This window comes from Lathyrus oleraceus, chromosome 2, assembly GCF_024323335.1.
Source record: "Lathyrus oleraceus cultivar Zhongwan6 chromosome 2, CAAS_Psat_ZW6_1.0, whole genome shotgun sequence".
Lineage (NCBI taxonomy): Eukaryota > Viridiplantae > Streptophyta > Magnoliopsida > Fabales > Fabaceae > Lathyrus > Lathyrus oleraceus.
Genome location: NC_066580.1, coordinates 408,730,909 through 408,802,997, shown reverse-complemented (window position 1 = coordinate 408,802,997; position 72,089 = coordinate 408,730,909).

The window sequence follows — 72,089 nt, the reverse complement described above, 5'->3', positions numbered from 1 at the left end:
GACGTGGGACATTTCCTGGATCATTGTAATCTAAAGGAAGTTTGAAATGGATTTACTTCTAGAAGCAAGAAGTCCTCATTGAAGCCCGCTCGATGGAAAAGCAGAATCAGAGTTTTTTGCAACAAAAAAATTATTTCATGGTGTCATTGCTATTCAAGACAAGGTGTCGGGGAATCAAAGCTTGATACCTACAAAATGAATAAACTAATATATTCATGCATTCCCATTCATTTTGCATATCATCTACAAAATAAATCATGCATAAACCTCAGTTGGATTCCTCAACAAAGAAGTTCAGTGTAATCCTCAGCAGACCAAGATGCAAGAGTTGTTGCTTAAAAGTAGAACAATTTTTTTCTTTAGTACAAGTGTTTTCAGAAGTCAATCATTTTTAAGTGATTATTCTCAAGGCGAGTTTATTCCCCAACAAGGTGATTGATGTTCTCCCATTGGAACTCTAGTGTCAACGGGATTTCTGCTTGGTTTCCCTAGTAGATATCTCCCCACAGAGTTTCTCCAACATTGTATTTTCTCCAGCAAAATTTCATGAACTCCCCAAGCGAGTTTCTTTTACCAGCAAGATTCCTTAAGGTATCCCCATCAACTCTATCTTCAGCCAATCTCTTTAAAAGTAGCGGTCTAAGATGGAAATCCCTTTGCAAGTTAGCAATCTCCCCAGTGAGTCAAATGGACGAGAGTTCCATGAACAAACAAGATTTACTAGATGTTCCTCAGCATATCTCATGTGAGTCTCTTGTGTTTATTTCCCAGAGAGTCTCTTGTATTCCCCAATAGGTTGCTTCAATCAATCCTCATAAGTGTTAGTGTTCCATTTTGATCTACTATGCGAAGAAGCATTAAATTGGACTTGCTAGTGTGATAGTTGAGAGTAATGCTAAGCCTTTTGGATAGAATTAACTTTTCATCCCCAGCAAATCTCCGGGATCTTCTTATTCCTTATAGGAGTCTTCTTTCAGCCAAGAGCAGCTGAATATGCGGTTATTCCCCAAAGAATATCCTCTGTTTATTTCCCAGCAATTTGCATCAACCAAGAGTAGTTGAATGCAGTTGTTTCAGTCAAGAGCAGCTGGACACCATTTTATTTTATGCAGTTGGCATCAACCAAGAGCAGTTGAATGCTATTTTTTATTTTACAATTTTTGCTTCAACCAAGAGCAGTTGAATGCATCAATTCCAGTAAAGAGTTATTGAATATGACATCTTTAGCCAAGAGCAGCTGAATATGATCATTTATTCTCCCAGGAGTGTCTGGCTCCATCGAAGAACGTCTGGAGACCAGTCGAGCGTGTTACTTTGTAACAGATTCATCCCTAGAGATCTACAGTCAGTTAGGAGCAGCTGAATATGATTCTCTAAACCCAGTCATTTGCATAACACCTGAAAAATCAAAGGCATTTCTCAGTTCATTTACATTCATGATTAAGGAGTCAAGAGTATTTCTTAATTCATATGCATATCATTTAAGAAATCAAGAGTATCCCTCAATTCATTTATAGTCATGATTAAGGAATCAAGAGTATTTCTTAATTTATCTGCATATCATTTGAGAAATCAAGAGCATTTCTCATTTACATTCATGATTAAGGAATCAAGAGTATTTCTTAATTCATCTGCATTATCATGATTAAGAAATCAAGAATATTTCTTAACTCATACATATTTCATTTACATTCATGATTAAGAAATCAAGAGTATTTCTTAACTCATCTACATGTCATCTGAGAAATCAAGAGCATTTCTCATTTACATTCATGATTAAGGAATCAAGAGTATTTCTTAATTCATCTACATAACATGTGAGAAATCAAGAGCATTTCTCAATTCATTCACATTCATGATTAAGGAATCAAGGGTATTTCTTAATTCACCTGCATATAATCTGAGAAATCAAGAGCATTTCTGAATTCATTTACATTCATGATTAAGGAATCAAGAGTATTTCTTAACTCATTTGCATATTATCCGAGAAGTCAAGAACATTTCTCAATTCATTTACATTCGTGATTAAGGAATCAAGAGTATTTCTTAATTCATCTGCAATCATAATTAAGAAATCAAGAGTATTTATTAACTCATACATATTTCATTTACATTCATGATTAAGAAATCAAGAGTATTTCTTAACTCATCTTCATATCATCTGAGAAATCAAGAGTATTTCTCAATTCATTTACAATCATGATTAAGGAATCAAGAGTATTTCTTAATTCATTTTTAAGGAGTCAGGAGTACTTATTAACATTCATTTCATTCATATCACCCGACGATTAGGAAATCAAGAGTATTTCCTAAGTCTCGTTACATCCATTTGTATTATCATATGTTGATTAAAGATTAACATATGTGCATTCATTAGTTATCACAAGCATATCATTCTTTTGCATAAATGGCAAAATTTGGGTCTGTTCGATATTTAAACTATCTTTCACCATGATGATTTAAAGATGAGAGTTCTTCATATCCTCTAGTTAAAGATGTTTAAATAGGGGCAGTTGTCATACCCTAAATTTTAGCCTGAATTTTCACATGCATCAACATAACATAATCTATCTATTTTGTCACATATTTCATCAGTTAAAATCATTCATCAGGTTTTAGATGAAAAGTTAGGAGTTCTGGCATTTTATTTGATCTTGATGACATTCATTCAGTCATCTATTAATTCAGAAGTCAAAATCCTTGATTTTTCGATCTCTGTGATTCATTCATCCATTACGTCGTGTTTTAGAGGTTCAGAGAGTGACAATCAAGAGTATTATCGTCATCTGAATCTTTGTAAAATTTTGTTTGTGTTTGAGAACCAGAAGTAAATGGTCCAAGAGTTATTCAGGTTACATCTGATTGTCTGTTCACGGTTATTCAGTTAGCAATTCAGTACATTTACAAGACGTCTGCATTTTCATTCCGCATAGTGCTTAAAATTTCATCTAGATTAATTTTTTGGGTCTAGAGACAGACCGGTCAGACCGTTTCTCAACTATACATCGATTTAGCGGGCGAAAAATTTCAAAATTGAACTTGCAGATGTCAGTTTCGTTAATCTATGTTCCACGTAGTTTAACCTGGTGTGCTCATTTTAATTTTTCTAGTACTTTTTCAGTTGCATTTTTTTGTCAGCCTGAGCCTCTTACAGGCCATTTTTTATTTCAAAATTGTATCGAAACTTGTATGTTTCCGAGAGGTTTATTTTGCGCTAATCATTTTAGCGCATTCTATTTTTTATATTTTTGTGCTTGATTTTTGTTAGTTTTTTTATTCCTTTAATAATTATTTTGTTTAATCAAAATAATTATTTGAATTAACTAGGCTTTAATGAGTAATTAATTTGAATTAATTAAAATTGATATATTTTTATCTTATTCCTTTTTAACTAACATATTTCAAATCCAAAAAAAAGAAAGAGGAAATGAAATAAAAAAATGAGATGAATTGACTAATAATAGAATCTATTCACATGTGATACCATCATCACATTTTCTGTTCCTGGTGTACTTAATTTTCCTGCTATTGGATTGACATTGACACAAAGATACAAAGGACTTCCCTCTTTAGCCCAATAATCTGACCCTCACAGCACATCAACCATACAACACTCCATGCTTCTCACCACTTCAAATGACACAACCTAAAAATCCCTCCTCATCACAAAATTTCTTTTTCTTCTTCTTCTTCGCCCTTCAACACTGTTTCGGCTGCAAAACTCCTCCTTCATCTTACTCACCCTTAAACAAACCAACCTCCATCACAAACTTCCCTTTTCCATTTTGACAAAACTGATGATTCCTTCACAACTCACCATTCCACCGCTGATGAAAACTAACTGAACTTCACTCTCAACAACAACAACCCGCTACTCCGCCTTTTCTCCTTTCTTCTACCATTTCCAATCCTCCATTTCCACCACCACTTCCTTAACTTAACCACCTCATTCCCATCGTCTTAACATCATAACTTCAAACACCATCCAAAACTTTAAAACTCAAACAACAACCGATTGGAAAACTCACAAAGAATCCGATACCATTCACAGCAACGTCACGACAGCAATAACACTTGGAGTTTGGTAACAATGCACATTTGACTTTCTTTTCACATTTTTATATGTTATTCGATGTTTTATTTTAATTCAGATGTTAACTGTGTGTTGGATTTATGATTCTGTCATAGGATGCCATAAATATGTTTGTACCGTTGTTGCTATTGAGTTATTTGTGATGCTGAAAATATATTCATTTTGCTTGTAATGTTATTGTCATTGCGTCATTGTTGTATTGTAAATACATATATGATGTACTGTTTCTTTCACTACATTATTTGTGTTGCTCTAAATGCATTTAGTTTTTATGAGTATCTCCTTTTGCAGCATCCTGTATTTGAATTGGATCTGAATGTGTCACGCACGTCCGCCGTTTGTTTTATTTCGATATTCTGCTTATATGTACCTATGTGGCTTTTGCTGCTGTTTAATTTGGGATCCTGTGTGATACCATTGCGTACGTTAAACTCGATATATGCATATTCTGTATGGTTTTGATTATTTTGTTCTTGAGTTTGTTTGTTGATGAATCATTTGGTGTTTAGTTTTTTTTTTCTGCAATTTTAATGAATGTTACTAGAATTTTTAACTGTTTTCTTGGCTAGTATATTAATTGGGTTGATGATTCTTGCTTTAAGTTAAGTTGAATGCTTGAATGTTTGAATTTGATGGATGTTTTGATGAATTTTTGAGTTATCTTTGTCATTGCTTTCTTAAGGGAATATCATATCCTTTATTGATTGATGAACCTGAAAGTAATATTTTGTGTTTGGACATGGCTGATATATTTATTCATGTAGTCGGTCATTAGATTAGATGACAAAAAGTGAGCAAGGATATATGAAGATCCATCTTAGTTCATGCATTCCTGGAACTATATTATTATCCTAATAAGAAATGTCTAGTAATTAGGTTGTTGCTTTGGGTTCGTTCTTCGAACGTAGTGCAGTGTAGTTAGCTATCCTTATCATTGCATTTTGACGTTCAACAAAAAGATCACCCCTTCAAACCAAGCATGTTACAAGTAATAATAATATAATTCTTTTGCTTCATTCTAAGTAAGGACATACATGAGACATATAGATAGTGATCCTTACATAAATCATGTTAGATATTTAATAACAACTTGTTAGTAGTGCTAATTAGTTAAATACCAGAATATAATTATATTTTTTTGTTAGAATTTGGACTTAATTAATTTAACTTATTTTTATTTTCCTTATTAATAAGGTTCAAGTAATTAATTAATTTAATTGATAATTGGACTATGAGGTTATTTGTTTAGTCATTTAATTAGATTTATCAATGTCATACCACCACATATGTAGATAATTGTACCAATATTTTAAGCCATTTTCAAATCATCAATTTCATTCACAATCAACTTCAAACACTTTATTCAATGTCAAGTTGTCATTTTTAAACAAGCTTTTCTCAATAAACTTAAAAAAGGGAGGGATTGGGTTTATACGTTTTTCCTTCCTCGAATGTTTGGACAATGCTGTAGAGCTCCATGTACGAACACTCATCTTTCGTATTAAAACCCCATAATCAACTAAATCGAGTCAGTTATCCTATAGAATAAAATGATTGATTGGGTTTAGACCTTCCTCAATCTTTGGTCATTTGAACACTGCTGTAGAGCTCCCTATTTGAATAATTGTCTTCAATTCTAAAACATATTCAGAACAGATAAAATCTATCATTTCTAACCCCCTGCCACATCCAAACTATTTTCATAAGTCAGCTTCTGACACTTGATCCAACGTCAAGTCGTCCCCCTGTTTTTAAAATCCTTTCACAATAAAAATGGAAGAAACTGATTAAGTTTAGACTTTCTCTGTTTCGAATGTTAGGATACTACTGTAGAGCTCAATGTTCAAACATTCGTCTTCCATATTAACATACAGTAATTACCAGAATTAGGTCATTTCTCTTATAGAAGAAAAAGATTGATTGGGTATCGACCTTCTCTTTCCCGATTGTTTGGACACTGCTGTAGAGATCTCTGTCTGATTAATCATCTTCCGTTAATGAACTTTGACCTAATTTGCCACACATTTTCATAAATAAACTTTTAGATGAAAAGAGAGTGATTGGGCTTAGGCCTCTTCCTTTTCGAGCATCTGAGTACTACAGTAGAGCTTCCTGCTTGGATGCTTGTCTCCGCTTAAAATCAACTCAAACTCGTCAAACTTGTTTTCTGCCCTTGTACGACTCCGAAAACATTTTCAGAAAAGAGTATGCAATATCCATTTTTATGCGAAACAAACAAAGACTTCGGCCTCCAAGAGCGAGCAGCAAGTAAAGGTTTAATCGCTCAAATGTGATCCAAGCATGACTCTCCTTAAAAGCAATCCACCCACTAGTTCTCTTTGGGTAGAACTACGTATGCCTTGAGTTCTTCATAGCACCTGGAGATACGTAGGAGCAGGATTGTGAAATCTTGTCAGGCACATTAATACTAAAAAACCTTAAGTATTTCCTTTCTTTATTTCTCTTTCCTTACCCGATAAGTAGAAGATCGCAAATGATATCACACTAACACTCTAACACGAAACTAACTAAATGGGTCCCATCGAGTACAATGGATGTGAGAGGTGCTAATACCTTCCCCTTGCATAATCAACTCCCAAACCCGATTTGGTTGCGATGACCATTTCTTTTTTATTTTCGTGGGTTTTATCGATATTTCCCCTTTCCCTCTTTGGGAATAAATAAAGTTCGGTGGCGACTCTGTTTTGTTTATATTTTGAGCGTTCCTTATGCTCGGGTATTTTTCGCGCCGCGACACCGAAATACTAAGGATTTTGTCAGAGGAACTTCCACTGCAGTTTACACTACGCCAAATAAGGGAAAAGAGGGCGCTTATTTTGGCCTATAACAGCGCTTTTAAGCGCCCTCTAAAGTGGCGCTGGCATAGGTAAAGACAACGCTTTGTTTTCCTGGAGAAAGCGCTGTCTAAAGTGGCCCTTTAAGGGCCACATTATAGTGCGCTTTCAGAAAAAAGCGTCCTCTGGAGTGGTCCATAAAGGGACACCTTAGAGGGCGCTTTCTGGAAAAAGCGCCCTCTAAAGTTGTCAATGTAAAGTGTTTAGAGGGCGCTTTCTGGAAAAAGCGCCCTCTAAAGTTGTCAATGTAAAGTGTTTAGAGGGCGCTTTCTGGACAAAGCGCCCTCTAAAGTTGTCAATGTAAAATGTTTAGAGGGCGCTTTCTACAGAAAGCGCCCTCTAAAGTGTTAAGCGCCCTCTAAAGTTGTCAATGTAAAGTGTTTAGAGGGCGCTTTCTGGACAAAGCGCCCTCTAAAGTTGTCAATGTGAAATGTTTAGAGGGCACTTCCTACAGAAAGCGCCCTCTAAAGTGTTAGTTATTTTAAAAAAAATTGTTTGAAAAACAGTGGATATTTAATTGGTAACCTGTTCGCATGCTGCAAAAGTGTAAAATTCATATTGATTTCATCCTTTAATCCAATGTTATACACCATTAATCCATTGATATATACAACATGAATCCATTTATATACAACATTAATCCTCCATATATACAACATAATATATGATTCTTTGATCAACAATATACAACAACATATTCATGATTTAGTAAAAGTACAACAACAATATACAACATATATACAACAACAGCATACAACAACAACATTCCATACATATATGTACAACAATATACAACCTAGCTATATGATTCTTTGATCAACAATGAATTGACACAATTCATCCTTCATTTCATCCAAATGAGCTCTTGAGTAAGATTTGTATTCCTCAAAGTACTACAATTAAGAGAATAAAACATATTCATGATTTAGTAACAAATTAGATGAAATATCCGATAATATTAAAATAAACCCTAAGTTATTATTCCATACCATTTTTGGGATGTCTATACGATTCAACGCAATGATATCTCTCATAAATCTCAATACAAAAAATCCGCAATCGACCGAATTATTTTGCTGAGGACACTACACAGAAAAACAAACAATATATATAGTTAATTTCTTACAAACACTATTATAAGCAAAAAAACAAACACTATTATAAGCAAAAATAAGATACTTAATATATACCTGAACTCTGATCCAGGTAATGTCCTTCCTATTGCGATAATTCTTTTTCGATCTAAATTTTATTATTGCCCTAACAAAATAAAAACGTATATTGAGATCAATCTGACAGACATAATTAAATATACAAATACACACGAATATTTAGGGGAATTTCACTTACGCGTCAACCGTGTTCTTCATACTCGGATATTTACTCCAATCACCCGATAACGAATCGAGATAATACACTATTAGTCTCGAAAGATCCATAGCAACCAACACCCAGTGACCACTGTAAAATAAAACAAAAATTTAGATGAATGAAAATTTTCTACGTAAAAGATATACATAGATTAGAATGAAATTATTAGAAAGAAAATCTAACCCGTTGCCAGAATTAAACGGTAAAAAATACAAACTGGGTGTAGTCTTATCGCCGACCGCCATGAATCTATCGACTAGATCATTCTTTACGGATGTTGGATTTTTCGTTATTAACGTTGCGTTGATACGGGAAGCAGCAATAAAATTGAAACGGTTACACAATTCAGTTCCCCGCAGCAATGTTACATACATATACCTTAAATAGAAACATAATAAACATTAGACTACTCATTGAAATGTGTAAATAAATTGTTCAACTAAGTAAATTATAGATTGATCGGAGTACCATATGTATGTATGAATGACAGCGATGCCCAATTCGTCGTGTTCAAAATGTTGTTGCATGTCCTCCTTTGCAATTATTTCGAAATGAGCAGCTCCGAAAACACCTTCATCAAAATCTATACTACGAATGGCCCCGTGCATAATATCGGACTCATTCACCATTTTCTCAAGACGCATCATAATTTGAGATTTTGTCCCGGACGTCGTTGGAGGAATATCGTTACCAGCTTTTTTCAACTTTCGACCGGGAACCTAAAAATTCATATAAATTAAATCATGACTTTTTGTGATGCAACAGAATCGTTGCGTATATAATTCAATAGGTATATATATTTGTACCTCTTTTAGAGATGCAACCGACTCGATGCGTCTTGAAATCCCTTTACCAGCTTTATGCGTGGGTCTTGTAGGAGTCTAACATTACCATGTAATAAGGATTGATTAAATATCATAATTGTAGCTTAATTGAAATGTGAATACTAAAGATTCATAATCATTTAGAACATATATACCTCGGCATCTGGGAAAATTAGATCTGACGGCCATCCAACAAAGGATCCGACTGCTTCTCGCATCAACGTTGTCTCTGAAACAACGTCAGGTAATGGTAGAAGCGCGTCGGTATCTAATACAAGGTCAACCGAAACTTTCATATATCCCACCGGGAGGGGATTATGGTGAAGTAATTCACCTGAAGTGTTGTGCACTTTTCCCTTGCCAACCATGCGATAAGTTGGTGACGATAGATACAGCTGACAAGGTGAAATGCCCTAAACCAATAATAAATGTTATTGTTAACGTGTATATGTGTCAAGTAAAAAAGTGCTATTTTAATTTCATAATAACATATATAATTACCTCGGGAAATTTCGGTTGACAATTGATACTAGCTCGGTCACTAGTATCTTTTGCCTCGGAGGCGCACCTTTCCTCTCTATACCTTGCATTCTCGTTTTGCAGTTGGAGTACTTGTGCCGTTAACTCCGCCAAGGTCTCCATCACCTCTTTGTTAGTAGGATTTTTTGTTTTTGGTTTTTTATAAAATGACGACGGAGTCACACCAAAACCCTTACCCCTCACACGATCGGAATACTCAGGAACATTTAGTACTCGACTAAGTACGCTCCTGCAATCCTGGACCTCGGTTGAAGGTAAGGTTTGGGATAAAGTCTCCTGAAATATTATTAGAGGAGATTAAAAATGAATTATATGTCTAACAAAATTTTCGATATAATTAAAGAAATAATGTTACATATACTTACACATTCGTCATAAACAGTTTGGACCGCTTCAACGACAGCCCCATCCTTCCCAACCCGAGTAGCCTTCCATAATACGTGCTCCGGAAGAGATGTTGCGTCACTTTTCTCCTCGGCTAGCTACACATTGAATTAGATTATAAGATCATCAATTATAACATATTGTGACAATGTATAAGCTCATAGCATTTGAATATACTCACAATTCTTTGTTGTAACCGTGCATATCCCGTACGCCCTTTTTTGTACGGATACGCGGGTTTTGATGCCCTTTTCCGATTTATGTCGCTTACTTCCTGGATAAAAAAGTTTAAGGCATATTAGAACCAAGTAACTTAACAATTGTATAATACCATAATTAATAGACATTACATGGAATTTTTCGTTTCTTCGTTTGGCGACAAAGTTATCCCATTCATCGGCTGAAATAATCTTGGCATACTTCATTGGTCGTTCTGCTTCAACAAATTTTCCTTCCTCATCCTTGAGAAATTTGTTGGACAAAAAGGATCGAAATCCTCGGAGTCTTTTTCCGGCCAATTGAATACAATATTTTTGCCGGCTTTCATCGATGTGAAAGGATCTCTAAAAAACATACACATGGAGTGTGTTATTATAAAGTAATATTATAACAATATATGGTCAACAAATAGTCAACAAAAAAAACATATAACAATATATGGTAAGTACCTGTATCTCCGACCATATTTTTTCTTTGCCAACCTTCAAGTCCGGACTTCTCCAATTATCACATGTAATCGGAATATGTTGTCGAACAAGGAAACCAATGTAACTTGCCAACATTGAACCGTTAGGCTCAATTAGTTGGTCTTCAGCACTCCAATGTACTTCAAATTTTACACCCTTGTCTCTTGCACGAATGATTGACTTCATAACAGTCAATCCTCGTTTGATTTCTTTTTCAACATTGTTACGTGATCCATTCGCGTCATGGGTATCGTCTTGGTTAGCCATTTTATTTGTAATATAGAAATGATTCAATAAGACCCAAGTAAGACAATGATTCAATACGTGAACACATTCATATACCTTCCATTTCTCTCATGTTACAACAATCTAAACTCTTTTTTTTATCATTATTGAATACAAACTCACACACACCTACTGCATGCAAAAGACCAATGCAAACTTATGGTGTTTGGAACATGAACAAACTTGCATCCATAATCATCAAACTTCCAAGCACAAGCTCAAACACACTTCAAATGATATCAGTTTTCAATCAGAAATAAAAAACTCAGTTTGCCCTAAACAACATTAATCAACATAATGCACAAAATGTAAAACTAAGTTTAGAAAATGCCCTAATCAAACACATGAAGAAAGTGAACGGTAACGATGGAGAAGAGAAATACCTTCAAGGTGACGGTAACGATGGAGAAGAAAGTGAACAGTGACGGTGGACGTGAACGCAGCAGCAGAAAAAGGCGACGACGACTATGACGGTGAGGGAGGGAGAACGAACGGAGGACGAGAGTAATCGCAGTAGAGAGTAATCGCAGTAGAGAGAAAACCCAGTTACATAAACGAAATAGCTTATAGAGAGGGAAAATAAAGAGACATGCAGTATATGTTATAATTTTAATGTTTACTAAAGGGGACCTTAGAAGGCGCTTTTGTAAAAAAAGCGCCCTCTAAAGGGGGCCTAAGAGGGCGCTTCTGAAACCGCTCTCTAAGGCTTTCCAAAAGCGCCTTCTAAACTGGAAATGTACATGGACTTAGAGAGCGCTTTTTTAAAAGCGCCCTCTAAGGGTAACCTTAGAGGGCGCTTTCACTAAAGCGCCCTCTATTGTTGTCCCTCCATTTCCTCTTTTTTTTTTTTGGCTTCACTTTAGAGGGTGCTTTGTTACAAAAGCGCCCTCTAAAGGGGGCCTAAGAGGGCGCTTCTAAAAGCGCTCTCTAAGGCTTTCCAAAAGCGCCTTATAAACTGGAAATGTACATGGACATAGAGAGCGCTTTTTTAAAAGCGCCCTCTAAGGTTAGCCTTAGAGGGCGCTTTCAATAAAGCGTCCTCTATTGGTGTCCCTCCATTTCCTCATTATTTTTTCGCTTCACTTTAGAGTGCACTTTGTTACAAAAGCGCCCTCTAAAGTGCGCTATCTATTCCAATAGTATGCTCCTTATTTTTTCTCTTCACTTTAGAGTGCGCTTTTGTAATAAAGCGCCCTCTAAGGGGCGCTGTCTATTCCAGTTTTTGGCGTAGTGTTAGCATAGCCTTTAAATACTCAAGGGGTTGGCTTCATTTCAGCATAGCCAATTTCTCTGTAGAAAGACCCCCGGTACTACTTGTCGAAACTCCAGCCGTTGGAACATCGGCCATGGTGGGAGTGATAAGAGTTTGAGTTCGAGATTTCTCTTCACCTGCATTAGCTTCTCCCCCTTCAAAGACTTAGTCATCATCAGGGATTGTGATGGGGTTGCCTTTGTTCTCCTCCTCCACAACCATATCCTCGACATTTCCACCTTCTCCTTGAGGATTGTTCGCTCCCTCATCTGTATGTAAATCAGACCTGGGGGTTTCCTCGTCTTCAGCTAATTCATCTACAACCATGGGTTCTGGATCGCCTCCAGCCCCACTTTCTTCGCTTGAATCAGTTTCGTAACCAGAGTCGCTGGTTTGAGAATATTGAGTGGCAGTCTTTGGTGGTGAAGCGTCGAGGTCACCAGGGGGAGGTTGGTTAATCTCACTTATAGACCCTTTTTCAGATGATGATTAATAAGTAGGTTCACCAGCACTATTTAAAACATCTGGTGCAGAGACATGCACGTAGAAGGTAGTATTCTTAGTTCGAACGACAGTGCTTACGCCACCCTGAAATCAATACGATCAAAAATTATAAATGGAGAAAGACAGTAAACAAGTTATGTAAGGGAGAAATAAGTTTGTTATACCTTGTCACCTTCGACCCCAGGGCTGGAGTTGTCGCTCTCACTTTGGGCCGCTGCTATCTTCGCCATCTCTTCAGGAGTAGGCTCTTGGATAACGAGTGCAACATGCCGTTTTCTTGGAAGTTCGACTGGAGGTTGGTCCGAAGCATCAGTAGCCTTTGGCTGTGGCTTCCTCTTCCTAGAAGTTAGGTCGAGAACCAGCGACAAATCCTCTTCGTCAGATTCTATAATGATGGGAATGTCAACAGACTTTTGGATTTTTAAGGGACTTACTGAAGGTTTTGGAGCAGTCTGAGTTAAGAATGGGAATATTAGTATCATCAATATACAACAAAGACCAAGGAAACAAGAAAACAAGAGGGTACCTTTGCAGGCTTGTTACTTCCTTCGATCTTCGACTCGACTGGTCTCTTGGTGGTGGGTTTTGAAATTCTGTTATCAGAAATGAGATGTCGAAGGTAATATCACGACACTAATATCTGAACAACATAAACAGGATAAAAGATAAAGAAACAGTAGTACAAGTGACACAAGCAATTGTTAACCCAGTTCGGTGCAAACTCACCTACGTCTTAGGGCTACCAAGCTAGGAAGGAAATCCACTAAACAAAATTAGTTCAAAGACTCTCAGTAAACAACTTCAAGTTACACTTCTTCACTTCTGTAACACAACTTTCTGTAGGTAGTGGCTAACTCATCAAAGGTTACTTCCTCATCACTTGAGTCTTCATCAGAACCCCATCTTCCAGTCAAGGCAGACACAAGATTGGAAGCCTCTCCTTCTGTTTCACTTTCATCAGACCAAGTAGCAGTAAGACTCTTCTTCTGTTTCTTGAGGTAGGTCCTACATTCAACTCTAATGTGTCCATACCCATCACATTCATGGCACTGAACTCCTTTTCCTTGTTTGGACTTTTCATCAGATTTTGTTCTTCTTCCAGCATCATTGGACCTACTGATGTCAAATGAGTTGTTCTTGACATTAGACTTTGACCTTACATCCATCTTTTTCAGGAGTTTGTTGAACTGTCTCCCCAGTAATGATACATCATTTTCCAGATCTTCATCAGTATCTTGACCAATTTCTTCCTCTTTCTCTTCAGTGTTTGACATGAAGGCTATGCTTTTGACTTTCTTTTCAGATCCATCACTCATTCCCAACTCAAATGTTTGGAGGGATCCAATTAGCTCATCCACTCTCATATTTCAGATGTCTTGAGATTCTTCCATGGTTGTCACTTTCATGGCAAATCTCTTGGGAAGTGACCTGAGAATTTTCGTCACTAGTTTTTCATCTGACATCTTCTCACCCAGGGCTCCTGAGGCATTGGCAATTTAAAGGATATTCATATGAAAGTCATGAATATTTTTATCTTCTTTCATCCTCAAATTTTCAAACTTGGTAGTAAGCAACTGCAATCTAGACATCTTTACTCTAGAGGTACCTTCATGACTGGTTTTGGGAATATTCCAAGCATCTTTAGCCACCTCACAGTTATTCACCAGTCTGAAGATGTTCTTATCAACCCCATTGAATATAGCATTCAATGCTTTAGAGTTTCCAAGGGATAGTTCATCCTCCTCCTTGGTCCATTGTTCCTTAGCCTTCTTATCAGTTGTAACTTCTCCTACCTTAGTAATAACGGGATGTTCCCAGCCTGTTAGAACAGCCTTCCAGGCCTTATTATCCAAATATTTCAGGAAGGCTACCATTCAAGGTTTCCAGTAGTCATAGTTAAATCCATCTAGAATTGGTGGTCTTTGAACAGATCCTCCGTCTTTATCCATAGTACCAGAAAGTAACGTCCCAAGATCTCACCTAGAACCAGAGCAGGATGTCTGCTCTGATACCAATTGAAATTCTGGTATCAGATATGAGATGTCGAAGATAACGTCATGACACTAATATCTGAACAATATAAATAGGATAAAAGATAAAGAAACAGTAGTACAAGTGACACAAGAAATTGTTAACCCAATCCGGTGCAAACTCACCTACTTCTGGGGGCTACCAAGCCAGGAAGGAAATCCACTAAACAAAATTAGTTCAAAGACTCTCAGTAAACAACTTCAAGTTACAGTCTTTTCACCTAATCTCTACCCATGTGACTTCTATCTAAGAACTCTTAGATTAAACACCCTACTCACTCCCCCTCAATCACAGCAGTGATGTAAAAACAAATATTACAAAGAAAGAATACACTCTTCAACAACACATATTTGATCTTGCTTAAAAGCTTCAACCAAGTAAACACACACTCATGCTTCAAAGCTTAGAGTGGACAAATTACAACACAAAAGTCAGTCCAATTCAATCATTAATAGGATGAATGAATGGCTCATAATACACAAGCACACACAAGACTAAAACCCTTATTCTCTCTCACTATTTCGTTCGTTTTCTTGTGTATTAAAACTAGGTTTTCCATGCCCTTTATATAGAAGCTTTTGAATGGGCTTGGACATCATAAAACCCTAAAACTATTTTCCATTCGTATCTTTTTAACAGTTGATCATATCTTATTGGAAAATAAATCAATATGGTTTTAATTACTGCTTGATGGCGCGTTCAATCTCCACATCAATCACACACAGATTTACATGAAAAGTGCAATCACAAAATACATAACATTCAGACTGAATGTTCTGTATACACATGTCTTAACACCGGGTCTGACATCTCAGCTAAATCCTGCACAACCATATTTAAACACCCTGCAGGAAACTGATATCTCATGTCAAGACAACACTTATGAAAACTCTAGGTTTTACCAAAATTGATGCCAACACATAGAACCAACAGGTTTTTTAGGTGGAATCTTGATAGCTCAATGAGAACAACATAAAACAGTTAGTGTTAGCTAAGAGTAAATAGCTTTCAAAGGGAATGTACTTCGAGGGGAACTTCCTGTGTCACACCTTCATATATGTCCAATTCAATTCGGACATCTTCGATCCTTATATGAAGATGCACTTTGAAACTACCTAGAGTATGCTTAGTCGCAACCACCCACTGAGCTTTTTTCTGAGATTGCTGTGGAAGTATTTTAATGGAATCCCCACAAATAAACCAATATGGAAATGGAGGGGCAAGGGCCACTCGGAAGTCAGCATTAGGCAGTGGAGGAAACTTTGGGGAAAACATTTCAAGAGCCATTTCATAGCGTTTCTCATGAGGAACATATGAGGGAATATTTAGGTTTTCCATTTTCTTTGAAAATTACTCTTTAAGCGTGACAGCTGCTTCATGGATGGTTCGACTAAGATCATCAGGTCTATAGGCAGTTTCAAAGCAGCTTTGAAAAGCTTGAATTTCTCTTATAAGTGTATAAGTACCTTTCCTGGTCTTTTCCTGCACAAGAAGAAAAGCTTTATCAAATAGTTGAATGAAAGAGGTGACATCACAAAATTCTTTGATGTAGTACTTATCCCACCATTTCCCAAACTCTCGACTGCAGAGGAAGCTGGGCTCGAAGTTGAATGGAGTAAGCTGGGTTCTGCCAGTATACCTAGCTATTTGTTTAAGAGCAGTAGCTTCGGAATGGACTGCATTATGGAGAAGGAGACTACCCTTCTTGTCATACATGCATTTTGGGAGGACCTGAACTAAACCAAATTGTCGAGCGATGAGGTTAGGCTGATAGGTTATCAAAGTAACCTGAACCTTCGAAGGGTTGAGTCGAAGGGTTAGAATCCTGGGGGTTAAAAAGGCTTCCCAAATCAGCAAATATTATGTCTCCTGTTTCTTGGATAGAGATGGGAAGGTCCTAGTAAACCACTTAGGACCAATTTTCCTGAAGGCGAATGGGGCCATGCTCGATGTAAAGACATGGTTCTTAGAAAACATCATGATATAGCCCATGAAAGTCGATTGGAGGGCTTGTCCTTCATCATTTGGAGTCAACTTAGCTAACCTAGGGCCTTCGACCCTTCTGTTCAGGATCTCCTCAGCATCTTCGCTGACGAGGCTTTGTTCGGCAAGCTGGCCTCGAAAGTGGCATTTAGCTAGAGCTGCAATAACCAAAAAGGGCCAGACATGAGAAGGTTCCCTTTGTCCCCCAAATTATTTAGTTGAGCTACTCCATCACTCAGAGATTCATAAAGGCTCTCCAAGATCGTCTCGCTTAGGCAGATATCATGCCCCGCATGTAGTTGGTTCGTGTAAGACCCTAATTTTGACCCTAAGATCCCTCATGGCATCATATCATTGCTCATTGCATTTGCCTCAAGGATCATAACGTGTGTGGCTCCTTACCCTAGGGTTGGGACTTGTGTGAGTTGGTTTGGGACTACCAAGCATGCTTGAATTGTATATTATTGCTTTTCTTACTTTGTTTACTAACTAAAAGCACAAAAGTATGTCACTAACTTGTTTGTTTTGAAGCTTAAGCAATCATGTGTGCCCTTGCTCCTAGGAGCCCCCTATGCTCAATGAAGTGGCCAGATGAAGATGAAAGCAAGCATGACAATGGTTCCCAAAGCTCTCAATCATCATATATGTATCCCAAGTATCTCAATTTTCCATTTTGATCAAGATAAACAAAAGGGCTTGGGGATTGTTTCCCAAGGAAACCCTAATTCAACTGTGCATTGACTGTGCCTTGTTCATGAAGTAACCTCAACCTATGATCAAATTCAATCAAGGTAAGTTCTTTCATTCATCATTTTATGCATATATGAGCCTATGTGAGTATCCTCAATCATTCATTCATTAATATTTGAAGTTTGGACTTGAGAAGTAGACCAGTCAAGTCATCTAACTAAACTGAGATCCACTGAGACATAACTTTTGATGTGTTTGTCAAATGAAGATGACCCTAAGAGAAACAATGTTCTTAAGAACCATATGAATAACTTTCATGTTCATTCAAAATCAATTTGAAACTTGGAAGATCATCATTCATATCAAAACATTATAGGTCATTTTGACTGAAACCCTAATTTTGGGTCAACTTCCCAAGGATCTAACTCCTTTATTTTTTATTATTTTGAGGTGATACCAATTGCATTTTAAATCTTAATATGTCTACTTCAAATGTTATGTTGGACAAAATTTCATAATCCTAAAATAAACACATGTGATAATACAAAACATTATAGGTCACTTTTGGCCAAAACCATTGAATCTTGAAAATGTCCAAATTCAAGTGCCCATAACTTTATCATCAAAAATCTAAATGATGCAACATTTAAGTCCAGGTTGATCATCTTGAAAATATATACAACTGTGATGTTGAAGGTTTTTCCATTTGAGGCTTGCATCATTGAAACAAAAGGGCTTGAAGTTGGTCACTTTTGGCAAATTTTTCAAAGACATGTTTTGTACATCAAACTTCATGACCAGTTTTCACAATTTTCCAAACTCCAAATGGATTTTTGTCCAACATAACTTTTGTTCCTTATGTCAAGACCTTTTAAACCATTACTCACATGCCTATGATTGGATTTTCCATGAGTGACTTTCGAAGAGGGGAACATTTATGCCCAATTATGGAATTCATGATGAATCTTCATGCAGAAGCATTTGTCATTCAAACTACACGTCCATTTCACTCCATTGTGCTATCAGCTTGCAAATACATCAGCTTTTGGGCCTCACATGCGCCTGTACAGGCCCATGCATGGAGGACCCAAAGCTTCATGCACACGAGTTTCTCCTCACTTGGCATCAGCTCCATCTATAAATACATGCCTTGCTTCATTCAAATCTCATCCTTGAACCAACCTGAAGCTCTGCAGAATTGGAAACCCAACCATACCAAAGGAATTCTCATTTTTAATTTCTCATTTCAAGTTTGAATTTCAACAAAATCAGTTGATCTTCAATACTAATTCCTTAGCCTTGCATTCACATCATACCTCAAGATCAAACTACAAGCAAGAATTGGAGTAGATCGTGTTGTTTAAAGCTGCACTTCAAAGGTTCATTGCTCAACTGTTTTGATCCATATCTCATCATATATTGTGATTTGCTTGTGTTTACTTGGTTCTCTGAAGTCCTCGTGTGAGAGGCAAGCCAATGGTGGCTTTGATTTTGTGAATTGATGCATTTCAGATTGAACACCTGAATTTTCCATCTATGATTTCTCCTTCCATAGAGATCTTGAGAGAAATCCAAGGTTATAGGGGTGATGTACATCACCCCAGCTTTAATTTGGTATAAGGCACGTGTATTTTAGTTGAGGTTGCAAAACCTACAACTGGCGGCCGGTTTCTGTTGGCTCACCGGAGAAGACGGTGGTTTCCACCACCGTCTCCACGTGGATGAGTTTGGGCCTTTGGATCTCACTTGAGTGTTCTAATCTCAGCCTTTGTTTCCATTGACTTTTTTAATTCGTTTTGCAACGCGCTTGACTAATGACCACAATGCGCGCGCGCTTCTGGACCACTTGATTGTCCACGTCAATTAATGAAGTTGATCATGCGCTCCTGATTTTTTTCTTCTAATTTATTTCTTATTTTCTTTTATTCCATTTATTTTCAAAAATTCATAACTCTTTTATTTGGAATCACAAAAATATGAGACCAATTGCAAAAAATTTCTTTTAAAATCTAGTTTGATAATTTGATTTTTAATTATTTTTGTGATTCCATTTTATATTTTTTGTGAATTATTTTGTTTTTAATAGTTTTTAATTCATTTTAAATACTTTTTAATATCCAAAAATTCCAAAAATATTTTCTTAACACATTTGGATCATGATAAGTCTATGAAAATATTCTCATTAATTTCTAAATTTATTTGAGATTTATTTGAGATTTTAATTCATTTGTGTTATATTTTAATGTTTTTAATTGATTTTAAAATAGTTTATGTTTTCAAGAAAATGTTGAGAAAATTTTTCAAACCTAGTTTGACCATGTTAGACTTATGATAATTCAATTGGACTTATCCAAGTTGGTTTGAATTGAATTTGAAGTTTGATCATACTTTGTTCATTTTATTTTATGTATTATTTTAATTCCAAAAAAAAACCAAAAATATGTTGGACCTTATTTGACTTCTAATCTTCATTTCATTTCTGTTTACCATTGGTTGATGTTGATTTCATTCACATTTGATCATTGTGTTTTGTTTATGTCATTTGATTTCTCTTTTATTCATTTCATTTCATCTTCATCTTCTTCTTCTTTTTCTTTTTGGCCAATGAGTTAATGATTTGTGGTTAGCCTTGACATATGAGAGGCTTAACCTTCTTTGATCAAAATAAAATTCAACTTGATCAAAGATCAAGTGAATTGCTTTGTGTCCAAGATAGGTTGCTTCTTGGTTAAGCAAAAAACCTAGAATCCATACAAGGTATTTCCTTCTTTCCTTTTGGCATGGCAAGTTGTAGGAGCTTGGCTTACTAGTCATGATCTCTAACTTGTGTTTGTTTGCCTATAGTTTTATTGACCGGCCTCAGATAGGTGTGACTACTATATTAGTCCACTTACTATTGCTTAACATAGCGCTAAATTGCCTTATGGCACACTAACATTAACTACTAACACTAACTTTAATTCAAGCATTTAATTATTGCAATTTACTTTAATGCAATTTAATTTCTTGCTCATTTATTCATATTGCCTTTTCCCTTTTCTCACTTGAGCTCATATTTTATGCTTATGCTATTTTCCTTTTGCTCACTTGAGCTCATTATTGTGAATAAATATATTGTTGCTTTGTGCTTGTTTTTGTGATTGTTTGTGTGAACCCAATGCAAAAAGGAGAAAGGACTTAGAATTAGAACCTCACCTATGCTTAATGGAGTTCAAGAGCAACTAGGCCTCATGCCTTTAGAATGCTAAACTTGATTGAAGAGCAACTAGGCCTCATGCCTTTAGAATGCTTAATCCGAAAAGTTGACTCGAAAGGACCTCTAATCTAAACTCATTCTTTATCCATTCCTCTTATTGCATTGTGAACTTTTTGATTGTTTATTCTTGTGTGATAGGGATTCCAAACATGAGATAGTAAGAAGGACCATTGTCATGAATAGCCAAGCTAAGAGATACAAGCCAAATGGAGATTCTAGGAGCTTGAATGAATATTTGTTTGATTGCTTTGAGTTAATTGCTAAGTCCAAAGGAAAGGAGCATCTTGAATCATCTTTATGATCTCAAGAAAGTAACTCCAAGGGTGTTATCTCTTCCCTTATCTTTGCATGTTTAGGACTAGCCCTTCTCTTCTTCTCTCCACTCTAACCCAAGCCAAACTCATTTTTGTGCAAACATTGACATTGTTTTCAATACTAGAAACCTAGGCCATATGCCTTTGATTTTTCAAACTCTTTTCATTAATACTTATTTTGAATGAACCTTAAGTCAACTTTGACTTCATTTTGCAAATACTTCTAACTTGTAAATACAACTCACTCAAGTTATTTTGTGGTTCCAATGACCACCTTTGTTAAAAACCTTTCTCATAGACATTAGCCATAGGTTTGAGTTATCATAGTGGTTGATGTAAACCTCACTTAGTGATTGGACTATAAGTCTTCCATACTTATTATAGGGTGGATCCCTCACTAGTATGTTGAAGCTCTCCTCACATGGTGGATTGTTGGTTTAGGTTGAGTTTTTTCCCTTTGATAATAAAAGACCTCAAGGCTTTTGATCAAATCAATTCACCAACCTTTTGAGATTTTTACCCCGAACTACGAGGTTTTGATCCTACCTTTGTGATGGTACGTAGGCAATGGGTTTATCCATTCAAACAACAAAATTGTAAATATGTATATTCTTTTCTCATCTCCCCAATCTTGTTTGCACAAATCTTTTAACAAATACCAACCTACAATAGACTTTGTAAAAAGGGCTCCCTTAGAGTACTAAGGATGTTTTGGGTGCTTAAAACCTTCCCATTGCATAACCAACCCCCTTACCCAGATCTCTGACATTTTTATTAGTTTTTTATTTGATAAAACTTCTCGGTTTTTGTTCGCTTTCTAACCTTTCCTTTGTATAAATAGAAGTGCGGTGGCGACTCGAATTGTATGCTTACTTTTGATTTAGTCAATAAATCATAAGGTAACGAATACCCCGCTACAGAAAAGTGGCGACTCTACTTGGGAGTTCTTCCCTAATGGGTATAGCCTACTTTTTGTTTGTTATATTGTATGTTTATATTTATTTGGTGACATATTTTTGTGCAAATTTGGGATGACTGTATTGATTGTAAGGTATGAATTGCTTGATATATCAATTGCTTGTATGCTTGGTGGTCTCTTGTGAGATGAGTTCTATACCCGAACTCGAGTGCACTTATGATAGGAGAATGACATAGTCTTGTTGACTTGTGTGGAGTTATTCCTTAGCAAGTTGAATTGCAAGCCCATTCACTTGGTGGAGGTCTTGTTGGGATCAATAATGTCACACGAGTAGTCGTGGTTAGAAATTACTCTTTCCAATACAAACCTTAGATACCTAGCCCATCTTGGCCTATTTTAGGATGTAGTGCAAAGGTCGTTCAAGAGTAATATTTGATACGATTGTTACGTGATACTACACTCATAAGAGTCCCTCTTGAGAATACTTTTGGAATACGAGTAGTCGTTTTATCCGATAATATCCGAAAGATGAGATGATGACTATGGAAACCTCTTTTAGAACATGATCGTCAGGTTTAACCATAGTACACTCCCTTTGGGTGGTTCTTAACCGAGACTCCATGCTCGTGACTTGCAACAAACCCTTGATTCGCGGTTGATCCGTTCTCGTATATCCTCAATATCAATGGAACTTGGGTGTTGATAAGGTGTAAACCATAATCCACCAAAATGGATGATTGATATTGAGGATGACTTGATCCATCCCGTGACCTTTGTATGGCGTGACTTGCTTGATCCTTGAATGTGATTGTTGCATCCATGCATTCATGCATTCATTTGCATCCATATTATCAACAATGAGAAAATTTCAAGGAACTTAAGAGGTCTATTTGCAAATTTTTAGACATGGATAAGCAAAAAAGGAATACGAAGAAGTACAGTTTCAGACAACCCGACTTGAAATAGTTAAGGAGTTTGACATCTTATGTATTAGAGCCTTTGGAGTTCAAAGCTCGCCATGGGAAGCTTCTGTCTATTCTTTCTACTCAGGTGGATGAAGGTCTGATGAGTGTTTTGGTGCAGTTCTATGATCCTCTGTATCGGTGCTTCACTTTTCCTGATTTCCAGGTTTTGCCTATACTTGAGGAGTATGCATATCTTGTGGGTATACCTATCTTGGATCAGTTGCCGTTCAGTGGCTTGGAGAGAGTTCCTTCTTCCCAAGAGATTGCTGATCTGCTTCACATAGATGTATCTGATATTGGTGCTCATCTGACTACCAAAGGTGGAATTCAAGGTCTCCCATCTGATTTTCTTATCGCCCAAGCTACTTTGTTTGGGAAGGCCATGAGTAAGGAAGCTTTTGAAGTCATATTTATCTCATCTATGTGCTAGTGTTATTCCCCAACATCGACAATTTTGTGGATATGAACGCTATTAGGATTTTCTCTACTCTTAATCCTGTTCCGACTCTGTTGGGTGATACTTATTTCTCTTTGCATATGAGGAACACAAAGGGTGGTGGTACCATTGTGTCTTGTTTGCCTCTGTTGTACAAGTGGTTTATTTCTCACTTGCCTCAGACGCTTACCTTCAAGGAGAACAAGGGATGTCTACGGTGGTCCACGAGACTTATGTCTCTCACTAATGATGATATCTCTTGGTATAACCGTGTGTATGATGGTGTCTAGATTACTGATTCTTGTGGTGAATTCTCCAATGTGCCTCTTCTTGGTACATCGTGTGGAATTAACTACAACCCTATTTTGGCTCGCCGTCAGCTTGGGTTCCCCTTAAAGGATATACCTATCAACATTCTATTGGAAGGTGTGTTCTTTCAAGAGGGTAAAGATCCCCAGAACTTGAAGAGCCAAATGGTCCCCGCCTGGTGCAAGATTCATAAGAAGGGAAGGAAAGAGTTTGGTCCAAAGAATTGTATTGCTTTGGAACCCTACACTGCTTGGGTGAGGAAGAGAGCTTCTGAGTAGCGCATGCCCTATGACTATCTCAGACCTACCCCTATGGTTATGGTTGGGCCTTCAACCCTCCTTAGCCAAGGTGTAGAGGAGTTGAGAGTTGAAGATCGTTCGCGTGCTTGGGTTCGTGAGCGAGAGGAACTACTTCAGCAACTCAGAGATAAGGATGTTGTGATAGAATGTCTGGAGCATCAGGTTATTGATGAGCCTGATGATGTAGTCACTTCTCTTCTTCCTCAGTCATCTAGGTTTTGGAAGAGGAAGTATGATCAACTCGCCAAGGAGAAGGCAGATATGGAGGCAGCCTATGAGAGAGAGGTGAAGAGGCTTCGTGCAGCTTATCTTTCGGTCTCGCGAGCTTTGGACGATTGCTTCTAGGGTTCCATAGGATGTTTACTCTCCTTTCCTCTTGTATTGAATTTGGTTACCAAAACTGTATTTCTTCATTGGTGTAAAAATTTTTCCAAATATTATTGCTATTAGTATTCCATGTATGTCTAAAAAATTAATATTCCCAAATATTTGCAAATATATCTCTAAAAGTTCCTCTGATTAAAAATAAATCATATGTACAAACATTGCATGCATCATATGCATAAGCAGGTTTTGTTCAGCCCTTGATCAGTGGTCTAACTCTTTGCTCTTCATTTATTTTGAAGACAAGCTGACGCACCAGTATAACACCAGGGCCAATCTTCCAAAGCTGATGGATCATCTTGAGCAAGAGAATCGTGAACTGAAAGAGGAAGTAGCTAGGCTGACTGCTCAAAGCCAATCAACTCCAACTCCTGCAACTCCTCCCGCGAGGACGGTCATTTCTGAGGTAGCTTCCTCAACTGTGTCTGCCGCCACAGCTCACTTTGCGCCAACTATACTAGTCGGGTTTCCTTGGGGAATGCCTGCCAACTTTGTGCCAGAGGGTATTGCTCCAACCTTCACTTCTCTGCCGGCATCTAGCCCGGTCCTTTCTGTGCCACCTGCCGTTGTGCACACTTTACCTAGAGTCGAAGACACCATTTATCATTTTGAGCCGTCTGAGGGCCTAGATGTTTATGAGAAGATGGACGCCATGAATGACCAATTCCTTGAGCTGCGCAAGGAACTGAAGACTCTAAGGGGGGAAGACCTCTTTGGTAAATCTGCTGCTGAGTTGTGCCTTGTGCCCAACGTCAAGATCCCTGTTAAGTTCAAAGTACCTGACTTTGAAAAGTACAAGGGAAACACTTGCCCCTCATCCATCTTGTGATGTACGCACGCAAGATGTCAACACAGACCGAGAATGATCAACTCCTTATCCACTATTTCCAAGACAGCCTGTCTGGTGCCGCTCTCAGATGGTACATGGGTCTGGACAGTGCAAACATCTGCTCCTTCAATGATCTTGGCGAAGCTTTCGTCAAGCAATATAAGTATAATGTTTATATGGCTCCCGATAGGTACCAGCTGAGGGCAATGTCCCAGAAAGAAAAGGAGACATTTAAGGAGTACGCCCAGAGGTGGCGTGAGTTGGTCGCTCAGATCGTGCCACCCCTCGAAGAGAAAGAAACGACCAAGATCTTTTTGAAGACCTTGAGTTTATTCTATTATGAGAGGATGATAGCTAGTGCTCCCTCGAACTTCACTGAAATGGTGAATATGGGGATGAGGCTAGAGGAAGGAGTCCTTGAAGGACGTCTATCTAAGGATGAAGGCTCTTCTGCAAAGCGATATGAGGGCTTTGCAAAGAAAAAAGAGGGAGAGGCACATGCAGTGTCTTCCCATATCAAACGAAGACCCTCTATGAAGAGGAAGACGGTTCACCCTGCCAGTAACCAGCACCAGGTGGCTCATATAGCACCTTCCTTCAGGGAAGCTCAACATCATCAACATCAACAACAACAACATCAACAATATCAACAACAACATCGTCCGCAACAGCAGGCCTACCAACCTCGAAACAACAACAATAGCAGCACCAGCTACGATAGGAAGAGGGTCACTTTTGATCCAATTCCAATGACCTATGCTGAGCTCTACCCGTCTCTGATAGATAGAAAGCTAATTACTCCACGTGACCCACCCGCTGTACCGACCAACCCTCAGTGGTGGTACAAGCCTAAGCTACACTGTGTATATCATTCCGGTGCTCCCGGACATGATGTGGAGAACTGCTATCCCCTGAAGACCAAGGTGCAAGACCTTGTTAGAAGTGGGATTTTCTTTTTCGAGGACGTAGGTCCGAATGTCATGAAGAACCCATCACCCGAGCATGGGAAAGCTGCTGTGAACATGGTCCAGGGTTGCCCTGGCAAATATAAAGTCCTGCATGTCAGTCATATCAGGCAATCGTTAGTCGAGATGCACAAACTATTATGTGGATACAGTCACTATGAGCATGACCACGACAGGTGCCAGGTATGCACTGTCAACGAGAGAGGATGCCGCCAAGTCAGGAAGGACATCCAAGAGATGCTGGACCAGGGAATGATTGAGGTACTTCAGAATCGTAATGAGGATGAAGTGGATGTAATTTCGCCTGTATTCAGAATACCAGAACCTGTTGTTGTCAGATATGATGGCAGCAAGAAGAAGGTTTCTCCTACTCTTGTGATTAAGCCAGCGGGCCCTGTCTCGTACTCTTCAGATAAAGTTGTTCCCTACAGATATAACGCAATTGCGTTAGAAGATGGGAAGGAGGTGTCGTTACCCTCCACTTCTGTTGTGAGTATACCAGATGTCAGTGGTGTGACCCGAAGTGGTCATGTTTTCTCGGCGCCATCGAAACCCCAAGATGACCTGAGAAGAACTACTGTTGTTAATCCTGCCGGTCCTATGGGGACTTCTTCGAATCTGGCACTTGTTGTGAAGGGCGTTGACCCTGTTGTTGTTGATAAATCTGCTAAAACTCCTGTCCCTGTTGGCCAACATGGCATATTGAAAGAGGACTGTGATGAGATGCTAAGGCTCATCAAGAGGAGCGAGTATAATGTTGTTGATCAGCTGCTTCAAACCCCATCAAAGATATCTATCCTATCTTTGCTGATGAATTCTGAGCCACACCGCGAAGTTTTGCAAAGGGTGTTGGACGTGGCATACGTGGATCACGATGTCACCATTGAACAGTTTGATAGCATTGTTGCAAACATAACTGCTTGTAACAATTTGAGCTTTTGTGATATTAATCTTCCCGAGGAGGGAAAAGACCATAATTTGGCTTTACACAGTTCCATGAATTGCAAGGATGATGCCTTATCTAATGTGTTGGTAGACACAGGGTCATCGCTCAATGTGTTGCCAAAATCCACTTTGGCCAAACTTTCTTACCAGGGGCCAACTATGAGGCAGAGTGGAGTGGTTGTTAAGGATTTTGATGGATCGAGGAAAACTGTGATTGGCGAAGTTGAACTCCCAATCAAGATTGGACCTAGTGATTTCCAGATCACTTTCCAGGTCATGGATATACACCCATCATATAGTTATTTGCTTGGCAGACCATGGATTCACGAGGCAGACGCCGTGACATCCACCCTACACCAGAAGTTAAAATTCGTTAAGAATAAGAAGTTGGTGGTGATAGGGGGAGAGAAGACTCTCTTTGTAAGCCATTTGTCTTCCTTTTCCTACATAGATGCTAAGGATGAGGTTGGGACTCCGTTCCAAGCCTTGTCTATTGCTGAGCCTTCAAGGAAAGGATCTTCTTCATTTGCGTCCTACAATGATGCAAAGTTGGCCATTGAGCATGGTGCAACTACTGGTTTAGGACAAATGATTAAGCTGGAAGATAATAAATCCCGGGCTGGCATAGGGTATTCTTCAGGCATTTCCAACGAGCGTGGGCTGTTCCAGAGTGGAGGTTTCATCCACACTATTGAAGACCAAGAGGTTGTTGCCATAGTGGAAGATGATGAAGAGGAAGATCTAAGCAACTTCGTCATACCTGGTGGAGTCTACAATAATTGGGTCGTTGTTGATGTTCCAACAGTTATCCACAAGTCCACGTAATATGTTCATTTTGTTTTAAAACCCTTCTCCCATGCCAAAAGGAGAAGTGATGACATTGTTGGCACATATTTGATTAATACAATGATATTCATTCAATAATTGCATGTCAAATGTTTGTTTTTCCAATTTATTTTCCTTTTTTTATTTTTGCATGAGATTGGCGATCACCATAGAACCCTAAAAAGAGAATAAAATAAATATTTTCATATGCATAATGATTTGCCTTGTTTGAATTCTAAAATCTCTTTTATACTCAAAATCATTATGCAGGTTGATCAAACCCATTGAACATAATGATCCAACACCATCTCCCAACTTTGAGTTCTCTGTATTTAAGGCCAAAGAAGATGATGCTGAAGAGATTCATGATGAGATCGCCCATCTACTTGAGCAAGAAGAGAAGATCATTCATCCGCATCTTGAGAATCTGGAAACAGTCAACTTGGGGTCTGAAGATTGTGTTCGTGAAGTGAAGATTGGGGCACTCCTGGAAGAGTATGTGAAGAAGGGGTTGATTGAGTTGCTACGAGAATATATCGACGTCTTTGACTGGTCATATGAAGACATGCCTGGATTGGATACTAATATCATGCAACATTTCTTACCATTGAAGCCTGAGTGTGCGCCTGTGAAGCAGAAGCTCAGAAGAACGCATCCTGATATGGCAGTGAAGATTAAAGAAGAAGTTCAGAAGCAAATTGATACGGGGTTTCTGATGACTTCTACATATCCTCAATGGGTGGCCAATATTGTGCCTGTGCCTAAGAAAGACGGAAAAGTCCGAATGTGTGTGGACTATCGAGACTTGAATAAAGCTAGTCCGAAAGATGATTTTCCTCTACCACACATTGATATGTTGGTAGATAATACACCTAAATTCAATGTCTTCTCATTTATGGACAGATTTTCCGGTTATAACCAGATTAAAATGGCACCCGAGGATATGGAGAAGACAATATTCATCACACCTTAGGGAACATTCTGTTATCGAGTGATGCCCTCCGGTTTGAAGAATGCCGGAGCCACGTATCAACGAGCTATGACTACCTTGTTTCATGATATGATGCACAAGGAGATCAAGGTGTATGTTGATGATATGATTGCGAAGTCGAGAACGGAAGTTGAACATGTAAAGCACTTGTTGAAGCTTTTCCAACGTTTGAGGAAGTACAAACTCCGCCTGAATCCGAACAAGTGTACATTTGGAGTCCGTTCCGAAAAGTTATTGGGCTTTATTGTCAGTGAAAGAGGTATTGAAGTTGATCCTGCCAAGGTCAAAGCAATACAAGAGATGCCTGCGCCCAAAACTGAGAAGCAAGTCCTAGGTTTTCTTGGCCGCTTGAATTACATTTCCAGATTTATATCCCACATGATCAGCGTCATGATTGGACCGAGGATTTCTAGAAGGCCTTTGACAGTATCAAAGAGTATTTGTCTGAGCCTCCGATTTTGTCTCTGCCTGTTGAAGGGAGACCCTTGATTATGTACTTAACAGTGCTTGATGACTCCATGGGTTGTGTATTGGGTCAACAAGATGAATCAGGGAAGAAAGAATATGCCATTTACTATATGAGTAAGAAGTTCACTGATTGTGAGTCTCGGTACTCAATGCTTGAGAAGACATGATGTGCTTTGGCTTGGGCTGCTAAGCATTTACGCTAGTATATATTAAATCATACTACTTGGTTGATATCCAAAATGGATCCAATCAAGTATATCTTTGAGAAGCCTGCTTTAACTGGGAGGATTACCCGTTGGCAGATGCTGTTGTCTGAGTGTGACATTGAGTATTGAGCTCAGAAAGCTATTAAAGGTAGTATCTTGGCTGACCACTTGGCACATCAACCAATTGACGATTATCAGTCTGTTCAGTACGACTTCCCAGATGAGGAAATTATGTATTTGAAAATGAAAGATTGCGATGAGCCTACGCTCGATGAAGGGACAAAGCCTGGTTCTCAATGGGGTATGGTGTTCGATGGCGTTGTTAATCAGTATGGAAATGGTATTGGGGCAGTGATTAATACTCCTCAGGGCACACATTTTCCTTTTACAGCAAGGCTAACATTCAAATGCACGAATAATATGGCGGAGTATGAGGCCTGTATTATTGGTTTGGAAGAGTGTATTGATCTTAGGATCAAACATCTTGATGTTTATGGTGATTCGGCCCTTATTGTTAATCAGATTAAGGGTGAATGGGAGACGAATTAGCCTGGCCTCATCCCATACAGAAATTATGCGAGGAGGATTTCAACTTTCTTTACTAAGGTTGACTTCCATCATATTCCTCGAGATGAGAATCGGATGGCGGATGCTCTCGCTACACTTGCTTCAATGATTGTAGTAAAGCATTTGAATGAAGTCCTGAATATTACTATGATGCGCTTGGATAGACCAACTCATGTATTTGCAGTTGAGGAAGTGAAAGATGATAAGCCATGGTATTATGATATCAAGTGTTTTCTTCAGAGTCAGATTTACCCGCCTGGGGCATCTGTTAAAGATAAGAAGACTTTGAGGAGATTATCTGGAAGTTTCTACCTCAACGGTGATGTGCTTTATAAGAGGAATTTTGACATGGTTCTGCTCATATGCGTGGATAGACACGAAGCAGACCTGTTGATGACTGAAGTCCATGAGGGTTCATTTGGTACTCATTCCAATGGACATGCCATGGCTAAGAAGATGTTGAGAGCAGGCTACTATTGGCTAACAATAGAGTCTGACTGCTGCAAATATGTGAAGAAATGCCACAAGTGTCAGATTTATGCGAATAAGATTCATATTCCCCCAACACTTCTGAATGTTATTTCATCACCATGGCCTTTCTCTATATGGGGAATTGACATGATTGGCATGATAGAGCCTAAGGCGTCTAACGGTCACCGTTTTATTCTCGTAGCAATTGATTACTTCACCAAGTGGGTTGAAGCGGCATCATATGCGAACGTGACCAGACAGGTGGTTGTGAAGTTTATCAAGAATCAACTCATATGCCGTTATGGTGTGCCAGATAAGATCATTACTGATAATGGATCTAACTTGAACAACAAGATGATGAAAGAGCTATGTAGCGGGTTCAAGATTGCACATCATAATTCTTCTCCCTATAGACCCAAGATGAATGGGGTTGTTGAAGCTACTAACAAGAATATCAAGAAGATTATCCAGAAGATGGTTGTTACGTACAAAGATTGGCATGAGATGCTGCCATTTGCTTTGCATGGCTATCGTACATCTGTCCGCACTTCAAGAGGGGCAACCCCTTTCTCTCTCGTGTATGGAAGGGTGGTTGTGCTCCCCGTGGAGGTTGAGATCCCATCAATGAGAGTCTTGGTGGAAGCCAAGTTGACTGAGGCTGAATGGGTCCAGATTCGTTATGACCAGTTGAATTTAATTGAAGAGAAGAGATTAACTGCCATGTGCCATGGTCAGTTATATCAGCAAAGGATGAAGAAAGCCTTTGATAAGAAGGTCAAGCCTCGCGTGTTCCGAGAAGGTGACCTCGTGCTCAAGAAACTTTTTTCTTTCGCGCCTGATTCCAGGGGCAAGTGGACTCCAAACTATGAAGGTCCATATGTTGTTAAGAGAGCCTTTTCAGGCGGTGCTTTGATGCTTACAACTATGGATGGGGAGGATTTCACTCGTCCTGTGAATTCAGATGCAGTCAAGAAATACTTCGCCTAAAATAAAAACAGAATAACTCGCTAAGTTGAAAACCTGAAGGGGCGGCTTAGGCAAAAATGAGCATCTCAGTGGATTGAAAACCCGAAAGGGCGGTCCAGGAAAAAGTTAGAGACGTGAAAAAAATGAATGTATATATCCCTCTAGATTGAGTACCTCACCCTGGGGCAATCTAGGCAAAAATTAGGGATTTGGCAAGTAACTGCATCCTGACAAGACTTTGTTCTTCAATTGTCTTCTGTAAAAGATTCTTGCTCAGTCATCGTCAACTGAAGCTTCAAATACATCGGATTTAGAGTTGGTGGAGAAATGGTCATTATGTTCAATGTAGTCCTTTTTCCAATATATATCACTAATTTCAAATTTGTAAAAGATCCATGGAGTCTCGCCATTTGCGGACTACCATTCCATCAAATAGATTTGAGCTTTTATCCAATTCTTTGCACTCTTATTTGTTTCTGTTCAACAAATGTTTGCATGTTTTAATTTATAAATATCATTGTTTTAAACAAATAAATCTTTTATAAACTGTTTTTAAACAAAGTGAACATTCACAATGACTGAAAGGATAAATGGAATGTCCTCAGTGCTTTCCCAAGGATAGTACGATCCCCAAAAGGGTAAGACATTTGTTCATATTCCTGGCATATTTGTATCCTCTTCATCATCTTTCAGGTTGTCTCCTCAACGAGCACAGGGAAAGGTGATATGGCATCAAATTCCCAGAAAGTCTGGAGTTTCGGCCTTGATCTTTTGGGAGATATATATACCTCCATCCTCAGATCCCCAGAGAGTCTGAGTCTAGAATTTGTGTTTTATCAATTATAAGGTTGTCATCCCTTGTGTGGACTGACCTAAAATCCCTTATAAATTGATAAAAATTGATATGCTATCTATTTTCGAGGAAGTTGGTCTTCCCTCAGCATAAATGGAAATCTCCCGCAGAGTGAGTAGGAATTCCCAGTGTGAGTGGGAATCCTCAGCAGGTTGACTCACAGCTTCTCCCAAGCGGGTTTGGCTATAATTCATCCCCAGTAAGGTTGCTCACGTCAGATTATCCCTAGTATGATCGTCTACAGTCTTTCCTTAATGGAATTGCCTGATCAGATCCTGCTATTTGGTTTTCCTCTCCTTATTGGAAAATTTCCTCTAAGTTGAGCTGGCGGTAAAGATGTTGCGTCCTTCCCTAGTGGAGTAGTGGTTCTCTCTCCTCCTGGCAGAGATATCTCTCCAGCAGATAAGAGGAAATGTGTTGATTGTTGGAATTTCTGTTTGGTGGTTGTTCCCCACAGAATTTCATATCATCCCTTGATAAGTTCCCCAGTAGAGTTTCTTCTACGATGGGTCTTATCCGTGTTGGATTCCCCGGTAGAGTTTCCTCTACATCAGATCTTTTATCTGTTCAGCAGCAAATCCCTGGCGGTGACTCCATAGCTTCCCCAGCGGAGCAGTTTGTTCCTTCCCCCGGTGGCAGAGATGTTTCTTCAACGGTTAGAAGAGAATGCTTGATTGATGTGTTTTTGTTTGATGGTTATTCCCCACAGAATTTCATATTATTGTCTGATAAGATCCCCTGTAGAGCTCTTCTCTGATAGATCTTATCAACATCTCTGCATGTTCCCGAGTATTGCTGAAAGATCCCCGGCAGTTGATAGTTGCGACCGTTCGCTAATCCCCAACAGCACTCTCTGATCCCAGCATTAGTCTTTTGTCCCCAGCAGTGATTAGTGTTTCCTGGTATTTGTTGCTCCCCACCAGATTGGATTTTCTCCTGTGGGCCTGGCCTTCTCTTTTGAGATGTTATATCGGAAGTTTGTCCATTGATTCTTGGACCTGTTTGTGTTAGATATGTCTGTTTGTCAGCATTAATCATACATAAACCACACATATACATGCATAATCATAGCATTCAGATATTCATGTTGCATCCTTTGCCATATATCTTTGCTTGTTATCTCCTTCTATTGGTGAAATATTCTTCCCTAAGCAGATGCTTGTGTCTGATCTCTCCAAATAGAGTCAGCCCCGTAGGCATAAAATGTCTATCTTTCCTTCTACATTCCCCACTGAGTTATGTCCTCTTGGATGATTATTATTTCATTTTCCTCCCTAAATATGCATTAGGATGGAGATACTCCCCTGAGTTATATCCTCATTGGGTTGAGTCTTGTTTCATTGTGTCTCTCTAGTTTGTTCCTATATTGACTCCTTTCTTTCTATTTCCCCTGCAGTTCCCTGTGGTTCAGGTGATCAATTACTCAGTAAACCGTAATTGTTCATTCTCTCCCCAGCGGGTGTTGTGGCCTTCTACCCAGTAACAGGTAGTTGTAAGTCCTATTTCTGTGGTTTTCTACCCAGTAACCGGTAGATGTAATCCCCTCTTTGTTGGTTATCTTTATCCAATATTCGGTATTGACGTTCCTTCAGTTTTGAGTATACCACCCAGTAACCGGTTATATATCTTTGGGATCATTGCTTTTGTCAATGTATCCCCAGCGAGTCATCTTTCATTTACCCTTGATTGGTAATGATTGTTTCTCCTTTGGATTGGTCATCATTTTATACCCAGTAACCAGTATCCCGATGTCCTTTCTTTTCGGTCGATTTATCCTTTATTAACCAAGTAACCGGTTGTGGATAATCTTCCATGCGAGTATATTATCTATGTTCTGAAGGTAATAGATAATATATCTCATGCGCTCTTCAGTCGAAGTCTTTTTCTTCCCCAGTCGAGTAAGATTCGTGTTTCCTTATGGAATCGAATGCCCATCCTGTAAATCGAGTTTGATTTTTCAGCCCTCCTTTTCGGATGATGAGTGTCTTGGATATATTCCCAATTCACGCCTGGTTGGTCACCTATTATATGCCCAGTAACCGGTATCCCTGGTGTTCCTTCCTTCTTCTCCCTATTATGACTTTTGTCCCCTGTGGAGTCAGATTTTCCTGAGTTGAAATATGCCTTTTGGGTTTTCCTCAGATGTTTTGGATGATTGATATCTCTCACCCTTATACCGGTCTTAGATATTCTTTCTCCCTGGGCGTGTGGTTCTCTCACCCTTATACCGGTGTTTTTATCACATGTCTCTTTGAGTTTATTACCCAGTAATCGGTAATATCTCATTTTTCTTCCTCGGCTGAATCCCTTAGTGGATATTCCCCATCCGAGTCCAGATTTTTATCTGAAGTGTCCTTTGTGGATAGTTTTGCTGTATTGGCATATTCCCTAATACATGCATCTTTGTGTCAGCTCGAGTCTTTCCATTGATTTATTTTTATGGGATTCATTCGTGTCTCCCAGCAAGTTTAAGTCGTAACCTGCTCACGCATTTTACCCTTATTTCCCCCCAGAGTCTTTGTCTCCCTAGTGAGTGTATTAATCATATGGGTTTTCGGTCTTTCTCTGATTTCTTTTCCTTTGTGGTCATATGTCCCCACAGAGTATTAACTTTTGCATGCATACATTTGCATCATGAGGTCTCTTAGGGACCAAAATTCGCCTCTTTGTTATTATTTAAGCCCATTCTACCTTGTTGACATGAAGATTTAAGCCTTCATATCTCTGGCTAGAATGACCTTAAATAGGGGCATCTGTAAGACCCTAATTTTTACCCTGAGATCCCTCATGGCATCATATCATTGCTCATTGCATTTTCCTCAAGGATCATAGCGTGTGTGGCTCCTTACCCTAGGGTTGGGACTTGTGTGAGTTGGTTTGGGACTACCAAGCATGCTTGAATTGTATATTATTACTTTTCTTACTTTGTTTACTAACTAAAAGCACAAAAATATGTCACTAACTTGTTTGTTTTGAAGCTTAAGCAATCATGTGTGCCCTTGCTCCCAGGAGGCCCCTATGCTCAATGAAGTGGCCAGATGAAGATGAAAGCAAGCATGAAAATGGTTCCCAAAGCTCTCAATCATCATATATGTCTCCCAATTATCTTAATTTGCCATTTTGATCAAGATAAACCAAAGGGCTTGGGGATTGTTTCCCAAGGAAACCCTAATTCAACTGTGCATTGACTGTGCCTTGTTCATGAAGCAACCTCAACCTATGATCAAATTCAATTAAGGGAAGTTATTTCATTCATCATTTTATGCATATATGAGACTATGTGAGTGTCCTCAATCATTCATTCATTAATATTTGAAGTTTGGACTTGAGAAGTTGACCAATCAAGTCATCTGACCAAATTGAGATCCACTGAGACGTAACTTTTGGTGTGTTTGTCAAATGAAGATAACCCCAAGAGAAAACATGTTCTTAAGAACCATATGAACAAATTTTATGTTCATCACAAATCCATTTGAAACTTTTAAGGTCATCATTCATGTCAAAACATTATAGGTCATTTTGACTGAAACCCTAATTTTGGGTCAACTTCCCAAGGACCTAACTCCTTCATTTTTTATGATTTTGAGGTGAGACCAATTGAATTGGAAAGCTTAATATTTCTAGTTAAAATGTTATGTTGGACAAAATTTCATAATCCTAAAATAAACACATGTGATAATACAAAACATTATAGGTCACTTTGGACCAAAACCATTGAATCTTGAAAAAGTCCAACTTCAAGTGCCATAACTTTCTCATCAAAAATCCCAATTGTCATACCCCAAAATTTGCCCGTTAATTTTGCAAGACATTTTTCAAGGCACTCCAACTCATTACTCAAGGCATTGATCTTAAAGGAACAAAGACCCAGCACACAGGTGGTCAAATCCAGAAAATGGCTTAAAATGGCTTGCTCGCTAGGCGAGCAAAATCATTCGCCTAGCGAACTCTTCACTGCACCACTCGCCTAGCGAAGCTTGCGAATACCAGAATTTTTGGGCTTCATTCTGAGCCCATTAGGTCACAAAAACTATTATAAATACCAAGGACCTCATTCAGAAAAAGGGAGACCAGAAAAGACAGAATGAGACGGACAGAAACCCTAACAGAAGCAACCGAGCAAACCCTGGAGGCTAACCAAGAGAATTCAGAGCAACCCTAAAGGAAACCCTGAAGGCAACTCATCTGCACAAAGGTTACCTCCGCCCAACTCAATCCGACACCAATTCTAAGAGTGATCTGCCAATTCAACGTTGCAATTCAATTGCAAACAGGTTTGCACTACCATTACCGCTTTATGCTCTTAATTTACATGTGGCATTATGATTGAATTTATAAAAATATCTTAAGTTTTGCATGTGGATTTAAGTATGCATGGATGTCTTGAATGTTTTACCATGTAATTGCTGTAATGGATGCCATAGGGTTTAGAGCTCGCTGAAATCGTACTGTTCTTAAATTCAAAACCCGCAGCCGTTCGCTAGCACATCGCTAAGCGAACCTGTAGTGAGTGTTCGCTAAGCCCTCGCTAGGCGAGGCAGCAGCGAACGTGACAGTCGCTGACTTTTCTGTTCTGATCTTTGGTAATCTGACATGTTTTATCATAGCCATGCATTGTTTACCCAACCCTATTACTGTTGTGACTCCAATTGTTAGGTGCAATCCTCGATTGCACTCTGATTTGGTATTCTGACATGTTTGCTGAATTTTGTAAGGGTTCACATACTCCCGGAAAAGGCAGCTTGCTAGGTATTCCACTTTATTTGTGGGATACCCTTGTGGAGATTCATCCTAATTACCTAATTGATTATAATATGGAGGTTCATCCTAATTACCTAATTGATTATAATATGGAGGTTCATCCTAATTACCTAATTGATTATAATATGGAGATTCATCCTAATTACCTAATTGATTATAAAATATTGCCTTTGAATATGTGATCTTGGCCCTCTCTTTGTTGCCTTACCGTATAACGGTCATGTCCCGCGAATGTGGGGATACACTTAGCAAAGACCCTTCGATTAAATCATCATGTCCCTATAAGATAAATCATAGTCCCTCGGATGTTGTCTGCGAATATATGATTTTGTCCCTCGATGACCCGTCGCTGTAGCCTACAGTTGAATGATGATCATCCCTTCGAATGCTAAGGTATCCTTACAAGTGTTGCCTTCAATGACCAATCGATGACCCTACGATGTCCCTTAAATCCAAAAGGACAAGACTACTTACTTCTCAATAGTGAGGACAGTTTTACCCTCATAAGGATAGGAATACCCATAAAGACCTGGGGTAGGTATAACTCTTAAATGCTGACGCATAACTTAAAACACTTTTTCACACCTCACACTTTTCAAAACATCTATTAGAAAATCACCACTTGGTATACATTCGTACTAGAATCATTGCCAAGTTATATTTTTCTAAACAACTTTCAAAATTAAACGAGATAAATACTTTGTATACATTCGTACAAGAATCATTACAAAGTTAAACTCTCTTTTCAAAACGTTTTCTAAACAGTTCACCAACACTTTTCAGATAAGAAAAACATAAGTGATCAAGCATTTAAGAGCCCATGGATAACCATGGATACAAAGGGTGCTAACACCTTCCCTTTGTATAATGTACCTCCCGAACCCAAAATCTAACCAAGGTCTTTCCTGTTCTTTTCCGCCTTTCCTTATTGGATAAAAGAAAATCAGTGGCGACTCACGCTAACCGCGACATTTGCTTTCCAAAGCAAAAAAAAAAAACACAAATTCAGTTCACCGTATGACAGAACTGGCGACTCTGCTGGGGATATCTTAAAAAGAGAGGTTGCCTTAAAAACAAGATCACTTATTGTCAGATTTACTTTTAAGGGATTGCTTGGGTATTTTATGCTTGAGCGAAAGATCCTACACCCGGATCTAGTGTACCTTAGGTAAGTAGCAAGAGATCATTGCGACTATCCGGCGTATACTGGAATGGTTGAAATGATGGCTACGGTTAATGTGACACTTTGGATGTCCTGATGTTCCTCATGTTTACTTGAGGGAAAATTTGGCATCCGCATGGTGTCATCAAAGCGTTAACCAGACCTTTAGAACCCTAATTGACTCATCCTAGCCATTAGAAAGTAGTGAGATAACTGACTTCGGTTCCGACTGGGGTTGGTTGAGACTCGATACTACACTCTTTGAGATTGGACTTTAGGGAAGCTTTGGTCAACCACTTGGTGTTGCACTGAAGTGGACTTAAAGGAAGGTCAATGATTGGAGATCCTTTTAGAACCCGGTTACTATTCTAGGACAGGTTGAACCAACCAAACTTCAGTGGGGAGGGTACTTACCTATGGAACTCATGCAAGCCTTAAAACATAGGAATGATTGTTGTGTGACTTGCTTGTGCTTGTTATTTACTTAACATCATAACATCATGACATCATAACATCATAACATCGTAACATCGTAACATCATAACATCCTGGCGTTGTACTAACCATTTCAAGGACTTAGGGATTTAACTTCGCTCTGTAACAGGGCTATGGCTTCCAGGAAGACTATCCGGATCAATTTTGTAGCAATCTCTCCTCAACTAAAGAATTTAGTGTCAGAACTTCCCGATCATGCTCAGTTCATCAAGAAACATGGTTCTCTCCTCAATTTGGTTACCACTGGTTTCAAAGAAGATATGATGAGAGTTCTATTCCAGTTCTTCGATCGTAAACATCATTGCTTCACCTTCCCAGATTATCAGTTGGTGCCCACGTTAGAAGAATTCTCCAGGCTGCTTGGGATACCTATCCTTGATCAAACACCTTTCAGTGGTTTAGAAAAGATTCTGAAGTCTGAAGAAGTTGCCGCAGCTTTACATATGACAAAGTCCGACATTGAAACCAATTGGGTAACAAGAAGTGGAATTAAGGGTTTACTTGCCAAATTTCTGATAAATAAGGCCCAAGAATTCCTCAAAGTTATGGATGTCCATGCTTTCGAAGATGTTCTAGCACTACTAATCTATGGTTTGGTGTTATTCCCTAATCCAGACCAATTCATAGACATGAATGCAATTAAGATATTTCTCACTCATAACCCTGTGCCTACCGTGCTCGGAGACATTTTGCATTCCCTTCACACTCGTACTATGAAGAGGCAAGGGACTCTCATGTGCTGCGTACCTTTATTATCCAGGTGGTTTATTTCGCACCTTCCTCAATCAGTCTTGAAGAATGAGCAAAATTTGAAATGGTCTCAAAGGATAATGTCGCTCTCCCATTCAGACATCCGTTGGTGTCCTCATCTCGAAGAAAATGTTATCCTCATTGACCGCTGCGGAGAATTCTCTAACGTACCACTCCTGGGGATAAGAGGAGGTATTACTTATAACCCAGCTTTAGCCCTACGTTAGTTTGGTTATGCTCGAAGAGATGGTCCACATGAAATAATCATTCAACGCACTGTGTTTGACTATGACAACGACTCTCAAGGTCTCCGTCAAAGGTTTGTACGAGCTTGGGGCATGGTGAAAAGAAGCACTTTAAGACAGAAAAACTCTATTCCTATGGAACCTTATCTCAGATGGGTACGCGCAAGAGCTCGTGAACTTGGCATGCCATATCTTGCAATCGGACCGATGATTGTTGAACCAGAAGTTAAAGGAGGTATTCCTCAGATCATTCCTTATCCAAATATGCCTACCAATGTTGAAGAATTGAAGAGATCCTGGATCCAGTTGAGAGAGGAGAGGGATACTTTTGAAGCCCAATTATGTGCTGAAAGGAAGAAAGTGTTAGAACTCACCAGCCAACTTAATGAGGAACGAAGACTCAATGCATATCTTCGCCCAAAAAGAAGCCGCCCCTGGGAGACTTGAGCTTTCATTGTATTTTATTATTCTTGTTGTAATAAATGTTGATTAATAAATTATTAATAAAAGTTCCTTTCTTGGTGGTTTACGCGAAGTTAAATTCCAAAAGTCCTTGAAAACATTTCATACATTGCATTGCATAGCATAACATAACATTGCATAACAGGTATTCTAAAGGATCAATGTTCTCATGGTCTTCCTATTGCACATAGAAAAATGGCCCTCGAACAAACTGTCAAGGATCTTCAGGCTCAGAATGCTCAATTCCAGGAGATGATCTTGAGCTTATCCAAGGGGCAGGAGGAACTGAAGGCTCTTTTGCTCGAGAAGAAGAAGGACAAGAAAGCTGTGAGTTACATTAACCCGGGAAGAAGGCTTAAAGGACAGGCCGCAGGAGTCAAGATTAGAATTCCGAAGGATCAAGAAGAGGAGACAGAGAATGATTCAGAAGAGGAGAATGTCGATCTCTTCAACCCTGAGGATGACGATGAAGATTATGAGAATGAACAATACTCTCTAAAAGATGATAAGTATAAGTTGCTGGAAGAACGCATGCTAGCTATGGAGGGTCAGAAAGCGCCCGGTCTGGATTTCGAAGGCTTAGGACTGGTCTCTGATGTGGTCATCTCCCGCAAATTCAAGGTCCCCGCTTTCACTAAGTATGATGGTGCGTCTTGCCCTCAGATGCATCTGAGAGCTTATGTGAGAAAGATTCAGCCGTATACCACTGATAGGAAGCTATGGATCCATTTCTTCCAAGAAAATCTGTCTGGCACACAGTTAGAGTGGTATTATCAGCTCGAGAGCTCTAACATCCGCACCTGGACTGATTTAGCGACAGCTTTCTACAAGCACTACCAGTATAATTCTGAATTGGCGCCTACTCGGTTACAATTGCAGAGTATGACTATGGGATCTAAAGAAAGCTTCAAAGAATATGCTCAAAAATGGAGAGATTTGGCTGGCAGAGTCAAACCCCCTATGACTGATCGAGAATTAGTGGACATGTTCATGGGTACACTGACTGGCCCATTCTACAGCCATCTATTGGGAAGTTCCTCATCGGGTTTCACTGAACTTATATTAACAGGTGAACGTGTTGAAAGCGGCATTCAAAGTGGAAAGATACAGGCGACTACCTCTGCAAGCACCAAAAGGTCCTACCAGGGGAGGAACGAATCAAATGCTGTGTACGGTCAAATGGGTCGTAACAAGAAAAATCGTGACCATACCATTGGAGCAGTTACGATTGCAGCACCGCCATCTCAAAACTTCCAGCACAGACAAGACAGGCCAAGAAGGCAGTTTACCAAGATCAATATGACTTTAGCACAGGCACTGCAGGGTATGCTAAAAGCAAATTTGATTACCCTCAGAGATCCTCCTACGAATCCCAACACCACTTCTCCTCATTATAATCCAATGCCAGGTGTGCATATCACTCCGATAGCCCCGGGCATGATACAAACGATTGCTGGTTGTTGAAGAATAAGATTTAGGATATGATCGACGCTGGAGAAATTGAATTTGATCCTCCAGAGACTCCTAATGTCATCACTGCATCTATGCCTAACCATGACAAGACTGTTAATGCTGTGGATGACAATTCTCACATTTCTAATGTAGCTGACTTAGCATCTCCTCTCCTGACCATCAAGAAGAACTTATTGCAAGCTGGTTTATTTCCAGGTTGTGCTGAAAATTGCGATCTCTGTATACTCCGACCCAATGATTGCTTGAAGTTGAGAAATGGTATTCAAGGGCTGATGGATGATCGTACAATTCTCTTCGAAAGGGTTCCTAAGGTGGAAAACCCTATTGAAGAAATATCTGTGATTGCCAGATCCAAAGTTCCAGTAAAGATTACCACTACTAGAGTGCCTGTGAAGATTACTGCTGAGCCCAAGGTAGCTCCCCTAATTGTTACTGCACCTGGCCCAATATCGTATTCCTCAAGCAAAGCCATTCCATGGGATTATGGAGGTGATGTTTACATCCACGGCATAAAGCAAGTTGATAATTCTGCTAATCCTAATGACATTGTTGGGACTAGTAAAATTACTCGAAGTGGAAGGATCTTCTCTCCAGAAATCTCACCTCCTGCCCTTGAAACTCGAGGAAAGGAACCAGTCAACCCTTCTCAGTCAGAGACACCGATCGAAGTTACTACCGAGGATGTTGCCAAGCAGGAAATGGAAGAAGTGCTGAAAATCATCCGCAAGAGTGATTTTGATGTGGTAGAACAGCTGGGGCATACTCCGTCTAAGATCTCGATGTTATCCTTGTTATTATCTTCTGAATCTCATGCCAATGCGTTGATAAAATTCTTGAAGACCGCTCATGTACCTCAAGAGACATCTGTCGACCAGTTCGAAAATTATGTTGTTAACCTGACCGTTGACAATGGCCTAGGTTTTTCCGATGCTGACCTGACACCAGCAGGAAAGAATCACAATAACGCTCTGCATATCTCCATTGAGTGTAAGGGGATCACTTTGTCTCATGTGTTGATCGATAATGGATCTTCTTTGAACGTGCTACCTAAAGCTGTGTTCGATAAACTTGACTGTAAAGGCATTAAACTGAAGCCTAGTGACGCTGTGGTGCGTGCTTATGATGGTGCGAAGAGCGTTGTCCATGGTGAAGTGGTTCTCCCTATCAAGATAGGACCCCAAGTCTTCAACACTACCTTTCACGTAATGAACATTCGTCCTGCCTATTCCTGCTTGCTGGGACGCCCTTGGATTCATGAGACAAGTGTTGTAGCTTCGTCTCTCCATCAGAAGTTGAGGTATCCAATAGAGGGTAAGATTGTCATTGTGTGTGGAGAAGAAGGGTATATTGTCAGTAGTGTGCATACCTTCAGATAAGTCGAGATGGATGGTGAATTCTTTGAGACTCCTTCTCAGTTATTTGAAGTAGTTCCTCCGACCGGTCCTGTCCTTAAGCCAACTTCCTGTGTGCCCAAGGTTATTCGTGCTCCTCCTGCTATGATTTCTCTGAAGGACGCTCAAGCCGTGGTTGAAGATGGTGGTCGTACTGGCTGGGGTCAACTGATCGATGTACCGTACAAGTCTGATAAATTTGGCCTGGGATTTAGCTCTGAAAAGGTGGTCAAAGATCAGATTAATGCTGTAGAAGATGCTGATAGCGATTGCGACCTGGATAGCTGGATTTTCCCAACAATTGGTGACGGACTCAATAATTAGAAGGCTGAAGACACTATCCCGATTTCCTTTAGTCAGGAGTAATTGTTTTTGTCTATTTTAGTGTTACAAATTTTTAATTTTTGCAATTGGACTTCTTAAAGCATTGTGTCTATGCCCGGGGCACAATAGCTAATTTGTTAAGGGTTTTGTCATTTTCATAAGCATATTCACATTCAATAAATCAATGGACCTTTTGCATTCAAATATTGCGCTCTTTATCTTTCCTGTCATCTTCCAAACAAGCTATGTTTTCTTACACACACTCACCTAACAAATTGCAGATCCATACCCACTCTGGATCCTGTTGATAATAGTTCTACTATTGTTCATTATGACTTTGAAAATCCGATCTACCAAGCCGAGGATGGAAGTGAGGAAGATTGTGAAGTACCTGGAGAACTTGCCAGACTGTTACTGCAAGAAGAAAGGACTATACAGCCGCACGAGGAGTCAGTTGAAACTGTAAATCTGGGAACCGAAGTAGACAGGAAAGAAGTCAAAATAGGAGCAGGCTTGGAAAACAGTGTCAAAGGAAGATTGATTCAAATGTTACATGACTATGTAGAGATTTTTGCATGGTCTTATGAAGACATGCCAGGACTGGATACCGATATAGTAGTGCATCGGCTGCCAATGAAGGAAGATTGTCGTCCTGTTAAGCAAAAGGTTCGTCGCATGCGTCCTGAAATGTCTGAGAAAATCAAAGCCGAGGTTATGAAACAATTTGATGCAGCTTTTCTGGCTGTTACTTCTTATCCTCAATGGGTTGCTAATGTGGTACCAGTGCCAAAGAAGGATGGTAAGGTGCGAATGTGTGTAGATTACAGAGATTTGAATAAAGCGAGTCCCAAGGATGACTTTCCACTTCCGCACATTGATGTTCTGGTAGATAACACCGCTCAACACAAGGTATTCTCATTCATGGATGGATTCTCAGGTTATAACCAGATTAAGATGGCGCCTGAGGACATGGAGAAAACTACGTTTGTGACGCAATGGGGCACTTTCTGTTATAAAGTAATGCCATTCGGTTTAAAGAATGCAGGGGCAACGTACCAGCGTGCTATGGTGGTTTTGTTCCATGATATGATCCATCATGAAATAGAGGTATATGTGGATGACATGATAGCCAGATCTCATACTGAAGAAGAACATCTCGATCATTTATACAAACTGTTTAAGAGGTTGAAGAGGTACAAGTTGAGATTGAACCCGAACAAATGCACCTTTGGAGTAAGATCCGGTAAGCTCTTGGGCTTTATTGTCAGTGGTAAAGGAATTGAGGTTGACCCGGCTAAGGTGAGAGCTATTCAAGAAATGCCAGTTCCCCGTACAGATAAAGAAGTCAGAGGCTTCTTGGGACGCTTGAATTACATTGCCCGATTTATCTCCCATTTGACTGCTACCTGCAAACCCATCTTCAAACTACTGAGGAAAAATCAAGAGATGATATGGAATGATGAATGTCAAGAAGCTTTTGACAAAATCAAGAAGTACCTCCAAGAACCTCCAATTCTGATACCACCAGTTGAAGGAAGACCTCTAATCATGTATTTGACCGTGTTAGAAAATTCAATGGGGTGTGTGTTGGGGCAACATGACGAGTCTGGTCGAAAAGAGCATGCCATATACTACCTTAGCAAAAAGTTTACCGACTGTGAAACAAGATACTCACTGCTTGAGAAAACTTGTTGTGCTTTGGCTTGGGCTGCTCGCCGACTAAGACAGTATATGTTGAATCATACCACTTTATTGATTTCTAAGATGGATCCTATCAAATATATATTTGAGAAACCTGCCCTCTCCGGAAGAATAGCAAGGTGGCAGATGATTTTAACAGAGTATGATATCCAATACACTACTCAGAAAGCAATCAAAGGAAGCGTGTTAGCCGATCATTTGACTCATCAAGCAGTTGATGATTACCAATCTATGAATTTTGAATTCCCAGATGAGGATGTCATGCTTGTTACTGATTATGAAGAACCTGGACCGGATGAAGGACCCGAATCGGGATCCCGATGGACTATGGTTTTTGACGGATCTTCTAATGCGTTGGGCAACGGTGTTGGTGTTGTAATCATCTCTCCCAAGGGTTGCCATACGCCTTTCACTGCTAGACTATGTTTTGATTGTACCAATAATATGGCTAAGTATGAAGCATGTATTTTGGGACTCAGAGCTACTATAGACCTAAGAATCAAGTTTTTGAGTGTGTACGGAGACTCAGCATTAGTAATCAGTCAGATCAAAGGAGAATGGGACACTAAACATCTGAATCTCATCCCTTATCGAGAGCAGGTGTTGAAGTTAATCCTACACTTTGAAGAGATTACGTTCGAACATATTCCACGAGAAGAAAATCAGTTGGCGGACGCATTGGCTACCATGTCATCCATGTTCAGAGTCAGATGGGACAGTGAAGCTCCCATGATCACCATTGAATGATTAGATGAACCAACCTATTGTTATGAACTTAATACTGAGGGAGTAGAGGAGAAAAATTGGTTCCACGAAGTAAAAAGATATTTGGAAACTCAGGAATACCCTGAAGGGGCATCCATCAACGACAGAAAATTTCTGAGGAAGTTCTCCGCTAAGTTCTTTTGAGTAATGGAGTATTATACAAAACGTAATCATGATTCGACTTTGCTTCGCTGTGTGGACAAAAAGGAAGCAGAAAAGATTATGGAGGACATGCATGACGGTATTTTTGGGACCCATTCTAGTGGACATACGATGGCCAAGAAGATTCTGAGATCAGGGTATTATTGGTCTACCATGGAAGCTGATTTCCACCATCACTCCAGAACTTGTCACAAGTGTCAGATCTATGCGGATAAAGTACATATGCCTCCTGCTCCATTAAACGTGTTGACAGCCCCTTGGCCCTTTGCAATGTGGGGCATTGATATGATTGGAGAGATTAAACCTACCGCTTCCAATGGACATCGTTTCATTCTTGTTGCTATTGGTTATTTTACAAAGTGGGTAGAGGCAACCTCATTTGCTTCTGTCACCAAGAATGTGGTGGCACGGTTCATCAAGAATAGTCTTATTTGTCGGTATGGCATCCCTGAAAGAGTTATCACTGATAATGGTACTAATTTGAACAACAAGATGATTACTAAACTCTGCACGCAGTTCAAAATAAAACACCATAACTCTTCTCCGTACCGGCCAAAGATGAACGGCGTCGTGGAGGCTGCTAATAAGAATATCAAGAAGATCATACAAAAGATGACAGTAACGTACAAAGACTGGCATGAGATGTTACCGTTTTCTCTTCATGGTTATCGCACTTCAATACGCACTTCGACATGGGCAACTCCTTTCTCTTTAGTCTACGGAATGGAAGCCGTCTTACCAGTGGAAGTTCAGATTCCCTCTCTAAGAATCATGAAAGAGGCGGGCTTAGATGAAGATGAATGGATTCATACTCGACTCGATCAGATAAATTTGATTGATGAGAAGAGACTTGCGGCTGTTTGTCATGGGCAGATATATCAGAAGCGCATGACCCAGGCATTTAACAAAAAGGTCAAGAGACGGGTGTATCAAATTGGAGACTTGGTAATAAAGCGTATCATTCTACCACAAGGTGGTTCTAGAGGCAAATGGACTCCCACATACGAAGGGCCATTTGTGGTTAAGAACGTATTCTCTGGTGGAGCCATGATACTTGCTACAATGGATGGCGAAGACTTCCCACACCCCGTGAACGCAGACATAGTTAAAAAATACTACGCATAAAAGAGACCCGCTAGGTCGACGTACCTAGGCAAAAGTAAGGGCATCCCGGCGAACCAAAAGGGTTCGGGCAAAAATTAGGGATAAACATGTAAAAATGTACACTCGGCAAGTCGAAAACCTGAAAAGGCGGCTTGGGCAAAAAAGGGTATCCTGGTGGACTGAAAACCTGAAAAGGCGGTCCAGGCAAAAATTAGGGATTAAAGCGTATGACTATGTCCCGTTCTCGGTCAGCTTCACCCAAGTCAAAGGGACTGAACAAGCCAATCATTTTTATCCGACAGCAGGAGATGAGAGGTTTGAAGACATAATGACAGTAGTGGAATTAAAATCAATAGGACTTTTTCTGCATAGCTTTCTCTTCGTTTTCTTGGCAATTTCCTCTTACTAGGATTTCTGTCTCCTTCTACACAAATTGCCTGTTTATAGGCCCTCTTTCAAAATCAATACAATTTTGTTTCCAAAAAAAATGCTTTTGTTTTACTTTCTCTGTTTTATTTGCGTAAACATCCATTGATTTAGATTGAATTGATATATATGTATTTGAATATGATCGATGTTTATCAAAAATACATGCATAAAACGGAAATAGCAATTACAAAAGACTTCAGGATCGAGGAGAAGGTCTAACCATGCGTTCCAATGAATCCGGTTGCTAATTCTATTCCCCAACAAAAACCAGCTATTTCCCAGAAGAGGTTGGCATCACCAGACAGACTGGTCATCTCTTCCATCCCCAGCCAGGCTCTGTTGAGTGTTTCCACCATCAGACAGAAATAAAGTATCCCCAGCTAAGAAAGGGTCATCAATACAAGTATCTCCAACCTGAAGATGGGGATTTATTTTCCCCAGTGGAGTCGCCAGGAAAAACTTTTCAGACGCATAATTCATTCATTACATCATTTCACAGCATACGCATGCATACATTGTTCGCATTTATTTTCATAAGCATAAAATATCTCATGCATCATGACATGGCATGAAGCTAACTTTATTTTTCAGGTTAATTATCCTCCGGATACAGTCAAAATAAAGATCCATTCAGACGGACATCTCTATCGATTACATTTACATCTTTCAGATATAATCCACATGAACATCCGTTCGGACAAGCACTCTGATATTCTCCTAATGGTGGCATCTTTAAGCCCATCCCAGACATTTATTGCAAATACAACATGTACAAATATTGTCAGATATAGCCTAACGTACGGTTCATTCTGATTCAGCCTAACGTATGGTTCCTCCAACTGCTCCAATACGGTCTAGCGTACGACCCATTTGGATGTTCATCCCCTCGGATACGATCTAGCGTATGATCCATTCTGATCTTTATTCCTCCGATACTACCCAGCGTACGGTACATTCTGAAACATGGTCTAGCGTACGACTACCCTTTCATCCTCAGATACAGCCTGATGGACGACTCATTCTGCAACTCGGATACGATCTAGCGTACGATCCATTCTGATCTTTCATCCTCAGTGAAGTCACCGCCTAAGGGACAACTCACTCTGCTATTCAGATACGGTCTAGCGTATGATCCATTCTGATCCCTTATCCCCAGCAGCGTATAACACACTCTGACTCCCCAGCGAAATCGACAGCCTAATGGATGACTCACTATACGGTCTAGCGTATGACCCGGTATGACACCCATGTCTTCAGATATCGTCTAATGTACGACGCACTCTGAAGCTCTCATCATCAAACTTCCTGGATGGCATCTTTAAGCCCATCTCCATCAAGACTAACTGTTGATTAACAAGTGAAAATTTTGGGGCATTCTAAGTGTTCAATAATCTTCCAGAATATTGAACAGGGGCACCTGTCATACCCCAAAATTTGCCCGTTAATTTTGCAAGACATTTTTCAAGGCACTCCAACTCATTACTCAAGGCATTGATCTTAAAGGAACAAAGACCCAGCACACAGGTGGTCAAATCCAGAAAATGGCTTAAAATGGCTTGCTCGCTAGGCGAGCAAAATCATTCGCCTAGCGAACTCTTCACTGCACCACTCGCCTAGCGAAGCTTGCGAATACCAGAATTTTTGGGCTTCATTCTGAGCCCATTAGGTCACAAAAACTATTATAAATACCAAGGACCTCATTCAGAAAAAGGGAGATCAGAAAAGACAGAAGGAGACGGACAGAAACCCTAACAGAAGCAACCGAGCAAACCCTGGAGGCTAACCAAGAGAATTCAGAGCAACCCTAAAGGAAACCCTGAAGGCAACTCATCTGCACAAAGGTTACCTCCGCCCAACTCAATCCTACACCAATTCTAAGAGTGATCTGCCAATTCAACATTGCAATTCAATTGCAAACAGGTTTGCACTACCATTACCGCTTTATGCTCTTAATTTACATGTGGCATTATGATTGAATTTATAAAAATATCTTAAGTTTTGCATGTGGATTTAAGTATGCATGGATGTCTTGAATGTTTTACCATGTAATTGTTGTAATGGATGCCATAGGGTTTGGAGCTCGCTGAAATCGTACTGTTCTTAATATCAAAACCCGCAGTCGTTCGCTAGCACATCGCTAAGTGAACCTGTAGTGAGTGTTCGCTAAGCCCTCGCTAGGCGAGGCAGCAGCGAACGTGACAGTCGCTGACTTTTCTATTCTGATCTTTACTAATCTGACATGTTTTATCATAGCCATGCATTGTTTACCCGACCCTATTACTGTTGTGATTCCTTTTGTTAGGTGCAATCCTCGATTGCACTCTGATTTGGTATTCTGACTTGTTTGCTGAATTTTGTAAGGGTTCACATACTCCCGGAAAAGGTAGCTTGCTAGGTATTCCACTTTATTTGTGGGATACCCTTGTGGAGATTCATCCTAATTACCTAATTGATTATAATATGGAGGTTCATCCTAATTACCTAATTGATTATAATATGGAGGTTCATCCTAATTACCTAATTGATTATAATATGGAGATTCATCCTAATTACCTAATTGATTATAAAATATTGCCTTTGAATATGTGATCTTGGCCCTCTCTTTGTTGCCTTACGGTATTACGGTCATGTCCCGCGAATGTGGGGATACACTTAGCAAAGACCCTTCGATTAAATCATCATGTCCCTATAAGATAAATCATAGTCCCTCGGATGTTGTCTGCGAATATATGATTTTGTCCCTCGATGACCCGTCGCTGTAGCCTACGGTTGAATGATGATCGTCCCTTCGAATGATAAGGTATCCTTACAAGTGTTGCCTTCAATGACCAATCGATGACCCTACGATGTCCCTTAAATCCAAAAGGACAAGACTACTTACTTCTCAATAGTGAGGACAGTTTTACCGTCATAAGGATAGGAAATACCCATAAAGACCTGGGGTAGGTATAACTCTTAAATGCTGACGCACAACTTAAAACACTTTTTCAAACCTCACACTTTTCAAAACATCTATTAGAAAATCACCACTTGGTATACATTCGTACTAGAATCATTGCCAAGTTATATTTTTCTAAACAACTTTCAAAATTAAACGAGATAAATACTTTGTATACATTCGTACAAGAATCATTACAAAGTTAAACTCTCTTTTCAAAATGTTTTCTAAACAGTTCACCAACACTTTTCAGATAAGAAAAACATAAGTGATCAAGCATTTAAGAGCCCATGGATAACCATGGATACAAAGGGTGCTAACACCTTCCCTTTGTATAATGTACCTCCCGAACCCAAAATCTAATCAAGGTCTTTCCTGTTCTTTTCCGCCTTTCCTTATTGGATAAAAGAAAAGTCGGTGGCGACTCTCGCTAACCGCGACATTTGCTTTCCAAAGCAAAAAAAAAATACACAAAGTCAGTTCACCGTATGACACCAATGATGCAAACTTTTAAGTCCAAATTGATCATCTTGAAAATATCTATAACTTTGATGTTGGAGGTGTTTCCATTTGAGGCTTGCATCATTGAAACAGAAGGGCTTGAAGTTGGTCACTTTTGGCAAATTTTTCAAAGACATGTTTTGTACATCAAACTTCATGATCACTTTTCAGAATTTTCAAAACTCCAAATGGATTTTTGTCCAACATAACTTTTGTTCCTTATGTCAAGACCTTTCCAACCATTACTCACATGCCTATGATTGTATTTTCCATGAGTGACTTTCGAAGAGGGGAACATTTATGCCCAAATATGGAATTCATGATGAATATTCATGCACAAGCATTTGCCATTCAAACTACACATCCATTTCACTCCATTGTGCTATCAACTTGCAAATCCATCAGCTTTTGGGCCTCACATGCGCCTGTACAGGCCCATGCGTGGAGGACTCAAAGCTTCATGCACACGAGTTTCTCCTCACTTGGCATCAGCTCCATCTATAACTACATGCCTTGCTTCATTCAAATCTCATCCTTGAATCAACCTGAAGCTCTGCAGAATTGGAAACCCAACCATACCAAAGGAATTCTCATTTTTAATTTCTCATTTCAAGTTTGAATTTCAACAAAATCAGTTGATCTTCAATACTAATTCCTTAGCCTTGCATTCACATCATACCTCAAGATCAAACTACAAGCAAGAATTGGAGTAGATCGTGTTGTTTAAAGTTGCACTTCAAAGGTTCATTGCTCAACTGTTTTGATCCATATCTCATCATATATTGTGATTTGCTTGTGTTTACTTGGTTCTCTGAAGTCCTCGTGTGAGAGGCAAGTCAATGGTGGCTTTGATTTTGTGAATTGATGCATTTCAAATTGAACACCTGAATTTTCCATCTCAGATTTCTCCTTCCATAGAGATCTTGAGAGAATTCCAAGGTTACAGGGGTGATGTACATCACCCCAACTTTAATTTGGTATAAGGCACGTGTATTTTAGTTGAGGTTGCAAAACCTGCAACTGGCGGCCGGTTTCTGTTGGCTCACCAGAGAAGACGGTACTTTCTACCACCGTCCCCACGTGGATGAGTTTGTGCCTTTGGATCTCACTTGAGTGTTCTAATCTCAGCCTTTGTTTCCATTGACTTTTTTAATTCGTTTTGCAACGCGCTTGACTAATGACCATAATGCACGCGTGCTTCTAGACCACTTGATTGTCCACGTCAATTAACGAAGTTGATCATGCGCTCCTGATTTTTTTTCTATTTTTCTAATTTCTGTCTTATTTTCTTTTATTCCATTTATTTTAAAAAATTCATAACTCTTTTATTTGGAATCACAAAAATATGAGACCAATTGCAAAAAAATTCTTTTAAAATCTAGTTTCATAATTTGATTTTTAATTATTTTTGTGATTCCATTTAATATTTTTTGTGAATTATTTTGTTTTTAATAGTTTTTAATTCATTTTAAATACTTTTTGATATCCAAAAATTCCAAATATATTTTCTTAACACATTTGGATCATGATAAATCTATGAAAATATTCTCATCAATTTCTGAATTGATTTGAGATTTATTTGAGATTTTAATTCATTTGTGTTATATTTTGATGCTTTTAATTGATTTTAAAATAGTTTCTGTTTTTATGAAAATGTTGAGAAAATTTGTCAAACCTAGTTTGACCATGTTAGACTTATGATAATTCAATTAGACTTATCCAAATTGATTTGAATTGAATTTGAAGTTTGATCATACTTTGTTCATTTTATTTTATGTATTATTTTAATTCCTAAAAAATACCAAAAATGTGTTGGACCTTATTTGACTTCTAATCTTCATTTCACTTCTGTTTACCACTGGTTGATGTTGATTTCATTCACATTTGATCATTGTGTTTTGTTTATGTCATTTGATTTCTATTTTATTCATTTCATTTCATCTTCATCTTCTTCTTCTTTTTCTTTTTGGCCAATGAGTTAATGATTTGTGGTTAGCCTTGACATATGAGAGGCTTAACCTTCTTTGATCCAAATAAAATTCAACTTGATCAAAGATCAAGTGAATGTCTTTGTGTCCAAGATAGGTTGCTTCTTCGTTAAGCAAAAAACCTAGAATCCATACAAGGCCTTTCCTTCTTTCCTTTTGGCATGGCAAGTTGTAGGAGCTTGGCTTACTAGTCATGATCTCTAACTTGTGTTTGTTTGCCTATAGTTTTGTTGACCGGCCTCAGATAGGTGTGACTACTACATTAGTCTACTTACGATTGCTTAACATGGCGTTAAATTGCCTTATGGAACACTAACATTAACTACTAACACTAACTTTAATTCAAGCATTTAATTCTTGCAATTTACTTTAATGCAATTTAATTTCTTGCTCATTTATTCATATTGCCTTTTCCCTTTTCTCACTTGATCTCATATTTTATGCTTATGCTATTTTCCTTTTGCTCACTTGAGCTCATTATTGTGAATAAATATATTGTTGCTTTGTGCTCGTTTTTGTGATTGTTTGTGCGAACCCAATGCAAAAAGGAGAAAGGACTTAGAATTAGAACCTCACCTATGCTTAATGGAGTTCAAGAGCAACTAGGCCTCATGCCTTTAGAATGCTAAACTTGATTGAAGAGCAACTAGGCCTCATGCCTTTAGAATGCTTAATCCTAAAAGTTGACTTGAAAGGACCTCTAATCCAAACTCATTCTTTGTACATTCCTCTTATTGCATTGTGAACTTTTTGATTGTTTGTTCTTGTATGATAGGGATTCCAAACTTGAGATAGTAAGAAGGACCATTGTCATGAATAGCCAAGCTAAGAGAGACAAGCCAAATGGAGATTCTAGGAGCTTGAATGAATATTTGTTCGATTGCTTTGAGTTAATTGCTAAGTTCAAGGGAAAGGAGCATCTTGAATCATCTTTATGATCTCAAGAAAGGAACTCCAAGGGTTTTATCTCTTCCCTTATCTTTGCATGTTTAGGACTAGCCCTTCTCTTCTTCTCTCCACTCTAACCCAAGCCAAACTCATTTTTATGCAAACATTGACATTGTTTTCAAAACTAGAAACCTAGGCCATATGCCTTTGATTTTTCAAACTCTTTTCATTAATACTTATTTTGAATGAACCTTAAGTCAACTTTGACTTCATTTTGCAAATAATTCTAACTTGTAAATACAACTCACTCAAGTTATTTTGTGGTTCCAATAACCACCTTTGTTAAAAACGTTTCTCATAGATATTAGCCATAGGTTTGAGTTATCATAGTGGTTCATGTAAACCTCACCTTATCCTTAGTGATTGGACTATAAGTCTTCCATACTTATTATAGGGTGGATCCCTCACTAGTATGTTAAAGCTCTCCTCACATGGTGGATTGTTGGTTTAGGTTGAGTTTTCTCCCTTTGATAACAAAAGACCTCAAGGCTTTTGATCAAATCAATTCACCAACCTTTTGAGATTTTTACCCCGAACTACGAGGTTTTGATCCTACCTTTGTGATGGTACGTAGGTGTAACACGGTGGGAGAACTGACTTTAATTAAATGTTGCGGATAGCAAGAGTCGCCACCGACTTTTATTTTATCCAAAAGGAAAGGACATAAAAGAACAGGAAAGACCTTAAAAAGATTTTGAGTTCGGGGGGTAGGTTATACAAAGGGAAGGTATTAGCACCCTTTATATCCATGGTTATCCATGGGCTCTTAGTTACTTAGCTCACTTTGTTTGTTTGCAAGAGTGTAGTGTGTGATTAGAAAAATTTCTTTGAGTACTTTGTAATGACCCTCGTATGGGTGTATACAAAGCCTAGTTTAGAAATTGGGAGGTGTAAAAGTAATTTTGAAAAGTGTGAGCAAGTAACTATGAGATACCTACCCTAGATTAAGTCTTTCGTGTTCTCGTATATTCTTTCAATGGTAAGACTGTCCCTATTATTAAGGAATAGGTAGTCATTACCTTGGATGTGTTTAAGGGACGGGCGTAGGGTCATCGTATGGTCAATGAAGGCAACATAAGGGGTGTCGTTAGCAACTCGTAGGGACTATCATCATATTTACCGAAGGGACAAGATCATTATATCGTAGGCAACCTCGTAGGGACTTGATCTTTTAAGTTTACAGGGACTTGATGATTTTTCTGTTTGAAGGGACTTTGCTTAAGAATCCCCTATTTTCGAGGGACTTGACCATTTAAAAAAGGCAACCAAGAGGAATACCCTAGGAAGTACAGATGGCGATCAAAGATCGACTTACGTGTGTGAGTGTTATTTTTCAGATATTTGTCTTGAATTTAATTTTCTAAGTTCAATTATTTACGGTTAGTTTTTTGCACTCCCTAAATTACTAACCACGCAATAAATATTTACAAAAATAAAAGCAAGAAAAATAAATTCCTAAACTATTACATGGCTATGGGACAGATACATAATAATCAGGCGAGAAAGAATAAATTTACAACCTATACATTTGTTCCTAATATTATAAATAAAACAAAATTAAAATAAGGAAAATAATGAAGCAAAAATAGAATAGATAAAAGCAAATAATAATAAAATAATAAATAAACAATGGTAATAAAGCAATAATAAAATAACAATAATAATAAAGTGATAATAAAAAGGTTAGAATTTTAAAAGAAATTATTTTAGGTTAAACAAATTAGATTTTTTAGAAGTTATTAGAAAAGTATGAGTTTAAAATAAATTAGTAATAATAAAAGAATTTAAAATACATTAATGTACAAATTATAAAATAAAAGAGTTATATGAAAAATATTAAGTTAGTTATTTACAAAATAAATAAAGATTATAGAAAATATCAAATTATTAGATTAATAGGTTTATTATTATTATTCAATTAGAAAAATGGTCAATTAGATTTTATTTACAAAATATATAAGGATTTATTATAAGTAAGTAATAAAAAAAAAGTTATTAAAATAGTTAGTATTTATTATTTATTTACAAAAAATATAAAGGTTATAGAAAAATATTAAATAATTAATTTAGTAGGTTTTCACGCCCTACATTACTAAACCACGCAGTTAATATAGGATCAATGGAAAAAATTTAAATGGCAGAAAGATGAATGGCAGAAAAATAAAATGGCAGAAAATAAAATCCTAATTATTACAACGCTTTGGTGCAGTTACATAATAAAGATGGCGAAAAGTAAAACTGAAAATATTACAAGTTAAAACTTAAAATATTACAAGGGCGAAGCAGTTACAGTCTATGAATAACATAAATAAGAGTGAAAATAGGAAATAATAATAAGGTTTGTTAAGGTTTAAGAAAAGGTTTATGGTTTAGAGGAAATAACACGGTTAAAGTTTTAGGTTTGAAATTTAGAGTTTGTGGCGAAATTGTCAGGGTTTAGGAAAAATCAGGGTAGTTAGTTATAAAAAAAATGTGCAGATCTAATTATATGTATATAAAAAAAATATGAATTAAAAAAAAACAACGGCGTTGCTAGCGCAAAATTGCGATCATCGCAACTGGATCGGATAACACAAATGTCACGCCTCATACACGTATATGTGAGAACGGCGTATTGACACGATCCGATCCGAAAACATAATCAAATTATAACATAAAATAGAAATATATATATATTTAACACACTAGTTACATATATGAACATGTATTTGAAACACAGTAACAAATATATCAACAAAATAGATAAAGTATATATCATATATAAACTATTACCAAACTGTGTGTACGATAGTATAGATCAGCCACTCTCAGTTTCTCTTTTTTGTTCTGTCTTTTTGGCCTCCCTCTATCAGTCATGCTAGTAAATATATATAGGAACAAATTAGGTTAATGATAATGGGCCTAAGTTTATTTTGAAACCCAATATTAAATTAAAAACTGAATAAAGTTAAATAATTAAAATAGTTAAAATTAAAATAAAAACTAATTAACCTATTTATTTATTCTAGACCCAATATAAAAATAAATAGACTCAAAAAAAAAAGTCGGGCACCAAAATGCTCGAAAAAATAAAATGAACACGTCAAAATAATCAGCGCGAAATAAATGACTCGAAAAAATACAGCGTTTGGTCGGATTTTGAAATAAAAATTATGACCGTTTAAACTGCTCAGACTGATTAACATATGACCAAAAATAGTCGTAAAAATATTTTTAGCATGTCAAATTAAACCACGTGAACCGCAGATTAATGTTACCGACATTTGCAAACTTAAACTTGACATTTTTTCGTTGACTAATTTTAGGCACAGTTAAAAAGTTAATTTGACCAGTCTGTTTGTAAATTCCGAGAAATTATTCCGGCTAATATTAAGACAGAAAAAAATGTTATGCTATGAAGATGATGCAAATGAATGTGAAACAAAAAATTGGTTAGAGTTAAAAATAGAGGGCAAATTTTGGGGTGCAACAGCTGCCCCTGTTCAATTTTCTGAAACCTGGGGAGTTAGATTGGCCTGTGTGCCATTCGTGACTTGGAAGGTTGAAGGGGATTGAACACAAAAGCCCAAAAATTTGCACTCGCCGGTGCGTAAAGTAACACTGATGACTGGTTGTATATGCTTAAGTGGGCTTGAAGATGCCACTTGGAAGAACTGGAGATGGGCTTATAGATGTCATCCATAATATCAGGAGGTGATAATATCTTGATGTTGATACTGGATATCAGTACTAGGTCTTCGTATAGGCCGTCTCTGAATCGTATCTAAGAACATACTTTTAATTTAAGTGTCAGAACCAAATCTTCGTGGAGATTTCTTTCTGAATTAAGTATCAGCACTAGACCTTCGTATAGATCGTCTCTGAACTGTTTTGAATTGTTGAATAAACCAGTAGAAATAAATCTTCGTGATGATTATCTCTTCTGGAAATATCCTGGATTAGGGAATAGATCTTCGTATAGACCGTTTGCCTACTATCCGAGGACAAAAGAGTATCAGGATTAACTCTCCTGAAAACATCCTAGACTAGGGAATAGATCTTCGTATAGACCGTTTGCCTACTATCCAAGGACACCTTAAGTAATGATTAAGTATCAGCACTAGATCTTCGTATAGATCGTTTCTGACCTGTTGTGAATTGTTGATAGTATTTTATCTGTATATAACCATCCTGCAAGGAAAAGGTTAGTTTATGCAATATGTATGCATGCATGGCATGGTGCATCTAAGTAAATGTATTATGCACTTATGGATATTCCATGGTATGATGTAAATGATGTATGTATGAATCATGCGGCCTGAAGCGTCCGGATATCTTTGTATAACAACTGCTGGCTAGGGAAAATAAATCCCGATTCGTTGCTGAAGAATATGAGGAACTCGTTCCCGTCTTGTTTGATAGTATAGTATTTGTCACTTCCCGTATTCGTTCGTCGTACTTCTATTGAAGGAATAAGTTCCTGAGTATCCCGACTGAGGATAAAAGAGATGGACATAAATTCAAGGGGAGACGTAATTCGAAGCATCTATAAAGATAGATTTGCTCTACTGGGGATTTGTAGTGGGGATGAACCGGCGAAGCTTCGTTGAACTAATACCCTCGTTCGTCCTTAGTAAATACTATTACTGCATTTTATGCATTTCTGGTAAACATCAATCGTATTCAAAAGCATACATACATTCAAACACAACCAATGGACGTTTTCGCTTATGTGAATAGAGTAAAAGTAAATCTGGATTCAAAGATGAAATTTTATTTATATCACAAAGTGACCTATACATAGGCAAGTTTGTACAAGGAGACAGAAATCCTAGTAAGAGGAATTCGTCGTAAATTTTTTATAAAACAAAGAAAACAGCTATGTGAAAAATGATCCTATTGAGTTTCAATTCTACTATTGTCATTATCTTCAAATATCTCATCTTCTGCTGTTGAGACAGAAACGATTGGAATGATCTTTATCTGTTTGAACTTGATTTAGGTAGCACCATCAGTTGAAGTTACATGAGTGATCCAAACGAGACATAGTCATACGCTTTAATCCCTAACTTTTGCCTGGATTGCCCTTTCAGGTTTTCAATCCACCGGGATACCCTTTTTTGCCCAAGCCGCCTTTTCAGGTTTTTGACTTGCCGGGTGTACATTTTTTTTTATATATATCCCTAATTTTTGCCCGAACCCTTTTGGTTTGCCGGGATGCCCTTATTTTTGCCTAGGCCAGTCAACCTAGCGGGTCTCTTTTTATGCGTAGTATTTTTTAACTATGTCTGCGTTTACAGGCTGTGGAAAGTCTTCACCATCCATAGTAGTAAGCATCATGGCACCTCCTGAGAATACTCTTTTGACCACAAATGGTCCTTCATATGTAGGAGTCCACTTGCCCCTAGGATCACCCTGTGGTAGTATGATACGCTTGATTACCAAGTCACCAGCCTGATATACCTTTGGCTTAACCTTCTTATTGAAAGCTTTGGTCATCCGTTTCTGGTACATCTGACCATGACAAACAGCTGCCAACCTCTTCTCATCAATCAAATTTATCTGGTTGAGTCGAGTCTGAATCCACTCATCTTCATCCAAGCCTGCATCCTTCATGATTCTTAAGGAAGGGATCTGAACTTCAATGGGCAGAACTGCTTCCATACCATAGACTAAGGAGAATGGGGTTGCCCCTGTTGAAGTACGTATTGTAGTACGATAACCATGAAGAGCAAATGGTAACATCTCATGCCAGTCTTTGTATTTTACTGTCATCTTTTGTATGATCTTCTTAATATTCTTATTAGCAACCTCCACGGTGCCATTCATCTTTGGCCGGTGCGGAGAAGAGTTATGGTGTTTTATTTTGAACTGCGTGCAGAGTTCAGCAATCATCTTGTTGTTCTTCCGGAGAGAGCAGGTTTCTCAGATGTATATTTGATAAGATCCATCTTAGAAATCAATAAAGTGGTATGATTCAACATATACTGTCTTAGTCGGCGAGCAGCCTAAGCCAAAGCATAGCAAGCTTTCTCGAGCTGGGAGTATCTTGTTTCACAGTCGGTACCTTTTGCTAAGGTAGTATATTGCATGCTCTTTTCGACCAGACTCGTCATGTTGCTCCAACACACACCCTATTGAATTTTCTAACACGGTCAAATACATGATTAGAGGTCTTCCTTCAACTGGTGGCATCAGATTTATAGGTTCTTGGAGATACTTCTTGATTTTGTCAAAAGCTTCTTGACATTCATCATTCCATATCATCTCTTGATTTTTCCAGCGAAAACCTCTACATAGTCACGTAACATCCGACTCAATCTTTCTTTGACACTGTTTTCCAAGCCTGCTCCTATTTTGACTTCTTTCTTGTCTACTTCAGTACCCAGATTTACAACCTCAATTGATTCCTCATGCGGCTGTGTAACTTTCTCTTCTTGTTGTAATAACCTAGCAAGCTCTACAGGTACTTCACAATCTTCATCCTTTCCATCTTCAGCTTGATAGATCGGATTCTCGAAATTATAATTGGCAATAGTAGAACTGTTATCAACAGGATCCAGAGTGGATGAGGATCTGCATTTTAATGATGTGGGTGTGTGTAAGAACACATAGCTGATGAAAATAAAATAAAAGAAAAACAAAGAGCCCAATATTTACGAAAACGAAACGTCCATTGATTTTTATTGAATGAAGTATGCAAATGAAATGACACCCCGAAACAAGCATACCATTGTGCCCCGGGTAAGGCACAAGGCTTAAAAGTTTAATTGTTCAAACAACACAGTAATAGTATTTACTCCTGACTAAAGGAGATAGGAATAACGTCTTCAGTCTTCCAATTGTTGAGCCCATCACCCACAGTAGGAAAAATCCAGTTATCCAGATTGTAGTCTTCATTATAGTCACCCACAGCATTGATTTGATCTTTCATGTTCCCTGGATTGGTGATACGAACAGCACGAGCACGACGAACAGCCTTCTGGGACTCTGCAGTGAAACCCAAACCAAACTTGTCAGACTTGTAAGGAATGTCGGGAAGCTGACCCCAAATAGTACAACCACCTTCTTCAACCACAGCTCTAGCATCTTTGAGGGAAGCCATTGTAGGAGGTACTCTGGTAACCACAGGAACTCTTTTAACCACAGGAGGAGCTTCAGTAGCGGGAACGACCCAAGGAACTACTTCAAATGTCTGGCAAGGAGTCTCAACATATTCACCTTCCACTTCAACATACTTAAATGTATTCACATGACTGACCATATATTCTTCCTCTCCATAAACAGTTACGATCTTTCCCTTCACTGGATATCTCAACTTCTGATGTAGAGTGGAGGTCACAGCACCTGCCCCGTGGATCCAGGGGCGCCCAAGCAAACAAGAGTACGCAGGACGAATATCCATTACATAGAAGGTAGAATTGAAGACTTGAGAGCCTACTTTGATCGGGAGATCTATTTCTCCATGCACCACTCTTCTTGAACCATCAAAGGCTCTCACCACTATATTACTTGATCTTAACACAACATCTTCAGGACTGAGCTTGTTCAGAACCTCTTTGGGAAGTACATTCAATGAAGAGCCATTGTCTATCAACACATGAGACAAGGTAGTGCCCCTACATTCAATGGAGATATGTAAAGCTCTGTTATGGTTTCTTTTGGCAGGAGTCAAGTCAGCATCAGAAAAACCTAACCCATTATCATAAGTCAGATGTGCAACACAATTTTCAAATTGATCCATAGAAATTTCATTTGGTACATGAGCAGTCCTTAAGAATTTGATCAAGGCTTTAGCATGAGCCTCAGAACACAGCAACAAAGACAACATGGAAATTTTGGAGGGAGTATGCCCCAACTGGTCAACAATATCATAATCACTCTTACGAATGATCTTCAGCACTTCTTCCATTTGTTTAGAGAGATTTTCAGCAGTCGGTGCTTCAGCTTGCACAGGTTCAACCACAGGACCTTTGCCTCGAGCATCAGTACTTGGCTCAGAAGTGGAGGTAGTAGTTGGAAGAACTGTATTTTTTGAGGTAGCTGGAGGAGAGAAAATTCTTCCACTTCTGGTGATCTTACTAGATCCAGCAATATTATCAACATCAAGGTTATCATCAGTAACAGGTGTATCAGTCAAAGGTTCCTGCTTAACACCATGGATATAAACATCAGAATCGTAATTCCAGGGTATAGCTTTATCAAAAGTATAAGGAATAGGGCCAGGAGTGGTAATAATCATGGGAGGCACTCTAACTTCAGCAACAGTCTTCACCAGGCCTTCAGTCGTAATTTTGATAGGACCCTTGGAAGCGATCTTGACAGGGCCTTTGGAGGTAATCTTCACTGGCACTTTATCAACCATATCCACATCTTCAAACTTCTTACCTCGAGTTAGGTGTTCACACATACTTTCCACAGAAGGAGTTCTCTCAAACAATATAGTGTAATTGTCCATGAGGCGTTGAATACCATCTTTCAACTTCCAGCAGCTATCAGGTTTGTAGGCACAATAAAAACAGTCTTCGTTGCAACCTGGAAAGAATCCAGCCTACACCAGCTTCTTCTTGATAATAGATAAGGGAGTAGTCACATTTGTTACTGAGGAAACATATGAAACTTCATCAACAGCATTAACAGTCTTCTCATGATTGGGCATGGGAGCAGTAATCACATTTGGAGTCCCAGGAGGGTCAAATTCAATCTCCCCAGCTTCAATCATATCTTGAATCTTATTTTTCAACACCCAGCAATTGTTGGTGTCATGTCCCGGACAATTAGAATGATAGGCACATCGTGCATTAGGATTGTACCGAGGAGAGGAAGTATTAGGATTCTGAGGAGGGTCCTTCAAAGTAATGAGTTCCCCTTTCAACATGTGTTGCAAGGCTTGGGCCAGTGACATGTTGATCTTGGTGAATTGTCTTCTAGGCTTCTGTTGATTACTCTGTGGTAGCTCTGGTGTTGCAGGAGTAGAAATGTGAACTGCTCCTACGGATTGGTGACTTCTGTTACGGCCAGGTTGACCATACACAGCATTAGACTCCATCTTTCCACTAGGGGGCTTCTTTGCAGTGCTTGATGAAGAGGCACCCACCTGTATCTTACCACTTCTTATGCCACTTTCCACACGCTCTCCAGTCATTATCAGCTCAGTGAAACCAGATGATGAGCTTCCAATGAGGTGACTATAGAAAGGACTTATTCAACGTACTCATAAACATATCCACTAGCTCCCTGTCAGTCAGAGGAGGTTGAACTCTGCCAGCCAGGTCTCTCCATTTCTGGGCATACTCCTTGAAATTCTCCTTAGCACCCATTGACATGCTTTGTAGCTGCATGCGAGTAGGTGCTAAATCAGCATTGTATTGGTATTGCATGTAGAAGGCCTCAGCAAGATCATTCTAATCACGGATATTGACACTCTCCAATTGATAGTACCATTCCAATTGAGCTCCAGACAAGCTCTCTTGGAAGAAATGAATCCATAACTTCTTATCAGCAGTATGTGGTTGAATCCTCCGGACATAGGATCTTAAATGCAGCTTCGGACATGAGACACCATCATACACCACAAAAGCAGGAACCTTGAAACCAATAGGTATGACCACTCCAGATATTAAACTCAGATCTTCAAAATCCAGCCCAGAAGATTTTTGTGACTCCATAGCATTCATTCTATCCACCAGCATCTTGTACTTATCTTCATTAGGATCATGATAATAATTTGCTTCAGAATCAGAATCTCCCACAGTATCATGGGGACTACCTCCCTCTTTCTCAGAATTTTCAGACTCATAATCATCAACCTGTTCCTTTGTCTTGATAGGGCCTCTGAATCTTCTTCCCAGATTGATAAGGCCTCCTGATCTTCTAGTCTTCTTCTTCTTCTTAGCCAGCAATGTCTTCAACTCATCTTGCCCCTTGGACAAGTTCAGAATCAACTCTTGGAATTGTGCATTCTGAGCCTGGAGATCTTTGACAGTCTGTTCAAGAGCCATTTCAAACTGAAATAAACAGCGAGAAGATAAGATACCTGTTCATAAGAAACCTGTGATGCAATAATATGGTATGTAGATGCTTATGCAATGTTTTCAAGGACCGTAGGATTTAAATTTGTTTAAACCACCAAAAAGTAAACTTTTATTAGTAATAAACTTGTTTGCCCCTTGGGCTTACAATAAAAATGAAATGAATACAAAAAATGGGGTTTTAAGTCTCCCATGGACGTGTCCTCTTTGTGTTGAGGTATGAGTTGAGATTCCGCTCCTCGTGAAGTTGTTTTGTTAGCTCCAGGATTCTTTCCTGACTTGCCTTGTAATGAGTCTCAAAAGTATCTCTTTGCTCCTTCAACTGGATCCAGGACCTCTGTAACTCTTCCATGTCAGTGGGCATGTCTGGATGAAGAATGATGTAAGAAGTATCTCCTTCAGCAACAGGCTCCATGGTAACTGGCAGGATAGCAGGATATGGCATCATAAGAGTCTGAGCACGAGATCGTACCCATCTGAGATATGGTTCCATACAAATAGTGTACTTGGGTTCCAGAGTCTTGCTGTCAACCTTGTTCACTTTACCCCATGCTCGTATGAACCTTTGACGGTAACCTTGAAGATCGTTGTCGTAGTCGAACACAATACCCTGAATAAGCATGTCATGAGGACCATCAGTCTGAGCGTAACCAAACTGACGTAGAGCTAAAGAAGGGTTGTAGGTAATGCCCCCTCTTATGCCAAGGAGTGGCACATTAGGGAACTCCCCACAATGGTCAATGATGGTAACATTCTCCATAGATCTAGAGCACCAATGAATATCTGAATGAGAAAGTGACATAATCCTCTTGGACCACCTGAACCCTTGTTCATTCTTCATCACTGATCGAGGAAGGTGAGAAATAAACCACCTAGATAATAGAGGTATGCAACACATCAGAGTTCCTCGTGCCTTCGTAGTACGGGTATGAAGAGAGTGTAAGATGTCTCCAAGTAATGTAGGCACTGGATTGCGAGTCAGAAATATGTTGATGGCGTGTACGTCTATGAACTGGTCTGGATTGGGGAACAGTACTAAGCCATAAATCAATAGGGCTAAGATCTCCTCAAAAGCATCATAACTCATAGCCTTCAGGAATACTTGAGCTTTCTCCACCAATACCTTAGCAAGAATACCCTTAACTCCACTCCTTGTTTCTAGGACAATGTCTGATTTCTTTAAATGTAAGGCTGCAGCAATGACTTCAGGTTTAGGCTCTTTTTCCAAGCCTGTGAAGGGTTTCTGATCAAGAATAGGTATACCCAGAAGCTTGGAGAACTCTTTCATTGTAGGAACCAGCTGATAGTCGGGAAATGTGAAGCAATGATGTTTAGGGTCAAAGAACTGAAACAGGACACTCATCATGTCTTCATTGAACCTTGAAGTGACTAGATCTAGTAGGTGACCATGCCTCTTGATGAACTGGGAGTTTTCAGAAACTTGAGAGACCAATTCCTTAAGCTTAGGAGGTATTCCTACAAAGTTGATCCGGATAGTATTCCTACGAGCAGAAGCCATGACCTGCAACAAAGAACAAAGATAAATCCTTTGGTCCTTGAAATGGTTAGTGAAAATGCTATGCTTATGATGCATGATGATGCTATGATGTTATGCTCAATCACAAACATGTGGCACACACAAACAAGTCACACAATAGCCCTAGGTTTGAAGGCTTGCATGAGGTTTAAAGGTAAGTACCCTCCCCTGAAGTTTAGTTGATTCATCATGTCCTACAAAAGTAACCAGGTTCTAAGGGATCTCAAAATCATTGATCCTTCACAAGGGTGGTTGTTCAGTAGGCAACTTACTTGCCAACCAAAACCCTCCAAGTTTAGGATCTCAATGAGTGTAGTATCGAGTATCAACCAACTTCAGTCTTCACCAAAGTCGGTTATCTCACTACTTTCTAAAGGCCAAGATGGGATGACTAGGGTTCTAAAAGTCAGTTAGTGTATTGACAACATATGGCAGCCTCATATTATCCTCAACTTGCTTAAGGAACATAAGCACCAACCAAGAAGTCACACTAACTATGGCCACCAGATCAACCATATCGATATACGCCGTACAGTTTCCTTGGTCTATTGCCATTTACCTAAGGTACACTAGATCCGGGTTAGGGTCTTTCACACATAAGAGCACCCAACAAATAAGTATAAAGCAAACAAGGCAAACAATTTTAAAGTGATCTAATTCCTAAGGGTACCCCTCTTTTATTAAGTCCCCAGCAGAGTCGCCAGTTCTGTAACACGGTGGGAGAACTGACTTTAATTAAATGTTGCGGATAGCAAGAGTCGCCACCGACTTTTATTTTATCCAAAAGGAAAGGACATAAAAGAACAGGAAAGACCTTAAAAAGATTTTGAGTTCGGGGGGTAGGTTATACAAAGGGAAGGTATTAGCACCCTTTATATCCATGGTTATCCATGGGCTCTTAGTTACTTAGCTCACTTTGTTTGTTTGCAAGAGTGTAGTGTGTGATTAGAAAAATTTCTTTGAGTACTTTGTAATGACCCTCGTATGGGTGTATACAAAGCCTAGTTTAGAAATTGGGAGGTGTAAAAGTAATTTTGAAAAGTGTGAGCAAGTAACTATGAGATACCTACCCTAGATTAAGTCTTTCGTGTTCTCGTATATTCTTTCAATGGTAAGACTGTCCCTATTATTAAGGAATAGGTAGTCATTACCTTGGATGTGTTTAAGGGACGGGCGTAGGGTCATCGTATGGTCAATGAAGGCAACATAAGGGGTGTCGTTAGCAACTCGTAGGGACTATCATCATATTTACCGAAGGGACAAGATCATTATATCGTAGGCAACCTCGTAGGGACTTGATCTTTTAAGTTTACAGGGACTTGATGATTTTTCTGTTTGAAGGGACTTTGCTTAAGAATCCCCTATTTTCGAGGGACTTGACCATTTAAAAAAGGCAACCAAGAGGAATACCCTAGGAAGTACAGATGGCGATCAAAGATCGACTTACGTGTGTGAGTGTTATTTTTCAGATATTTGTCTTGAATTTAATTTTCTAAGTTCAATTATTTACGGTTAGTTTTTTGCACTCCCTAAATTACTAACCACGCAATAAATATTTACAAAAATAAAAGCAAGAAAAATAAATTCCTAAACTATTACATGGCTATGGGACAGATACATAATAATCAGGCGAGAAAGAATAAATTTACAACCTATACATTTGTTCCTAATATTATAAATAAAACAAAATTAAAATAAGGAAAATAATGAAGCAAAAATAGAATAGATAAAAGCAAATAATAATAAAATAATAAATAAACAATGGTAATAAAGCAATAATAAAATAACAATAATAATAAAGTGATAATAAAAAGGTTAGAATTTTAAAAGAAATTATTTTAGGTTAAACAAGTTAGATTTTTTAGAAGTTATTAGAAAAGTATGAGTTTAAAATAAATTAGTAATAATAAAAGAATTTAAAATACATTAATGTACAAATTATAAAATAAAAGAGTTATATGAAAAATATTAAGTTAGTTATTTACAAAATAAATAAAGATTATAGAAAATATCAAATTATTAGATTAATAGGTTTATTATTATTATTCAATTAGAAAAATGGTCAATTAGATTTTATTTACAAAATATATAAGGATTTATTATAAGTAAGTAATAAAAAAAAAGTTATTAAAATAGTTAGTATTTATTATTTATTTACAAAAAATATAAAGGTTATAGAAAAATATTAAATAATTAATTTAGTAGGTTTTCACGCCCTACATTACTAAACCACGCAGTTAATATAGGATCAATGGCAGAAATTTAAATGGCAGAAAGATGAATGGCAGAAAAATAAAATGGCAGAAAATAAATGGCAGAAAATAAAATCCTAATTATTACAACGCTTTGGTGCAGTTACATAATAAAGATGGCGAAAAGTAAAACTGAAAATATTACAAGTTAAAACTTAAAATATTACAAGGGCGAAGCAGTTACAGTGTATGAATAACATAAATAAGAGTGAAAATAGGAAATAATAATAAGGTTTGTTAAGGTTTAAGAAAAGGTTTATGGTTTAGAGGAAATAACACGGTTAAAGTTTTAGGTTTGAAATTTAGAGTTTGTGGCGAAATTGTCAGGGTTTAGGAAAAATCAGGGTAGTTAGTTATAAAAAAATGTGCAGATCTAATTATATGTATATAAAAAAAATATGAATTAAAAAAAAACAACGGCGTTGCTAGCGCAAAATTGCGATCATCGCAACTGGATCGGATAACACAAATGTCACGCCTCATACACGTATATGTGAGAACGGCGTATTGACACGATCCGATCCGAAAACATAATCAAATTATAACATAAAATAGAAATATATATATATTTAACACACTAGTTACATATATGAACATGTATTTGAAACACAGTAACAAATATATCAACAAAATAGATAAAGTATATATCATATATAAACTATTACCAAACTGTGTGTACGATAGTATAGATCAGCCACTCTCAGTTTCTCTTTTTTGTTCTGTCTTTTTGGCCTCCCTCTATCAGTCATGCTAGTAAATATATATAGGAACAAATTAGGTTAATGATAATGGGCCTAAGTTTATTTTGAAACCCAATATTAAATTAAAAACTGAATAAAGTTAAATAATTAAAATAGTTAAAATTAAAATAAAAACTAATTAACCTATTTATTTATTCTAGACCCAATATAAAAATAAATAGACTCAAAAAAAAAAGTCGGGCACCAAAATGCTCGAAAAAATAAAATGAACACGTCAAAATAATCAGCGCGAAATAAATGACTCGAAAAAATACAGCGTTTGGTCGGATTTTGAAATAAAAATTATGACCGTTTAAACTGCTCAGACTGATCAACATATGACCAAAAATAGTCGTAAAAATATTTTTAGCATGTCAAATTAAACCACGTGAACCGCAGATTAATGTTACCGACATTTGCAAACTTAAACTTGACATTTTTTCGTTGACTAATTTTAGGCACAGTTAAAAAGTTAATTTGACCAGTCTGTTTGTAAATTCCGAGAAATTATTCCGGCTAATATTAAGACAGAAAAAAATGTTATGCTATGAAGATGATGCAAATGAATGTGAAACAAAAAATTGGTTAGAGTTAAAAATAGAGGGCAAATTTTGGGGTGCAACAGTAGGCAATGGGTTTATCCATTCAAACAACAAAATTGTAAATATGTATATTCTTTTCTCATCTCCCTAATCTTGTTTGCACAAATCTTTTCACAAATACCAACCTACAATACACTTTGCAAAAAGGGCTCCCTTAGAGTACTAAGGATGTTTTGGGTGCTTAAAACCTTCTCATTGCATAACCAACCCCCTTACCCAGATCTCTGACATTTTTATTAGTTTTTTATTTGATAAAACTTCTCAGTTTTTGTTCGCTTTCTAACCTTTCCTTTGGATAAATAGAAGTGCGGTGGCGACTCGAATTGTATGCTTACTTTTGATTTAGTCAATAAATCATAAGGTAACGAATACCCCGCTATAGTTCGCCAGAGTAAGATACTTCTTGGCCACTTGTAGGGATTTCGAACAAAAAATGGAGTGTGACAACCACAAGGCTAAGAAGGCTATATGCTCCACGTCGGAGACAACGTCAGTATCCTTATCATGGTAATGAGTAATGTGGGTCGAGTACGCTGCTCTGGTGGTCGAAAAAGCAATGGTGTCCATAGAGTCAATGTCGGGATCATAAGTGTGTCCAGTAGGCTTCAGCCATGTGATAACGGCCATGTCGAAAAGGGTTGGTGTGGCCATACCACAAGGAAGGTGGAAGGTGTAATGTGTATTATCCTAGAAGTACAACGAGGAAATCAACATGGGAGTGTTGTAATCTAAATTCAGTTTCGACAGCATAATCAGGTCATATATTCCTATGTCTTTCCAAGCCTGGGCTTTAACTTTCCCTACTTTTGTTAACCAGTTTAGGTAATCAGTAGGGTATTTAAAGGTGGGAGTAGCACGGAGGGCTCTAAAACCATTATTCATAAACCTCAGATCTATAATATCCCCAGCCTTAGGGTTTTCAGGGGAGGGGGTTTCAATTCTAGGGTTTCTAGCTTGCCCTATGGGTTTACATATGTGGTAAGAGGGGAAGAACTCTCTAAGCTTACTAGCATCAGCATCTAAATCAGCTAAGGGCCCAAATAATTCATAAGTCTTTTCAGAAACAGAAACAAGAATAAGTACCTGAGAGGCATAAATTTTGTGTTGTTCTTCTGTTTGGGGCTCTGGTATGTATTGTCGGTTGCCAACCGCGAGTGGAGAAGACAACGTGGTGAATGGAGGAAGTTCAGAGATCTTTTTTGGAGCTTTTGTCCTATTGGCGGTGGTTTTGACAGAGACACCTGTTCCCTCAAGAGCTTTGCTTGAGGTTGCCATTGTTAGAGTTTGATGGAAATCTGGGTTTAGTTGAAGAGTGTTTCAAGAAAGAAGAGCTAGAGTGTTTGGAAATTCAAAAGGCGTAAGAAAAATGTGAAATGGGTAAGTTGGTGAGTTTTATAGGCATGCTTGGAAGAAAGAGCGTTTCAAATCAATATTAATCGTGGACTAGTTAGTGGGACATGTGTCTCCCTTGGGTTGTGTAATGGAGATGTCAATTAATATTGTAGCCCATGATTTCCTAGAGTCTAGGAAACGTGATGAGTGAAAATATTCGGTTGTGGGCTGAAAAGACGTGGGTAGGAAAAAGACAATGATGACTCTGACGTCACCAGACAAGTTGGGGAAACTAAAAAGTTTTTCTAACATTGGGACACTTGGCACAATATCAGGGTACTAAGGCGTCGAAACAAGGTCTCAAAAAATGTCTTTTTCTCACAAGTGTCGACAAATAACATTTTTTTGGGGAAATTTTTAGCTCATATTTTCGACGCCCATTAAGAATTACCAAAATTGGAAATCATATGTACAGCTACTTTTCGACCAAGAAGTGGTATTCGACCAGTTGGAGATGATTCGACTGGACAAGGTTAATAAGGATCAGCATACAGTTGAGATTCCAGAAAAGGGTCTCTTAAAGACGGTTGAAAATGGTTTTCAATCAAAGATTCAAAATTCAAATAAGGGAGGGAACTTCGCCCCCATCAGAAACCGTTAAGAGCACACGTGGAGCATAGTGGATATATGCGCACATGCAAGGCGCCATGTGTCTCAACGTGATTGAACAACCATTAGAAACGATTATCTCGATTTAGTATAAATATAGGGTCTTAGTGTTAGAAAAAGTGTGTCAAAGTATGTACAAAAATTTGTAAATTTACCAAGTGTCGCAACCTGAAAAATGGAATGCGAAAAAAAACAACCAGCGAAGAAAGACAGGAGAGTCGCCACCGTGCGTTATTTATCCCAAAGGAGGGAAAGGAAACGCTCGAAGTAAACCTGGAAAAAGGAAAGGACAAGACAAGGCCTCGCAACCAAATCTTGGATTCGGGAGTCGATTATGCGAAGGGAAGGTATTAGCACCCCTACGCATCTGTAGTACTCTACGGGGTCCACTTTTGTAGTTCTTGTCTAAAGGGTGTAGGTTTATCTAATGTATTATTTACTAAAAAAAAGGGTCAAAAGAAAATGACTCGCACGGATGTCGCATCCACTGCATACGTATCTCATCTGAATATGAGAATCAGAGTCTTCGTAGCTCGGCTACCTAGGGGTTAAGGGTAATTGTGCTCGCTAAGACATCGCGTCTTATGCCTACGTATCTCATCTGGAATGAGAATCAGAGCAAGCCGTAGTTCGGCTAACTACGGGGTTATGGATTGGGTTTTGGAAGAACGACGTTACTACGCAATCTACCGAATGCTCGACCTTTGGAGACTTACTCGCCTGTAGTAGAAGGAGTTAACGTGTTCTTAGGAGATGAAAAATCAATGAGTTGGTAGAGTTAGGGATGCTCATGCAGAAGGGAAATCCTAGACGAAGGAACCTGCATAAAGTAAACACACAAAACATTGCCTCCTATCGAGGTCTTCCAGCTAAGAAAGCGGT